This window comes from Delphinapterus leucas, chromosome 2, assembly GCF_059928025.1.
Source record: "Delphinapterus leucas isolate spDelLeu-1000000601 "Yukka" chromosome 2, BTC_Dleu_Yukka2, whole genome shotgun sequence".
In the NCBI taxonomy this organism is placed as follows: domain Eukaryota; kingdom Metazoa; phylum Chordata; class Mammalia; order Artiodactyla; family Monodontidae; genus Delphinapterus; species Delphinapterus leucas.
Genome location: NC_143130.1, coordinates 26,662,170 through 26,734,258, shown reverse-complemented (window position 1 = coordinate 26,734,258; position 72,089 = coordinate 26,662,170). Strand labels below are relative to the sequence as shown.

Here is a 72,089-nt window from a genome sequence, read left to right as displayed (position 1 = left end):
CAGGATTTTCAATTAATGGCAATACCTTGGACCTGATCAGAAAATCAAGCCACGAGAACTGAAGCCGCAAGGGGTTAACACTTGTTCATTGTTTTTATGGAAAGACTATGTATGTCAAAAAATAATCCAAAAGGATTTTTCATTTGCGTTTCTAACCTAAAATGGCCCCATGATTAATTTAACGTGCTTGATGTGCGTCATGGAATTATCAGTTACCTTTCTATTGAATTGCAAAAATCAGGGACATTTTGTTTAATCAACACTAATGTTCAGAAATGTATTATCTGTGATGTTATCAGTTCTATCCGAACTTTGCAAATTAAAAAAAAAATCTGCTCTGCCACCATGTCATTAAATTATGACATCTGAGTGAAAAGGCCACATCACAAGCTAGTGGCCCTGTGATTCGCCTGAGCCCCACCTGACTGATGCCACTGGCTCCATCCCAGAAGCAAAGGTGAGGGAAGCAATGACAATTATCTCAGTGATTTTGGCCACTGTCTTCTTCCTCAGCAACACAAAGGTGGCACAGGCGAAACGAGAGAGACAGTTGATGCTGTAAAAGTTTTGCTCAGGCTGTTGGATTTATTTAAATAATTGCTTAAAAGACTTCTGCCATGTCGATTTCATTCTTCTGAAATGACTCTGTGTCTTAATACATTTAGGATTACATTCAGCTGCAAGTTACAGAGAGTACAATTAAGAGAGGTATTTCACATTGAGGGTATATTTAACTCACATAAAAATACATACTGAGGAGGAGGGTTCGGGGCTAAAGCAGCTTCATAGTAACATCTTCAAGGATCCAGTGTCCTCCTCTCATTTCTGACCCTCCTCCCTGCCCTATAGGGTTTATTCTCATGGTTCTAGGATGCCTGCTGCCCTTCGAGGCAGCTCCATGTTCAGGTTTTTTTTTTAAGGGGAAGATGGTTTTTCAACAGGTATAAACTTTCAGTCATGCAAGAGAAATGAGTTCTAGAATCCACTGTACAACACTGGGCTTATGGTCAACAATGCTGTATCGTACAATCGCAAATTTGTTAAGAGGGTAGATCTCGTGGTAAGTATTCTTATCACAAGAAAGAAAACAAGCAAGAAAGAGAGAGAGAGAAGGAAGGAAAGAAAGAGAGAGAGAAAGAGAGAAAGGAAGGAAGGAAGGGGAGAAGGGAGGGAGGGGGGTAGGGGACAGCAGGAAACTTTTGGAGGTGATGGATAAGTCTATTATGTTGATTTTGGTGACGGTTTCATAAGTGTTTGCACATGTCCAAACCCATCAAATTGTACACATTAAGTATGTGTAGATCTTTGTATATCAATTATACTTTAATAAAGCTGCTAAAAAGAAAAAGATAAAAAGGGAAGAGTCCAAAGAGTCTTTCTCCTGAAGAATCCTTTTTTGTTTGTTTTTTACATATTTGAGAAGTATAGTCCTCCCAGGAAATTCTGCTTACCTCTCACAGTCCAGAACTTGGCCACATGTCCATGCCCAGCTGCAGAGGGGCTGGAATTAGCTTTCCAGCCTCCAAAGCGAGCGGGGGAAACAAAAGACAGGGATTGAAAAGCTTTTGGGTGGCAAACCCACCCCCTCTGCCATCCTGTCTTTCATGGATGCGGTGTAAGAGGCATAACGGACAGTCACGTTGTGGGTTTATCTCCTCACTTTGTTGACTCTCCCCAAAAAAATTCCAATAAAAAATATCCCAATTTAACAAGGTCCTACAATATTACATGGAGAACTATATTCAATATCCTGTGATAAACCATAATGGAAAAGAACATAAAATAGAATGTATATATATGTATAACTGAATTGCTCTGCTGTACAGCAGAAATTAACACAACACTGTAAGTCAACTATACTTCAATTAAAAAAAAAATCCCAGTTGATTTTGACCAGTTCACTGGAACTAAGATTGACATGAAATGATCCACAGCAGGTTCGAACTCTACTGCTGTCACTCACCAGCTGTATGACCCGGGCAAGATACTTCAAGCCTATAACCCTCAGTTTCCTCATCGCTAAAAACGAGCTTCCGCCCTTGGTAGATTTCTATAGGAACAGCTCTGATGTGTCACTCGTTTTGTATGAATTCCTCTTCACACTGAATCTAGGCTTCGCTCAGACCTTCTTTAGCCAGTGGGACATCAAAACACACAAAACAAGCAAACAGAACACAGTGAGCATGAGGTCAGCTGGTCTGAGGGGCAAGGCGGAGGGAGGGGGTGGCAGAGAGGAAAGACCTTCCAGGAAGAGGGGCCCAGATTCTAGCTGTCCCAGCCGAGCCCTGCCCCGGTCACCTGGGAGCTGACTGCAGCCGCCTGCAGAAGCCCAGGCCAGACCTGTGCAAGGTCTAAGCAAATCACCCATGGGTATGTTAAAAAAGTCAGGCATTGTTGGTTTAAGCCACCAAGTTTTGGGGCAGAAAAAATAACTGGTACACACACCAACTTTCCAGTGTTGCTGCTAGGATGAATTACAAGGGTTGTGAGGCACAAAGTGAGCACTGGAAAATACTAGTTATTATTATTGTTGCTGTTATTGTTGTTATTTTCCATTGTACAACATACAACTAACACGTTAGAAAAAAAATAATCTGTAGATACACTCTTAGCACCTGCAATCGGTTTGGCATTGTCCTATGCTATGGGGCTTTTCTTTAAGAAGATTATATCCTGGCTGATACATTTAAGATAAAGAAACAGTGCATTTATTACCACAGGCTATAAACACACGATAGGAGACCCAACTCTATGAACGTAACAAGTAAGTAAACATTCAAGGAATCAATACAGGTTTTTGGAGGAAGCTTCACGGGAAAATGTATTTCTTACTCAGGGTCTTGAGTGTAGGGAAATATTTAATAATACTATTAATATTTGGCATTTGTTGAGAGCTCCTTGTGTTCCAGGCATGACAATAAGCATTTACATGCAATTTTAGATTTAATCCTTACCATAAACTTATGAGCCAGTTTTATCCTATTCTTATTTACTTATGAGGACCCAGAATGAGGAATAAATTAAGAAATTCCCTGATCTGTCCAATATTTCCCCTCTGATCAGCAGTAGAGCTGGGATTTGATGCCAGGGTTGCCTGATTCCAGAGCAAACGCTCTTCTTTGCACAGAGGCTGGCAGAGAAATTAAGTGTATTTATACCCTAAGAAAACTCATTCTGACGTTGACAGGACAGTTAATTGTTATTGCGGTCACAAGCCTACCGTGACCTACGTTCTAAAAGGTCCTAAGTAAATGTATTAACAGAAAGTTCTTTTAATGATTAAAAGACGTAACGTACTGTTCTAGGGCAGAAGAATAAAACCAGCTAACACGTATCTAGGGCTTACTCTGTGCCAGGCACTTGTCCTAGTGCTTTATGGATTTGGTACTTACTTGATTCCTTCCAACAGGAGGAGGGTACATTCTTTTACTTTCCCCACTTTAAACCAGATACAGAGATATTAAATCAATCTCCAAGTCACCTGACTGAAAAAATGGTGGGCAGGGATGGAAATCAGGATGTCAAGCTGTGTTCTGCCCACTGAGCCCAAGTCCTCTGCTAAGCACTGTGTGAGCTCTTCCACACGGGAACTCAGACCTCGACAGAACCAAGAGGTGGACGAACGTGTACAGAGTGACAATCTCTTCTGCACATTTCAGCTTGTGCCACGCAAAGTGTCATCCCATCAAAAACTAGGACCCTGAGCTCCAGAGAATTACTGAGCGTGGATTTCGTTAGCGAGGAAGCTGGGGTTGGAAGCAAGGCATTCTAATCTAATGGCAGACTCACCTTTCTGGGGGTCTTTTTAACATTAATTGTATTTAATAAAAGTTCTACATGAGTGTAGTTTGAAGAAAGAAATTGTTCTACCAGGCGTCTTATGAAACAACAGCTATTCTCAGCCCCCCTCTCTGATATGTCCTCCTTCTCAGAGGAAACTTTTTTCAAATCTTTTCACTCTTGGGATTTCTAACATAGCTCAAAAGCCACGCTGATATTGCTGTTTCTTGATTTTCCAGTTCTAGGAGTAATCTGTTGAATCCCCACCACGGACAATGAGAAATGACCCCTGATCATCCACTCTCCCTCATCTTTCCATAATTACACTTTTAATCTGATTTTCCTCCTTTGCTCAGCTCCTTGTTTTCTCTGCAGTCAATGGTTTTATATTTGTTTCTATTTTGCTTAGGGTTTTATGTAGTTATCACGAATTAGCCCCCAAGCTCTCCTCTAGCTGCTAAGTCCTCCCTCACCATATTCACACGGTAACCGTTCTATCCCTGTTCACCCACCTCCCCAGACTCCTCTCCCAGCCAGAACCTTGTCTCTGCTCCGTTCTGCAAGATGTGCCTCCCAGGCCTCCTGCAGAAGCTGCTTCTGGAATTTTCTCTCACCATCACTATTGGAATTCCCTTTACCTTGCTCTTGTGTTTTATCTCTATTTCTGAGATTTCAGGAAGTTCTTATCCTTGGTTGATTTGCTCAGTTTGGTTGAGCATATCTGTGTTCGCGTGTCTGGGTCAGGCGGTGCTTGCGGGTCTGCAGAACCTCAGGGACTAGAGTGCGGCCCTGCCTGGGTGCCACTACTGAATACTGCCAGTTCTCTTCTTTCATGCACATAGTAGGGCCACTTTTCTTCCCATCCCGCAAGTCGGGAGCAGCCGTGATTTGCTTTATCCATGAAACGTGTCTCTTCCAGCAGAAGCCTTAGCAGCCAGTGTGTGATTTGCTGTCTCCTCCTCCTTCCTTTGGTGTCTGGATGTGACTCAGCGTCCAGTGCTGGGTATGGAGGAAGTGAAGAGCAGAACTTTGTGGTGCCTGCCACTGAGATTTGGGGGTTCTTTGTTACTGGAGCAGAACCAAGCGCAACCTGGCTGGTCCCAGTGCAAGTCAGGAGACATGAAACCTCCAGCTGCATCGTGTTGCAACTCATCCAAGTCCCCTTCAGTAACATTTGGTGATTTATCTCTTTTTCAGCAGCTACTGCAGCCAGGCAAAAGCTAAGAACTTCACATTCATTATCTAATTTACTCTTTCCACTAAAGTAGGGCTTGTTCTAATTTCCATTTAATCCCAGTATCCCGTTTAATCCTATTGTCTAATTTAACCCACTCTTCACACTGAGGTAGGTACAATTGATCTCGTTTTACTGATGAATAAAATGATGCTCAGAGAGGCTCAGAAACATTTTTAATGTTATACCGAAAGCAGGGAGCCTGGATTTGACATCAGTTCTGAATCATGCCAAAGTACCTGGAGCATAAATTTGTAAAAATCAAGATAGCCTTTCAAGTTACTTAGAGTCTTCTATTCTTTGAAAAATTTCAAAATATAATGTAGTCCATGTAGTAGGAACATAATGTCCTCTGCAAAATTCCCCTTAGTTTTGCCAAGAATTTATAGCAGAAAGAAAATTGAATTTATTAAAAATAACAGTATTTAAGTGCATGTAACTGAGTCTTTTTTTTTTTTTTTTTTTTTTTGCGGTACGCAGGCCTCTCACCTCTATGGCCTCTCCCGCTGCGGAGCACAGGCTCCGGACGCGCAGGCTCAGCGGCCATGGCTCACGGGCCCAGCCGCTACCGCGGCACGTGTGATCCTCCCGGACCGGACCGGGGCACGAACCCATGTCCCCCGCATCGGCAGGCGGACTCCCAACCACTGCGCCACCAGGGAAGCCCCAACTGAGTCTTTTTTAAGGCATTAAATACTCATACATTTGTATGTAGGCTTTCTAGAAACCACTTAGGATAAATACCTGATTTTGTGTTTAGAAATGTTTACACTATATATTTCTGGTTCTCTTGCTCTTAGGTTAAAATCCATTTCCAAATGATCCTTAAGAATGATTATTTTTCCCTCGCTGAGATTTCACTGAATACAGAGAAGAGGAGAAAGACTGAGTATATCACGAAAGGAAACACTCTATTTGCCACATTACACATTGATGAGAGCAAAGTTCCACAGATTAATTCAAGTGGGTATTTGCTGCAGCTTCCACTGTTGTAAGCCATGGGAAAGCAGACAATTCAGGTTAAAATCCTATTTTGACATGAACTGTCTGATGAATTTTCTTGGCGCTTTACTTCCCCTGAGTATATAAAAGCCAAAGAGTATATTTTTTTCACTTTTATCTGAACTATCAAAACAGTCATCCCCAAAATCAGTAATTCAATGGGTAATACAAATACCAGTTACAGTTAATTGAATTAATAGCATGATAGATTTTGCCAAAGGCTAAATTTGTAAGTCTCATGACAGCTTTTGCCTGAATCTTCAAACTTGTTGAGAATATCCCAGAAAATTTGAATCCTGGGCTAGGGATGTGTTCCTTGCTCAAAACAGTTTGGGACTCTCTTGTGGATGTTGTAAACCTTCCACAAGGTTCACTACCTTCAGGACTGTGAATTAATGACCTTTGTTTGAGTCCCAGTCTTTCGATGTTTCTTAGTAGTAGCTGGTGATTCATCGCGGGAATGTTGATTTCTGGTAAAAACAAACAAACAAAAGTTGAAGTGTGAGTCTTTTTTTTTTAAATGTTGAGCCTTCTTTTAATTTATTTATTTTTATTTTTGGCTGTGTTGGGTCTTCTTTTCTGTGCGAGGGCTTTCTCTAGTTGTGGCAAGCGGGGGGCCACTCTTCATTGCGGTGCGCGGGCCTCTCACTGTCGTGGCCTCTCTTGTTGCGGAGCACAGGCTGCAGACGCGCAGGCTCAGTAGTTGTGGCTCACGGGCCTAGTCGCTCAGCGGCATGTGGGATCTTCCCAGACCAGGGCTCGAACCCGTGCCCCCTGCATTGGCAGGCAGATTCTCAACCACTGCACCACCAGGGAAGACCGAAGTGTGATTCTTAAGTCATGGGCCTGACCATCTTGTGTAATGAATTCCATCCCAAAACATTTCCAAAAGAGGAATTTCCTAACTCCTTTTCATTCTATCTTTTGAATTTTAAACTGTGTGACTCAATGAAAAAGACTAAGATAAAAATGAAAGAAGCACATTTTGGGATTCTATATAGATGGACCACAGACGCACACACAGAGGACTTCATATTCGTGCAGGAGGAAACACTCGTGAACGCAAAAATCACGCTCATTTTACTTTATTTTTTTTGACTTTTGCAGCACTCTCGTACTTTCTTGTCAACGCGCTCGCCCACACTAGCAGCTCCCACATCTGCGGGTTGACAAAGAGCTGTTCCTCCTCAGCTGTCAGCATCTGTCTGAGCGGATCCACTGCATTTCCCGGAGGAAATCCGACTGCAGCCGCCCCTGCGCACAGGCGCGCCCTTCGGCTCTCCCTGCTGGCCTGGCTGCGCTCATTCTGCCCCCATTCTGCCCCCAGGCTTCCAGGCGAGGATTTCTTCCCCCCCTTCTCCCATCCCCCCCCACCCACCCTCCGCCAGTCTCACTGACCACTGTTGTCAAGTGGCGCCTGCCTTCTTGCAGACAGGAGAGGGTCTGCTGTCATGTTCCTGATGCTGTGAGGAGAGCCCTGGGTGACAATTCGGCACTTCTGCCCCGTGTTCAGAATTTCAGCGAGTGGCCATCAGGTGACCCTCACTTTAGGACCGAGCATCCCCTCCAGCCTGACAATTTATAGCAGCGTGCACAGATGCTGCGTCCATGTCCATTAATGTCATTGGACAGGAGTCATTTCAGCCTCCACCGAGTCTTTCAGTTTTTCACTTTTTGGGAAATACACTATTAATACAATTTGTCACTATTCTCTAAGGAGCACTTATTATGCTGGGATTTTAGTATGTTTTACCAATTTAGTTGTCATAATGGCCTGCAAATGCCTTGATTTTAAAACCTTATTTCCCAGGCCTTTTGAGAGCTCACTATAACCTGAGATTATTTTCCTAATGGACTGCTTCTATAATGTACTTCTTAAAAGCCAAATGGTACTTATCACTTCATTTTGCATATTGAATGACATTTTTAGCTTGGTATTAATAATCCAACATTATAATAAAAATAATAATAGCAAGGATTTGAAAATCCATTACAAATCTCCTTAAACCCAGGTGAACTCATTAACTCTTAGATAAAAGAAATTGGAGTTTAAAAAAAAGACTTGATTTTATTCTGCCTCCTGTGATGACTTTGAGGAAGAATAAGAAGTGAATTCTCCTGACTTCAAATCTAGTGTTGGGTTTGCTAGGATGACCAGTTAAGATAGGCTGTTTCATTTAAAAATGAAAACAGAGAAAGAAACATCCCTCTTATCTCTGAGTCAAGTAGATGGATATGAAAGCAAAGGTGGTGATTTCTGCTTTTGTCATCTGGAGAGAGTGGGTTGAGGGGAAACAAGAAAGAGGGTTACCAAACCTTACAAACAAAACATACAAACAAGCCAGGATTTTCAAGCCATAAGCCTTATCAGAACAAGTTTCCTATCCTGCTCTTCTGTCTAAAATGTCAGTGTTTTGGTCATGCTGAGGGCTCTGTGGGGGTGACTTCAGTCATTTGCAGGCTTCACTGGGTTGAACTGTGTCAAATTCATATGTTGAAGTCATAATCCCACTGCCTGAGAATGTGACCTGATTTGGAGACAGGGTCTCCACAGGGGGAATTAAGTTAATGAGGTCATTGGAGGGAGGGGCGGTCCTAATCCAATAAAACAGGTGTCCTTCTAAAAAGGGGAGATTAGGACTCAGGCACACACAGAGGAAGAAGGCCACATGGCGATGCAGTCAGAGATTGGCGGATGTGTGTACAAGCCAAGGAACACCAAATGTTGCCAGGAAAGTACCAGTAGCAGGAGAGAGGCCTAGAATAGACCCTCCCTCACAACCTTCAGAAGGAATCACTCTGCCAACACCTTGATCTCAGACTTCTGGCTCCAAAACTGTGAGACAATAGATGTTGGCTGTTTATGTCACCCAATTTGTGTTTCTTTGTTATGGCAGTCCCAACAAGCGAATACGCTGGACATCCAGGGAGTCAAAACCATGTCCAATGTAATCCAGGCCCATCAGGAGCTTACAATGAATCATAGAGTGATTCTGAAAAAGCTGACAAATAAATTACAATGAATCATGGAGTGATCTCCATGAAACACGGAGCAATCATAGGCAAATCATAGACAGAGGCCACTAGAGTAATTCAAACAGTAAATGCTATCAGAATTCAGAGGACAGGAGAGAAATAGAGACAGAAACCTCCAAAGTTTCCCACAGCCTAGCGTGAAAGAGCAAAGGAAGGGTGCATATGAGTCCAGAGGAAGAAAGCAAAGCCCATGGTTTTGGGGATGGAAGTTGGGAATAAAAGGCAAGACCTTACCTCTTCTCTGGCAAAGCACGTCCTGTGTTCTCACTGGCCATCGAAAGAGACTCAGCCGCAAGGGCAGAAATGACCCCCTCTGTGTAAGGGGCTCAGGTGTTGTCTGGGAGGAGAAAGTTAGGCTCAAAATTTCCAGGAGGATGTGAGTTTATGTATCAATTCAAGCAACAATAGAAAAGCAAAACTGCAAAATTTTATTTTTCTACTTCCATATAACTCTAGAATTAGTGTAAAAATGTTAAAGTAACATGCAGGACATACCCATGGGAAGGTCCTTATGCTAGGGAACGACTTTATCATTTAAAATCATTAAAGAAAATTGGATTTTATTCTTAAAGATGGAAACATTTCTTGCCATTTGTAGAGCTTATTGAAAACTTCATTTTCAGTGTTCAATCACAAGTAAATGTGAAAACGACTTTATTTAATAATTGACTTAGGTTGCCTTTAAATACAGCTTTGGCCTGTTTTTGTGAGGTTTTTCTTTAATTTTCTGTCGGTGGGCAGAACCCCTTGCTCATATTTGCTGTGACGTGTCATGGCTGGTGCTATCCCCTCAGCAGCTTCTGCAAACTCTGCTCTTACGGGGCAGTGTACAGCACCACCATAATTTTATTTTCCTCTGAGGAAATTCCCAATATGTAAGCTCAAATATTAGAGACAGTGAGACAAAGGCAATAGTGTAAAACCACAATGGAAATCTGACTCACTTCAAAATTGCAATGCGCTACTAAAAATAATTAATCATCCCTACTGCTTGGCAAGATTTCTTCTTGGATGTTCTGTAACTGTGAAATGCACTACAAATAATTCAACCTTCTTTCAACTCCATGGTTTGCTGTGAACAGTTGATACCTGCGTTGGCATTAACCACCTTGCAACACTCCCTTACACATCTTTCTCTGCACCAATAAGAACAGAGGAGATTTATCTAGGCCGTGTGTGCTTATTAAGGATATCCATTTTATATGTTTACTCATTGAATTAAAAATTAAAAGTGAGTAATTCTATGATGTGATTGCGGTAATTAAAATATAGATAGAAAGGTTGATGTCACATATAAAAATGAGCATTGGAGTAATTGGATAGAGAGCTGATAAAATAACAATCTGCTTAATTTGCATGCAGCTCTTCAAATTAATAAAAACCAATGTACAATGTACATCCTGTACTGTTTGGAAGGCCAGCAGCAAATTATCATTGTTTTTCCCCAAAACGTAGCTCACCATTTAGGTAATATACACTCAACATCTCAATACTTGTCTGCAGCTCAGTAGAAATATGGGTCTTGGAACAAATGGAGGAGGGACACCATTTCTCATGGTGCATACTGTGGTGCTGCTCACCATTTGTCTCAGAAATAAGTGACATTTTTTTCAGCTTTATTGAAGTACAATTGACAAATAAAAATTGTATGTATTTAAGGTGTACAACGTGTTGGTTTGATTTACATACACATTGTGAAATGATCACCACAATCAAGCTGATGGACACATCCATCCTCACATAGTTACTGTTGTGTGTGTGTGTGTGTGTGTGTGTGTGTGGTGAGAACACTTAACGTCTATGCTCTTAGAAAAATTCAGGTACACGATACAGCGTTATTAACTATAGTCACCATGCTGTAGATTAGATCCCCAGAATTTATTCATCTTAAAACTGAAAGTTTGTACCCTTTGACCAACATCTCGCCATTTCCCCCACCCTGATACCCACCATCCTACTCTCTACTTCTTTGAGTTTGACTTTTAGATTCTACATATAAGTGGGATCATGCAATATTTGTCTTCCTCTGTTTGGCTTATTTCACTTAGCATGATGTCCTCCAGGTTCATCCATGTTGTCGCAAAGAGCAAGATTTCTTTCTTTTTTATGCTGAGTAATATTCCATTGTATGTACGTGCCACACCTTCTTTAAATGTTCATTCCACAGTGAGTACTTAGGTTGCTTCCAAGTCTTGACTATTGTGAATAATGCTACAATAAACGTGGGAGTACATACATCTTTTCCAGATAGCGATTTTATTTCCTTTGGATACATACCCAGAAGGGGGATTGCTGGATCATATGGTAGTTCTATTTTTAATTTTTTGAGGAAATTCCATACTGTTTTCAAAAACGGCTGAACCAGTTTTTATGCCCATAAACAGTATATTCCCTTTGTTTCACCCCCTTGCCACTACTTGTTGTCTCTTGTCTTTTTGATAATAGCCATCATAACAGGTATGAGGTGGTATTATATTGTGGTTTTGATTTGCATTTCCTTAATGATTACTGATGTTGAGCACTTTTTCATGTATCCATTGGCCATTACCCGTTGTAGGTCTTCTTTGGAAAAAATGTTTATTCAGGTCCTTTGCCTTTTTTTTTTTTTTTTTTTTTTTTTTTGCGGTACGTGGGCCTCTCACTGTTGTGACCTCTCCTATTGCGGAGCACAGGCTCCGGACGCGCAGGCTCAGCGGCCATGGCTCACGGGCCCAGCCGCTCCGCGGCATGTGGGATCTTCCCGGACCGGGGCACGAACCCGTGTCCCCTGCATCAGCAGGCGGACTCTCAACCACTGCACCACCAGGCAAGCCCTCCTTTGCCTATTTTTACATAGAGTTTGTTTGTTTGTTTTTGGCTATTGAGTTATAAGAGTTCCTTGTATACTTTGGATAGTAATGCTTTATCAAATGTATAATTTGCAAATATTTTCTCCCATTCCATAGGTTGCCTTTTCATTATGTTGATTGTTTCCTTTGCTGGGCAAAAGCTTTTTAGTTTAATGTACTTCCACTTGTTTGATTTTGTTTTTGTTGCCTGTGCTTCTGGTGTCAGATCAAGACATATTTTAAAGACTAAGGATGAGCAACCCTTGGCTTTTCCAGAACTTCATACCTCCTCAGTAAAAAGTTTTCAGTCATGATATCCAAAGACATCAATATGTGTTGATTTGTTAATTATAGATATGGAAGTCTTCTGTTATATCTTGAGCATTATAAAAGATACACAGAAATGTAAATCAGAAAAAATGAATCAGATAAGAATACATGTCAGTAGAAGTTCTAATAGTTATTCCTCGCGTTCCAATTCATCATTTCATGCAGCCTTTGGGGGGTGTGCACCCCACTTTTGAGACCCCCACCCCCACCCCGAGCTAAGTGAGACTGGAGGGCGGCAGTGAAGTGCTCAAGTAGAGAATGGAGTGGTCTTTCTCCTCTTTGTGACCCTGGATAGGTGAGGACGTTTCCTATCACCCGAGTAAAACCAAGATGGATGACAGTAACTTTTAAATATTCATTAGCATGATTCATCTTAGTGTTTATTGCTTCGTAATCACAAAGGATGAATTACTTTCTTCTGGGTAAAGCACAGCTACAAGATGTTTGCCATAATCACAGAGAGGGGAGGTGATGGGCTCTATCCTAGGGCACAAAGACTGAGATCATGGACCTCTGATCACGCATAAATCTGCTAGGCTGGGAGAAGATGGGCATGAAGGTTTATGGCTTACCTCCCATGTGCCAGGCACACTTCTAGATGCTGAAATATGTTGAAAGACATCATGGCTCCAAAGCCTTTACCTAATGTTTGGGCCATAACAACAGCTGTTATGTATCTTGTGTAATCATCAAAATTATCCAGATAGTTAAGAATCAATATCCCCATGGTTTTCGCCTTACATTGTAAGCCACTTAAGGATCAGAGAGGTTTTACAACTTGGCCTTGGTCACACTTAGTAAAAGGTGATTCCATAGCTAAATTTTCAGGGCTTTTTCCTTTTGTTCTTTCTTTGTTGTTGTTGTTTTTTTTTAAATTTATCACTGTATAATTTTGCTCATGTCAGAATGCTCATGAAGAATCCCAGAGCCCTGGGCCACCCCTATTGGTTTTGTCACATCATATGGACAGTTATGGTAGATACTGTTTATTTGTCCCTATCCACTGTATCATACACCTGTAACTTATATAATATTATACACATGCACACAAAAGTTTATGGTAAAGGTGGTTGTATTGGGTAGGGTTCTCCAGAGAAACAAATAGAATATATAAGGAGTTGGCTCAACTGACTGTGGAGGCTTGGTGAGTCCAAAATCTGATGGGGAAGGCTGGCAGGCTGGAGACTCAGTAAAGTTGCAGTTTGAGGCCAAAAGTGGTCGGACCGGAGAACCCGGAAGAGCCAATGTTGCAGATGAAGCTCGAAGGCCATCTGCTGAAGAATTCCCTCTTGCTCTGGGGAAGTGAGTATTTTGTCTTATTCAAGCCTTCAACTGATTGGACAAGGCCTACCTCCATGGCGGAGGACAATCTGCTTTACTCAAACCTTGCCAATTTAAATGTTAATTTCATCCCAATCACCCTCACAGACACATCCAGAGTAATGTTTGACCACATATCTGGGCAACATTGTGGCCCAGCTGAGTTAACACATAACGTTAGCAATCACAGTGGAGTGATGGCTGCTTTCTTTAATTTCAAGAGCTGAAAATTAAACAACAAAAAAAGCGCATTGGGATGAGGGGCACCAAAGTGTAGCCTATACTTATCATTAAGCGTTCCTCTTTTGGAGAAACTTCTAAATTAAAGGGGATGATTTTTCTTAACTCCACTGCAGTATTTCTGATTTGTATTTGATAATGTAAAAAACACATACTAGTGTGGTATACCCGAGGCAAACAGAGGTGAAGATTCACAGAATTGGAGAAGATCCTAGAAATCAGGGACTCCATGAACATCATGTTCCAACTCCCCGAAAATTGTTCAAACATTTACCTGCAGAGCTGGAACTGGCACTGGTCCTGTGACCCATCCAAGAGCATTTGTGGTTCATGGAACCAACTCAGCAACTACCAGAGGAAATTCACTCCTATGGATACTATATAAGATTCCATTTTGAAAAAGATTATTTGCTAAAACAAGCTTGCAAACACTCTCTTACTTCATTTGTAATGGATATTTTTGTTGCTACTGATGTATTTCAACATGTTCAAGATACATTTGAGAACTGATGTTAGGAAAATAACTTCAATCTATGATTTGCAAGTTTGAATTTCAATAATTTGGCCCAATTTGAATTTATAAGCACAGAGAAAAGGTTAACTCACCCATTTAGTAGTTTGGAAAGCATTTGGTTTTATGTTTATTTTATCCTTAAAAAATTATGATGCTGAATTTAATAAAATAACAAAAACTACTTTTTTATTTAAAAAGTAACTAATATGCATGAAGGAATATTGGAAAATACAGAACAGCAGGCAGAAAAAATATAGTCAAATATACCAGCTACCTTTTTTTCTGGGAAGTATATTATATGTGACTTTTTTCGCTTATCATATATCCAAGGCCTTTTCTGTGTTATGGAAGAACCTTGAAAAATATAATATTGAATGATTATGCAACCTTCCATTAAGTGGTTATACCAGGGAATTCCCTGGCGGTCCAGTGGTTAGGACTCTGCACGCTAACTGCAGAGGGCCCAGGTTCAATCCCTGGTCAGGGAACTAAGATCCCACAAGCCATGAGGGATGGCCAAAAAAAGAAAAAAAAGTGATTATACCAGTGCTTAACTAACAATTACTTTTTTATTGCTGTTTCCTTTTTTTTTTTTTTTTACCATAAAAAACAAAGCAGGGATAATATTGCTATGGGCTCATTCTCACCCCATCCCCTGAATTCACAGATTGAAGTCCTAACCAGCATTGTGTCTGTATTTGGAGTAAGGAAGTAATTTAGGTTAAATGGGGTCATAAGAGTAGAGCCCTGATCTGATAGGATTAGAATCCTCAAGAGGGGTAGCAGAGAGCTTTCTCTCTTCTCTCTGCCTCTGTCTCTCTCTCTGTTCTCTCTGTCTCTGTCTCTGTCTCTCTCTCATGTGAGCACACAGTGGGAAAATGGCCATCTGCAAGCCAAGAAGAGAGCTCTCCCCAGACACAGAATCTGCCGGCCCCTCGATCTGGGACTTGAGCCTCCAGAACTGTGAGGAATTAATGTGGCTGTTTAAGACCCCAGTCTGGGGTATTCTGTTACAGCAACAGAGGTGACTGATTCAGTATCTCTTTCATAAAGCTCCCTCTGCATGTCCCACCTGAGTCTGCTCATGTGTATGCTTCAATAGCCCATCAGATTTAAAACACAAGTTCAATGATAAAATATCTAAGAATTCAAGATGGCAACAGCAGAACCTTAAACCAACCTGGGTCCTCCTGAGTGTGGACCCTCTGAGATTTCACAGGCCATGTGCCCACAGGACCGGCCCTGACTTTCTGGGGTGTTCTTGGTGTGAACACGTGGGCCTCGCTCACCAGTATTCATCCCATGGCTATAGATACTCAACAGAGTCTCCTGTTGGTTTGATGTTTTGTAATATGTAACCGACCCTCAGATCTATGTTAAAGAGGTTCCATGGGTCCTCTGATTAAGAACATTTTTTTAGTGGTTATTTTATAATCCTCTGTTTACTGAAAAACAACCAGAGGATCACAGAAATATAAAGCTGGAAGGAATTTCCTGTCTGGTAGTGTTCAGGGTTGTTTTTGTTTTTTAATTTTTTGTAGGCAGTGGAGCCAGTCCTTTAAGGAAAACTTTTGAAGAAGGAGGTTTGTTAGATGGGGGCCTAGCGCTACTCTGATTGGGGCGGGGTTGTCAGCCCGACACCCTCCCTGAAACAATTTGAAAACCAATGATCTCATCCCACCTTCTCATTTAAAATATTTATTTATGGGTTGCCCTCTAGGGATCTTCAAAAATGACAGAATTCCAATTTATTTTTAAAAAGCATTATTTTAGAGTTTTTAAAAAATGCCAGGGTACATAGGAGTGTTTGAACATGAAGTTAACAAATTCTCATAAGAATTGAGGAACAACCGTTTAGCAGTAAACGTGGCTCTCAGCTCCAAAGAGGCAGCTGTGTCCATCTCTGTCTGACCTTTAATGGCGGTGGAAAACACACGAGATAATGAAATCTCAGGACACCTTGTGATTCTTGGGTTTTGCTGGGTGAAAATAGGCCCTGTACCTTTCACCTGCTTTTTATGACCGAGCCCCAACTTCCTTCCCTTTCTTGAAGTTGCTTCACTTGTTTTACAGCCTTTGCGTTACCACCATCACTTGCCTTTTAAATGAATCAGGCCAGCTTCTCATCTTCATAACTGGGCAAACACATGGAATCACTCCCAGGGAGTTGGCATCACACTGCCTTTTGTTGTTTTAAGGCATTATATTGTTTTACTATATTCTATTGCTTCTATAACTTTATGCATTCATTCATTCCACAATGTGTGAATATTTCCTGGTCACATAGCTGTCTAGTTGATGCGGGGAATTGCAAAGATGGGTAAGACATAAGCGTTTCCTTCTAGTGGGACATGATATAGCCAGGAAATCAGAGTTGCAAATCAACAAAAATAAATTGTTTTCCAATTATGGTTTCAAACGGTATGCTTAGAAAAAAGTAATTTTCTTTTCATAGCCCAATTAAAAATTGTATTTGGTAAATATTATGTGCAGGACTTTAAAAAACATTATTTTAGAATCTCAAAATGTAATAAATCAAACATATGCTTTCTGTGATATTCTTTCCATTTTAATATTTTTAGGAAAAGTAACTTGGCCTATAAAGTGCTATCAGAGTAAAGTTGAATCAGAAACAGTTTTTAGTGAATTTTCTTATGAAGTGTAAATAGGTTACAAAAATAAAATTAAAATAAATAGGCTAAGATTTTGTCAGTTAATAAGAGAAACTAACAGATGATAAATGTCAAATCAAGCTTTTGAAAACTTAGCTTAAAAGTCCTAGCAGGACACAAAAATAGATATAACTATGCTTCTTTTTCAAAAAAATATAATTCCTCCTCCCTCCACCTCCTCATTCTCTATTCTTTTTCTTAGAATTCTTACGTTAAGTTTACATGGTTCCCTTTTCAGTATCATTATTTACAACACTGTCAGTGTTTCCATAGTTATGCAGAAAGCCCGTTTCCATAGCAACACTCTTGGTTTCCTAAACAAATAGTATCACAGTGTTAATCTTGTTTCAATGTTATTGTACTATGTTACTAGATACAAAAATTCAAAAAATAATTTAAGCAGAGTTTGAAGCTAGGTGGGTTGGTTTTATTGTTTGGTGCTTTTGATATTAAATTTCAATTTCATATTAAATTATGTATCCATTTGAAAAATAGTGGGAATTTTGTATAGTAAACATGATACCAATTTTACTCACTAGTTATAAAACACTGTAATTTAATAAGAGAGTGTTTCAATACATGAACAACATACAGGGAGATGTTTACCATCTTCAGATTAAAATGCCTGTTTTTCAGCTGGCCTGGATAATTTAGCTTCCCCAATTCTCTAAAGTTATTTATAAGCTACCCACAGCAATATTTCCCTTTGCCATTTTTGCATTTTAAGTAATTTCTACCTGTTTTGCCTTTTATTTTACAACCCCACAGGAACAACTATGCAACAGACTTCAAGGGAAATTTATGGCTTCCGTTTTCTTTGAAACAAAAGAGAAAAATCAGTAGGTTTTTGTGTCTTTGTCTTAACATTTGCTCATCATTACCCTTAATTTCTTCTCTAAGGAGCAAATCTTTTGGCTTCTTTCAGAAATGGGACTTGGCCTACCCCTAGCTCCCAGCGATGTCTGGCATATCCAGTTTGCTTTAATTGGATAGTTTACATTCGCCTCCTCCAGGAGGGCCTCAGAGCACGTGGGGGAGAAGATGGCCAACATGCAAGGTAAGGGAAATGGGAATATTACTTTTATTTAACCGAAGCGACAGGAGCTGTATTAACAGTCCCCTAGCAGTACCACGTCCTGTCAGATGTTTTTAAAAGGCCGGCTGGGCTGTGCGCATCTGTATCTTTGTGCTCTGCACGCTGCCTCACTTAACGTGGCTTTTCAGAAGCCTGCTCTTTCATTCTCCTTTTGAATATGTCTTCCTTGAAGAATATGTTTAAATGAGTTTCCCATCTCAATTTTAGCAGGAAGGGCATGGAGACAGGGCTATAATATACTAATTTGCAAAGGTGAATTGGTTTGCTCTCTTGTGGGGAAAGGAGTCAATAATGACGGAAGCTGATGTCAAACTTTGGACCCACCATGCCCCAGCTGGGGAGCTGGGGCCAGCCAGACACCAGGCCAGCCCATCCCAGCTCCGGTGTCTGAGCTGCGGGATTTGGAGCCTGGGATTTCAACCCCTCTGAGCCTCAGTTTCCTCATCTATAAAATTAGGAAAATAGCACCCAATGTGCGGCAAGCATTGTTGGGAGATTAGAGATACAAATAAGCAGGGTAACACTTGCTAAGAGGTAGTCATTGTTGTCATTTACTGATTGTTCGTTCTTTTCTTTGATAATTTGAAGTTTGGGGTCAGAAAGAGCCTGATTCCTCTGTAGTGCTTCAAGGAGGTGTGTCCATGGAGACTCTGCACTGGCCAAGCTTCTTCAGCTTTCCCGCCATCACTGACCTGTCTCCCACCCCCTTGCAGCAGGCAGCTTTAATGTTTCAGTTCAGGGGAGGCAAGCATTCAGACTTCCCAAAGCTGCCTCTTCTTGTGGGTTTCTTCAATGGGCAGCAGCCTCACGATGTGGAAAGCCCCTGGGAAGAGGTCCTTTCCTCACCTCCGTCCCTGCAGTGAAGCTTCACCAGTGTTTTTCAACCTGTCGTATGCAGAGCAGTCATCCCAGGACCTTGCTGAAATGCAGATTTGGGTTCAGCAGGTCTAGGTGGGGACCACATTTCTGCGTGGCTGACAAGTTCTCGGGCAATACCAACGGCGCTCATCTTGTTTTTGCGGTACACGGGCCTCTCACTGTTGCGGCCTCTCCCGTTGCGGAGCACAGGCTCCGGACGCGCAGGCCCAGCGGCCATGGCTCACGGGCCCAGCCACTCCGCGGCATGGCTCCCGGACTGGGGCACGAACCCGTGTCCCTGAATCGGCAGGCGGACCCTCAACCACTGCGCCACCAAGGAAGCCCCAGGGACCTCATCTTGAATGTAAAGGATCTAAACTCGCCAAATCAGAGATTTTTCTCAAATTTATTAAGACTCCAATTAAGAGCCAGTTCCTGTAACATTGTGCCCCCAAACTCTCTGACCTGGGTGTATTTGGGGTTCTTGTTCTAGTACAAGATCCAGACCATCCAGTCTCATTGAACTTGGCTTCCTTGTGAGCTGGAGAGATTGGGCTGGCTGAAATCTCTTGGGTCCTTTTCAAAGATCAAATGTGGTACTTTTTCTTCTTTTGGACACCAGACAAATCAGGAAAGATGCAGAATTGCCTCTATTCAAATCAGCTGATTTGACTCTCCTCTGGGTCTAAGGATTAGAATGGGTCAGTTGTATTAGGAAACATGTATAAAAGGATTTGAACTGATCATCAGAAATAGTTTAATATCCCAATCAGAAATTCAGAGATTCATCTACGAACAAGTTTAAAAGCTGGCTGTATCACGTAATCATCAAAAAATACAATATGCTTAGTGTTTCAGAATTCCCTATGAAAATGTGTTCTCATTTCCTTTTGTTATGGAGACAGTATAACAAATCCAGTTAGGTTTTCTCAGACAAAACTGTGTTTGGTTTTCTGTTCTCTTGTACTTCTGAACCTTGTTGGCATTTTAATTGTTATATCTTAATAGCAATGTTTCTTTCATGGAAACCTTTGAATGGCAACTTGCTCTTTTCTGAGCTATTTCAAAAAGAAATTGTATTTGAATGGTCTAAAAAAAAAAAATTCCAGGGCATTCTAGGGGATTTTGTCACTTGGGTTTTCTTTACTTATGATCTCATTGTCGAGGATTGTATAAGCTTCTAAGAATCAAAGGGATAGTGGTTTCTAAAAAGTATATGCAAACACAGAATTATTTTCATTTTTATTCATATGCTAAATATATTCACTCAACTGGCATCGACCTCATAATGAATCATGATGAGTCTATTTGCCCTCCTCAAAAATAACAATAAAATTGTAACAAAATCAAATCCCTTTGGAAAAGGAGGCGGCCAATTTTCCAATAGTGCTTGCTTGCCGTGGAAAATTCCCCAACTGTCAATGATAAATTCGCATTAAGTATATAAAAAATGTGGATGAAAATAGTATCATCCTTACACGGTAAGGAGCACATGAGCTCATGAAAATTAAGCTCTTAGAACAATACCTGGCACATTCCAAGGGCTCAATAAATATTATGTATTGATATTATTCCTGACTCTCATCTCATTTTTTGTAACAAGACTGCAGTATCATAACCTCTCCCTAGCTTTCCATTCATGAATTAAGTTATATGTGTATATATGTATATATTTGAGGGGACCCTTTTATAAATGATGGTTTCAAATGTTTGTAGAAAAATCTGACACAGTCCAGAAAGAAATAATGCAAATATTCTCTGAAAGTCTATAATGACTATAATTTGAATGTTCAATTCAAACAGATGACCATTCTCAGGGTTCTCTGTTCATAGAATGTCATATAGAGGATTATGATTTAGAAAGAAACTATTTTCCAAATAAAAGAGCAGAGTATCTCAATGAGGGAAAGGCCCCAAGCCTATGAAACACACATGAACATATATATTTCCATGAGAAATGCATGTATGTTTTTCTTCTGGTTGTATTGATTAAAAATCCATCTTGTCCTGTTGCATCACTGGTTGCACTGTAAAGCACTAACACTGAAGTGGTGTTTGCACAGAACAAAGAAAAAGGGAAACTTAGCAAATAGTTGGTTTAATGAAGTCAATCTACCATTCCAAATCACCAAGGCCAAACATTCAGTCGGATGGATAGTTTCCACTTGCCGAGACCATGAAGCCATTCTTCTATGTTTGTTTTGTGCCAACATGAAGGGGGATGCACAAGGAAATTCTACATGATTTTGAGGGGCTTTTCTGCAGTTTATTTATGTAAGGTGAAGCTCATAGGATTTTCCCTATATAAAACCACATCACAATGGATATCAGGTTTGCCGAAGATGCCCAAAAGCAGCGGCAGAAAAAGCTGGGGTGACTCACTGGGTAGAACAGCAGCCAGATGCAGCATCCCAGGAAAATGATTTAGCCCACGGACTCCAGTCAGACACCCTGGGCTCAAACCCTGGCTCAACCCTTCCTGAACTGCTTGACTCTGAGAAACTCTCTCACCTCTCGGTGCCTCAGGTTACACGCTCCCCTTGCTAATGGGGATCTCAGTACCTGATCACAAAGGCCATTGTAAGAAGGAGCACAATCACGCACACGGAGTGATTAGAGCACTGCCTTAGGCATAGAGACCAAGAAACGTTAGTGGTGATTAGAAAATGAATAATGTTTCCTGTAACTGCCATGGAGATTATTAGTCATATAGTATATTTTCATGAGTTGCTTCCCATTTGACGAAAGCTGATTACAAACTTATTACGCTTTGAATTCTGTCATCTTGGCAAATGTGTAGCCACTCTGAAGCTTCTAAGTCAGGTTAAGGTCTCAGATTCTAGAGAGAACTTAGTAATCGGTCAGGTGCCAGCAGAAAGGGCTGTGAAGATGAGGAATTTTAGATAAAATCCAGATGGCTTGGATATTAAATAATTCTTAAACTCTGGGTTTAACTATGTCAACATAATTCCAGTAGTAACCATTTAACCAATTGTTTTTGTCAGCTCTGGCTGCCATAACAAAATACCACAGAGTAGGCGGCTTGAACAACAAATTTATTTTCTCACAGTTCTGGAGGCTGCAAGCCCAAGAGTAAGGTGCCGGCAGGTTCAGTAGCTGGTGAGGACCCACTTCCTGGCTTGTGGATGGCTGTCCTCTTGCTGTGTCCTCAAGTGGCCTTTGATTTTATGATTGTCTTGCAAAGAAATCGCTGATATTTCTTAATAAAAATTGCTGCAATTTTGAAATGTGGTTCTAATATGCATGCAAACCAGGTAAAGATCAGAGGGTATTCTAATGTGGGGAAATTCCAGATATAGGCACACCTCGGAGATATTTTGGATTCAGTTCCAGACCACTGAAATAAAATGAATATCATAATGAAGCAAGCCACAAGTTTTTTGGTTTCCCAGTGCATATAAAAATTATGTTTAGTGGCGCAGTGGTTGAGAATCTGCCTGCTAATGCAGGGGACACGGGTTCGAGCCCTGGTCTGGGAGGATCCCACATGCCACCGAGCAACTAGGCCCGTGAGCCACAACTACTGAGGCTGCGCGTCTGGAGCCTGTGTTCCGCAACAAGAGAGGCCGCGATAGTGAGAGGCCCGTGCACCGCGATGAAGAGTGGCCCCCACTTGCCACAACTAGAGAAAGCCCTCGCACAGAAACGAAGACCCAACACAGCAAAAATAAATAAATTAATTAATAAACTACCCCCAACATCTTCTTAAAAAAAAATTATGTTTATACTATACTATAGTCAATTAAGTGTGCAGTAACGTTTTCTTAAAAAAAATGTACATACCTTAAAAATACTCTATTGCTAAAAATGCCAAAACAATTACAATAGTAACATCAAAGATGAATGATCACAGATCACCATAGCAAGTGTAATAATAATGAAAAAGATTGCAGTATTTCGAGAATTACCAAAATGTGACACAGAAACACAAAGTAAGCAACTGCTGTTGGAAAAGTGGTACCAATAGACTTGCTCCATGCAGGGTTGTCACACACCTTCAATTTGTTAAAAAAAAAAAAAAAAGTGTATCTACAAAGCACAATAAAGTGAAGTGCAATAAAGCAAGGTGTGCCTAGCTTGGATAGTAAATATGTCTTAAACTCTGGGAGGGGTTGGGATATTGCTCATGACCATTGATAAGATCGTTTCCAAGGCCACTTGGAGCAGAAACTGTGGGATCGCTGGTAATGGGAGTGATTGAGCATTTATGACAATGACAAAGGCAAACTGCTCAGTTTTAGGGAGGAGACAGGTAAGGTAGTAGTGGGAGTACACAGCAGGTACCGTGAAGTCCTCAGCCTCTGAGATAACACTGGTTCTAACTTAAAGGAAAGAAGGCAGGAGAAGACAATGAATTATGCTTAAAGACATGTAAATACAGATTGACAAAGTTACAGTACTGAGTTAGTGAGCAAAAAAAAAATCACAAGGAAACACCAATCCCCTGTGGTTATAGTCTTGACCACTCAACATGTCACATGTGTATTAGGTTTTCACGGGAAGTACCTTGAATCCCCTTGACTTAGAAACGTGAAACCTGAAACAGAAACCTGCTGTATAAAAAATTAAATTAAATTAAAACAAAAACATGATGATAATTTTATATGGATGACCCAAAAGGTCTTAAAAAGAAGGATTTCTTACTATCTAGCTCTCTTTCAAGTTCACACGGCCCAACTTACCGAGTTATCTTTATTTTTTATTTTTTTTTGAATTTTATTTTATTTTTTATCCAGCAGGTTCTTATTAGTTATCCATTTTATACATATTAGTGTGTTTATGTCAATCCCAATCTCCCAATTCATCACACCACCACCACCACTTATCTTTATTAAAGGATATTTGCAGTCGAGCTTTCTGGACTATACAAGTCTTTTAGGTTTTTAAGGGTCAGTAAACACTTCCTTCCATGCGGACTCAGCGTGACACCGGCCCTTGTGATTCTATGAAAGGAAACGCCCGGCCCTGAGGCTGGGTCCTGCTGCCCGCAGAAGCTGTACATTTCATTCTCTGGAACATCTCCGAGCTGGACCAAGCCGGCTGATGATGGGGAGTAAGAATAACTTGCTTCCATTGGGGTCAAATGCAGCGCAGAGTCGGTCCTTATTCCTGAGTGCTTCTGTCTTCACCTGCCTCTGCCTTGTCCCAACGCCGCTGAGAAACCAAGTCCTACAGTGAGGCTATCCACACGGGTTGCGTTGTCAGTCGCTTTCTACTTCCTTTCCTAAGTCCGTCTTGCCCACCCTGCCTGAGTCAGGGCGCCCACACACTCGTGTTCTGTGTTACCTACAGGACTGATTCCTTTTGGGGCAGCAATTCCCTCGGGAACCCTATTGGGGATTTTCACCACCCGCCCCTGCCCCCCGCCCCCCCACCAAGAGCAGAGCCTGATTCTTTTCCCCCTGGCTGACACTGAACCTTACTTGTTTAGCATTAATATTTCTCTGTAAGTTGGAAGTGTGAGCGCTGCTTTACTGCATGGAGAGAAGGAAAAGATGGTGACCAGGTGGGAGATTGTGCTTCTGGGTTACCTGGAAGCCTCACCCACCACCCGAGGAATCTCCAGGCGGCTTGTTCTAGAGATGGATGCTTAACTGTTTTCATTCTTTTAAACATCAACTCTTTGAGGAAAAGTCTTCTTAGGCTTTTGTTTTTTTTTTCTTTCCTGAAATACTTGCTGATTTTTTTTCTTTCATATTTACCTCACATAATTCAGTGCTGGTATTTTTCTAAAATGATAGTTCCTCTCACTTTGCAGAAATTTCCATGAGCTGAGCTTCCTTTCTCTTATCGATCAGGAAGGTGCCCCCTTAAGCTGCCTGCCCTCAGGAGACTGAGGGGGCCACATTCAGAATTGCTTTGAAAGCAAGAAACTTCCAGAGATCCAGAGAGAGGATTGGACCTTGGGGTCTAAATGGTTAATGGGAGTTCTTTTCAGATGAGCAAGTGTTTTGGTTAACTTCTAGGTGGAAGGAACAGAACTTTGTTACTTTAACTAGCTGACTGGGGAGGTTTTTAACAGAAGTCTGCGTCAGCTGAAGAGGATTCCTGATAACAAGCAGAGATACTGATCTGGGCTTCAAGGAGGCGTTTTCTAACTGTCCTAGGGATTTCTCCCCATCCTTACGGTTCACAAAACGCTCGCTCGCTCGCTCTGGGTTTTCCTATTACTAATTGTGCACGCAGGAAGGTAATGATTTCTTCTTTTTTTTTTGGATTCTGTGTTCATTTTATTTTTAACATCTTTATTGGAGTATAATTGCTTTACAGTGGTGTGTTAGTTTCTACTTTATAACAAAGTGAATCAGTTATACATATACATATGTTCCCATATCTCTTCCCTCTTGCATCTCCCTCCCTCCCACCCTCCCTATCCCACCCCTCTAGGTGGTCACAAACCACTGAGCTGATCTCCCTGTGCTATGCGGCTGCTTCCCACTAGCTATCTATTTCACATTTGGTAATGATTTCTGATGTCCTTTCTTTCAAACCCCTACTTTCAGATCAGCAGTCGGGAGCAGTGATAAATAGGTCAGTTATTACTGACGTCATAGGGAACTCCAAGCCACAGATGAACTGTGCAGAGCTTGAAACCCAAGATAGAGACAGTGTGATTAAAACTGTAAGTAGGGTGAGCTCCTGTTAATGACAAATTCCAGCAACAGATGAGGAATAAGGAGAGATGATGAAAGTTCCTCCTTGAGCCACAGAACTAGGGAATAAAAGGACTTGTATTTTACAAGTTAATGAATAATGATCCTTCCCCGGGTGGGAGGACTGACCCCACTCTGCTTATCAGTAAATTCCATGAAGCCTTACCTCATCCTGGGGGCTTTCTCATCCTGTCCTGGTTGAGCCAGACAGAGTGTGAAACACCTTTTTTTTTTTCCACTTTAAATCCATTAAAAAAAATGTAATTTAATTAAAAACATTTTATTTTATATTGGAGTATGGTTGATTTATTGAAACACCTTCTGTTACAGGCTGAGTAGCCATTCTTACCAGACGATTAGCAGATGCTCAAAGGGGTCTGCCGAGTTTCCCACTTCATTTTACCCATTGTCTCAAATTTCTAGACATTTCCTGAGACTCCTGTGAATTCAAGGCAGGTGGGGAAAGTAGTAAATTAGAACAAATCCATCCTTCCCCGAAGGAGAATTCCCTGGCAAAATTGAGCCTCACACATCACTGTCTGGGGTCAGTTATTATCAAGGCAGTTTCGGGGTTGGGTTGGATGACCCTCCAAGCCTAAGTTTGCCCCAGACACAAACGTGTCTCCCCAGGCTTCCCTGCCCTCCTCCATTCTGCTCCCGATGCTACTAATTCATTTATGCATCAAATGTGCTTCATGAATGGTCATGACTGGCCAGCTTTGCAGGCTCTGTGCTTATCCTCATGCCTGGCACATTGACCTCTGTAAATACGTGTGACTTAAATAAGTAATGAATTGGAGCACCAAGATAGGGAGCTATTTTCCGGGTACTTATCTCCTGGCATGATTACCCTGCTATGGGACCAAAGCTAGTGAGATCTGCTTAGCGGGTGCTAGGATGTTGACAAACCAAGCAGCGCAGTGGTCAGCGATTTTATGGATGGACAAAGGGATGGGGTATAGGAAAATGTGGATGGAAAAAAATATAGAGAGATGTAAATTTCCCCTCAAATTATATCTTTACATTTATTTTTGCAAGTGCAGTGTATATTTGGAATCTGAAATACTGAGTTTCTTTTGAATAAATATCCAAATTTCCTTTTCACTGCTGCATCCATAGCTGATCTCATTAAAGCTGCGTAAGAAGAAAATCACCACCTGACTAGTAATCTCAGTTGAATCAGTTATTTTGATCCAATCAAAACATACTTTTTATCATGATACAAAAAACACCCTAAGACATCTGTAACTAATACAAAACTGGAAATAACAGCTCCTAATTAATTGTTGGAACCACGTCCCCTCCCCCACAATGCACACATAGCACACACCCAGGTCCTATGTTCACTTTTAAACTAAAACAGGTCGATACATTCATCTTCTGTGATTTATTCAGCTCTAGATCACAGGGTTGTTTGGAAGACACTAGCTTGAGGAATTAAGATTCTCATCAAATAGACAGACTAATGAAGATTTCTTTCCAAGATCAAAGCACATCTCTGTTTCCAGGAGGTTGCTTTTTTTTTTTTTTAAATGATGGTATTTATTTTTGTACACATTGTCCTTTTGGTTTGTTATCTAAGATGTCGTAAAAATAGTGCTGTCAAAACTTCGGCACTGAGTCGAACCCTTTTGGCCTCACGTTTTTCTGGAAGTGTGTTCTGAAGGGCCAGGTGCAATTTCCTGGGCTCAGCTGATCTGGCTGGGATGAGCTTCACCACCCACCCACCTGGTCCCTAGGCCATCCGCCAGGCCCACCTCTTCTGTTTTCAAGAGCTCTTTGGCCAGAGGGGATGTTTTGGTTTCATCTTCACATATGTTGGTCTCTGGAATGTTTGGCAGGAGGGAAAAAAATAAAAAAGGTCAGTTTCACTTGAGGCCAGTGACCTCAGCAGTCATTTCCCACAAATGGCCTGGCCATGACTCAGCTTTCACTTTTCTTACGGCTGCTGCCTTTGATAGCATCCACATTCCACATTAGGTAATAGTGAGTTTCAGTGAATTTTGACATCAGTAAGCTATCTACTCAACCTCCAACCTCTCCACTCTCTGCCTCTTGCCTTCTCCCTTCAGAGGGTACAAACTGGCAAGTAGACCCAATGGCACCTGTGTTTCCCGGTCCCAGTTTTGATCTACATGGTGTTTTTAGGGGCGAGAATATGAGCCAACATTAAAAAGTGGGAAGATTTTATTTACACACCTAGATTCCCATCTTCTGAAAATGATGGAAATCTAGCAAGATGAGAGCCACATTCTCTGATGCCAAAATTGGCCAGAGATGAGTATCCACTGCCTTTTTTAGGGGAACTGCTCTCCTCATTCTTCCACAGTCTCCAGCATTCCCTACAGTTGCTCTCTGCTGAGGCCACGTGCTTTCTGCCAATCAGTATGGTGCTTTCTTGCTCCCAGCCTGCATTTCTCTCTATGTGATTTCTTGGCCCGTGTAGGTATTTGGATTTGCAACCTCTACTCCACATAGTATTTTATGTATAACATCTTAGCTTTGGGAGTTTAGGTAGGTAATCCAATTGAATGGCTAATAGTGTATTATTAATAGCATTGATTTCCCTTAGTCCCTGTCACTGCCACATGGGATTCCTCTCCATCTACTCCCAAGAACAAGGTGGTATTGTTTCTCACCCAACAGAGGTTCCTGTTTACAGAAGTCATTCTCTCAAAGTCAGGCAGGTGACACTTACATGGGACTTCCTGTTTTACAATGCACTTTTCACGCGTGTGACCTCACTTAAATCTCAGGACAACTCTGAAGGGGAGATTTTATCATCTCTACTTTACAGATGGAAAATTCACGTGGGGTAAGAGCCTGCCCAAGACCACACGTTTGGTCAGTGATGGACCCCAAGGCAGTCCAGGGTTCCAGCCTTCCAGTCTCCCACCTTCACAGGAAGATACTGCTGCCTTGGTAAGTTCTGAACTTTACAGTTTGAAATCTTTAATTATTATCAAAGGAGCACTAGAGTTTTCCAGCTGGATGTCTTTACAGCTGGAAAAGACAAAGACAGTGAATTTTAAAACAAGGGAAAGAGAGACTTTCCTGGTGGCGCAGGAGTTAAGAATCCACCTGCCAATGCAGGGGACATGGGTTTGAGCCCTGGTCCAGGAAGATCCCACATGCCACGGAGCAACTAAGGCTGTGCGACAAAACTACTGAGCCCACGTCCCACAACTGCTGAAGTCTGTGTACCTATAGCCCGTGCTCTACAACAAGAGAAGCCACCACAATGAGAAGCCTGCGCACTGCAATGAAGAGTAGCCCCTGCTCCCCACAACTAGAGAAAGCCCGTGTGCAGCAGCGAAGACCCAACCCAGCCAAAAATAAATAAATAAATAAATAAATAAGGCAAAGAGAAAAAGGACTATTGTGAGTGGTTTCTGGGTTTGGAAACTATTATGATTTTTCAAAGGACTGATTGAATTTTAATATAACCTCTATAACACTCATCCCACTGTCTCCAATATGTGATCCTGTGTATTTTGACTGGCAAATCATTATTTGATGGTGTGAGATGGTTACCTTCCAGTTTTCAGGTTTGGAATAAGCGATAGAAGCTGCCGTCTACATGTCTTTTTCTGGATTGCTCTACTTGGTTGCTAACAGGAGGTGAAAATAAACTGATTTCATTGTTATTGGCTCTCTTGAGCCAGCTTAAAGCAGAAGAACTATTTGTTGGCGTGCGGAATCCCTGGTTGTGTTTATTCGAGGCCTGTTTGGTCGTCCAGATCCTTACCTCTGCATAAAGGCTGAAGGTTTCCAAGGGAAGGCAGCTCTGCTACTTTGCTCTCAACAGCCCTGTGCTCCAAGCCTCCGACCCCGGTGAGGACACCAGCCTGCCGCCCCTTGCCAGCTTAGTTCCTCCCTCTGGCATCACCTCCCTCCAGCATCACCTGGTCCACCATGCAGCCTGTTGGAGCAGGTGTGGTGTGCTAAAATCATCCAGCAGCCTTGGACCTCCCATATTCCGAGGGTTCTGCAGCCTCCTCCTGGACCGTTTCCTACCCAGCCCTCTGCTCTGCTGTGTTTTTCCTCAATTGCTGGTGGCGAAGGCTTTTCTACTTCCTTTTGGCATTTCAGAGATGCCACTTGATATGTTAACTGACATTGTCATTTTTGCTACCGTAGTGAACAAAAGGTGTGCTTTCGCCCAGTTCCTGCTCTCTCCAGGGATTATCACGTCCCTGTGAAGACGACCGTCTGGAATACTCCATGAAGAAGGGCAATCCTCCAAAGGCTTTTAAAAGGATTTCTCTAGAATAGAATATATACATATATGGATGAGTTTCAAATATTTTAAAAATTTATTTTGCAAAATTCATTTACAATGAAGGAGAAAAAGTGATTTGTGTGGTCCCCCCTCCCAATTTTGTGACCTGATTCATTTTGGGACAGTGGTTTTGAATAGAATCATAGAAATGGGGTAGCTTCATCAATGCTTGCATACATCTTCCTGAAAACTGAATTCATACCAACTAATTATCCTTCAGAAGAGAACAGGTCATCCATTTGAATCTTCTTTTTGATTTCTATCTTAATATTTCAAAGAGAAATAAGGTTTTGGTGAGAATCCTTTCTTGCCTGGCAAATACTGGGTTTCACTGGATCTCATCTCATTGTGCTCTCAGCAACTGAAAGTGTTTCCACCTCAGGAATCAACTCTTTACTTTGCTTGACCCTCTCCTTGAAAGTGGCCGAGCAAGCGCCCAGCCTCCAGCCTCGGCCCACTGGCTTTCTATGGGGACTTCACTGTCTCTAAAAATTCAACGTGTGTAAGGAATTACCATAAAATGATTTGAAAACGTAGGGAAGAGTGAGCTGTAGGTCATTTGCACATATTCAGATCTAGACTAAATGAGAAGTGGTTCACTGGTGGGGAGTTATTATAATGGCAGTGAATTAGACAAAAATAGCATTTTTGTTAAAAGAAAAAATGGTCTTTAGGCTCTTGTTCACCATTGAAACTATGTTCAGAATTATCAACTAGGACAGAAAATTCTAAAAGGGAAATATAAGTTACACAATTTGCTGTTGCCCCCTGACATTCTAAAGACAAGTGAAATTAAACGGCCTGGGATGGTGTCCAGTGGGGGATGCTTGTTAGCTATTGTTCAACTCTTTCAATGCAAATCACTCTCTCTGGACTGTTGACTCATTTCTCCATTACGTGTTTTATCTCGTTTCTTACCTTCCTATCATTCATTCTCTCTCTTTCTCTCTCTGCTGCTTTTCCTACTTTGGGGCGTAACTGAGGTGAAAGACTGTGTATGGCTTTGTTTTTCCATCTCCCAACTAGAAAAGGTAACCAAGTAGCTAGGTTCACAATGAACTGCAATCACCGTCACAGATTAAGGGTATTACACTCCAGAGTATGCTCAATGAGTCAAAAAAGTAACGCTGGGCAAATTACCCAATTAGTGTGTATTTTAATAAACGCTAACTATGAATGCAGTCAGTCCTCCCATAAGGTTCCCAGCCATTATCCGTTTTCCTGGCCTCGCATGTCATTCTTTGATGACCTTTGCCTTACTTTGCTAGTGAAGGCTCAGATGTTTGCCCAGGGCTAAGACTGCCCCTCCCCCTCGCACCTCCAGGCCCCACGTCCGTGTGATTTTGCCACACTTAGCTCTCTAGGCACTTATTCTGACAGGGTGTTGTCCATGTGGCCTTTCCTGTCACCCTGGCTGAAGTCTGATCCCTCAGAGAGCGTGTCCTGTATTGTTTCCATCAGTCGGAATCTAGTGCCTGACACAGAGGAAGGCACCGAGAATGAAAAACTGGCTGAATCAGTGAGCCAGTGAAGTATGCATTTGCTTTAAACCACAAGAAATGCACATTTGGAAAGTGCTGGAGGCAAGATGCTTCTAAAGCTGCTGATACGCCATGCAGTTGGTCCTGTACTGATGAACCGCGTGGCCGTTTGCTTGATTTGCTGTAGGTTTTAAAAAGTTGTAAGGGTCTAGAATTTTAATGGAGAGTCTTGTGGTGTTTCTCTAGCCTTCTTCATCTCCAGGCAGCAGAAGCAGATAATTGTCATTTAAATTTTCCTGTGCTTTGTGAAAGACGATCTATGCTGATGTGGATTTTCCACGAAGCTAAAGAAGTTTCAGGCTTCAGGGTGAGCTCACGTGGTCATATGTTGAGAATGGTTCTCAGAAGGGACACAACCACACTGGTTAAGACGCTGTTTCTTTCCCCTCCAGAATCTCCACTTTGCAGCCCTGCTGTGCCAGCCAGTGGGGTGAGCTACAGGAATTTCTGGGACCTGGCTGAGGGGAAGCTAGGCTGGGAATATGCCATTTTAACAGTGATTTGAAAAGCCATTTCAGAATGTTTCAATCAAATCAGAAATTCCAGACTTCTGATTTTATGAATTTAAAAGGTACCTTTATTTAAAGGTTATCTTTAAACTTATTTACAAAAGAACTGAGAGGGAAAATTCAGATAAAAATCAACAGAATATGAAACAAAAGCAATCGGTAACAAGCAGTGACATTGATAGAAATTATTCTCACGTTGAGAAGTAAGTGGTATAAAAATTTTTCAGATCAGACTGAAAGTGGTCATTCAGTAAAAGGGAGAGGTGAGTTTCTAACAGAAGTATTGAGAGGTAATGTACAATTAATTATTCTGTAAGAAAACACAAAATGCCCTGGAATTTTTACAGATTATAGGTTAAAGATGTTGATAGAGGTTGTCCAAAATTTGATAAGAAATGTAAAATATTTACCTGCTATTATCAACTAGGAGTTGTGAAGCTGAAAAGAACTTTTCTAAGCTAAAGCTAATAAAAAAAAAAAAACTAGTTTTGATGACATGTGCTAGAGGAAGACTGGATTATCTTCCTACCACCTCTAGAAAATTATGTTATAAAATCATTGCCATAAAGAGGCAATTCAAGAGATAAGCAAGAAATCTTATGGAGTGATGTTAGCTATGTCAGGCCATTAATGAGTCAAATATAATGGATTCTTCTGGAATTTGCGAAGTTTGTGGTATTTGTCAGCTTTGTAACATAATTTATTTGGATTTCTCCTTCCCACTACATCTTGACTTTTATGTTTGCATTTTGTATACTTGTTCATAATGTGGAAATTTTAAACTTTTAGTGGGACCCTTTCTGTGGGTTTAGGGATCTACACATTGTACGACTGTCATAAGCTCAAGTCCGTTCAACAAGCCATGAGGGCCTTCAGGGAGGTTTCCAGTCAGGGTTGGCGAAATGTAGGGGCTATCAGGGGTCATTAAGTGGGGGTGGGGAGGGTGGAGGGGCTCTGAGCCTTTTCTAAGAACCCTCTTCATGGAAAGTCCCTTCTTTGCTTATTTCCCCTGATTCCTCTCTGTCTTCTATTCATAGCAGAACAGAAGCCGAAAGAAGGTCTTAAATGACCAAAATATCATACTGCTTCAGAGAACTTTGGTAATGACAACTCCCTAGTCACCAGTTAACTTCTGAGTATTTAAAAGGCAGGGCATGGATTTATGCTAGTTTAAAATAATTAATAACCCTTCTCAGTAAATATTTTTCTCCTGAATTTCTTAGGAATGGAGGAGTGGGCTCCAGCCTCTGACTCAGCTTTTACTGATAATTCGAACTTAGTGGATGATAACTTCAAAAGGACGAGAACTGAAATCAAATAGCACACGATTCACGAGCAGAAATAAGGGGATTTTGATAAAGAGGAGTAGGTGTCAGAGAAGGAGGAAATGGCTGTGACACGGTGTTATCAGGGAAGGATTTTCCTTCAAAAGTGGAATTGGAGTTGTGTCTGGATGGATGGGAGAGAAATTGGATTTCTAGAAAGAAGAGGGAAATCATATCAGGAGAAAGCGTAAAGATGTGCAAAGCCACAGGCAGGGCCGGCCACCAGCATCCAGGGAGGGGCTGAGATTGGTGGGTCACAGTTCAGAGGGAGTTACATCCATTTATTCAGTCGATGAATATTTATTAAGTGATTACTGCATGATGGGGATGCCATGGTAAGTCAGATACAGTCCGTGTCTTCGTCTATAATCTTGGAAGCAATAACTGCTGTTGAAAGCACACAAAACACTAACACCAAATAACAGGACACAGAGTGAGGGGCAGGAGGGCTTCTCTGTGGAGGTGACCTGCTCTGCTTTTGGTTTAAGGTGCTGCCGTGTGGTGAAGAGATTGCAGGGCTGGACCAGAAGCAGGGATTCTGGTTGGGGCACTGCTACAGTGGGGGTAGGGGATGACGGAGTGGGGAGGGGCGGTGGGAAGTGTTCAGGATGGGGATGGATTTTGAAGACGGCGTAGATGGCTGGAATGATCATGGAGTGGGAGGGGACAGCAGTCAAAGGTGACTCATTTTCTGACCTGAGTGACAGGGCGAAGGTGGATTGTCTGCCGTAATGGGGAAGATGGAAGAGGAAGTACCATTTTCTGCAGACATCAAGGCTTCTGTTATGGACGTGCGGTATTTTAAGCCTTTGTTAGACATCCGAGCAAAGATGACATGGAGGCATTTGGATGCAATTAGATAAAGCACCTTGAGCGTTGGGTGAAAATAAGACACATGGGGCACATGGACCAGAACTCAGACCCCAAACTGAAGCTGGGAGGGATGTATCCAGAGTCATCAGGTTAAAGTACGGCAGGGAAGTGTGTCTTAGGTTCCTGCCATATCCAAAGCATCGTCTGCAGCCCCATGGGAGTGAACTAGGGACTCCTAGCAAACGACCCGGGAGACGCACATGGAAACAGCTCTGCTCCAGCTCTGGTCCATCAGCCTTTTCCTAACAAAACATCAAGGTTATCAGTGTAGGGATGAGGGAGAGGTAGGCGTTCTGATTGGAAGAGACCTCCTGAGGAGGGATTTGGGGCAAGCCTGAGGACTGGGAGTTTTTACAGGTGTTTAAAGGTAAGGCTTCTTCAAATGAACAAGTCCCTTTAGTGACAGTGCAGCTTGGGGGCCTGCTCCAGGGAGGGCAGGACCATGGATGCAGAGGTGGCAGAGAAGGCGGGGCAGAGAGACAGGGGCAGATCCCTAGTGCTTTGATGCCCGAGGAGGACTTTGGATTTGTTCTGAATGGAATGAGGAACCCCAAATCTTTATGAGTAAGGGAGTCCAGGATCACATTGCTGCAGGAATCGAAAAGATAAGCCTCTGTGTGGAATACCATGGAAACGATGGCCTGGTTTTTCCACCTGAATAATAGTTGAACGTGGTCCAACACTGAGAGGTTCCATAGCTTTATGGAGCTCTTGATGCCAGAGAGAGGAAAGGTGGGAGGAAGTATAAGAGCATCTGGGGCAGAGCTGCCCAAGGGGATGAGGGGACTCAAGGAACCAAGAAGTTGCTGACCTGCCATGTGGGATGGGGTAGGGGGAGAAAAATCTGTTGAAGGAGGAGGAGACACCAGGCTCTGAGGGGTGGGGTGGAAGCCAGGGTGTTTGGGGTTCAGGTGAATATAAACTGAAGCTGTTACCATCTGTTTCTCCCATGATGGGCCCATATCATTGAAGAAAATTATGATATAACAATGTAATTTAGGTTAAAGAGTCAGAGATTCTCGGAGATAAACCATTCCCTAGTAGAGAAGCTTAAAGAAAGAGGAACATGATTTTCTTAATTTTCTCCAGCTTGTTGACAGATCTTTATTAGCTAGGATCCTCACTTACCTTTGCAACTGTCCTTATATCTTTTCATTTCTGTCTTTTCTGCCTCTTCTCTCTCTTTCCTTTCCTCTCTTCCCTTTTCTTCCTTCCTTTCTTCCTCCCTCCCTCCCTCCTTTCTTTCTTTCCCTCTCTCTTTCTCTTTTTTTTTTTTTTTTAGCTAGAGCACATAATTCCTTTTAGACAAATATAGATTCAATTTTGTACTGACAGCTACGTTTCCAAATTACCAGTCGTTTTCCTCTTCAGTTTCTTTATCTGTAAAATTAGCAAAGTGGGGACCTTCTTCTGCGGCCCTGTGGGGACGGACGTGAGTCAGTGACCACATACCTTGGAAGCAGACATTGTTAGGAGAACTTTATAGCCTTAGAGCCGTCAGCTTTGGCCGAAATGGCCACAATGGGATAATTTCCTCTTCAATATTGTTTAATGAGACTAATTCTCTTAAGCAAGAACAGGAAAAAGAGAGGGAGAAAAGCAGCAACAAGCTACAGAGACCTGTCTTCTAGTTTAGTCTTTACAAAGCCTTGTGAAGTGGATCCTGCAGGGAACGTGGAGGAAGGAACAGGTGTTCAGAGAGGGGAGGTCAGGGTTACAGCCGGGCACAGCTCATTAGTGGTGGGGGGGTGAGTCTGAAGTCATTTCAAATAACAGTTTAAAAAGTCATCGCTGCACAGATATTCTACAGCATCTTAGGCTCCCCGTCTACCTAATTGGTCCCTCGGATCATTTTATGGAATGCAGTCTTAGTTTAAGAAACTGCTCCCATATTTGAAAAATGAGATCATTTACCTTAACATTCAAGATCTAACATGATTTCACCATCAGGAGTTCCACAATGACTCACAAAACCCAGAGCTGAAGGTGGATTATTCCAGAGCCAGGTTGCCTTTCTCTCCACCTATTTTAAAATCTGTGTCATCATGAAAAACAGTCTTCTAAGGAACTTGTGGGTCATGCCCTGTGTACAGACTGAGTCCTGAAGGAGGGATGGCAGAATCTGGCCCAAGCACAGCGGATGGAATGGTGGGTACCAGAGAGCACCTCACAGGTCAAGGCCTGTTTCTTACGCAAGAAAACATTCCCAGGGCAGCTGAGCGGGTGAACACGAGAAAACCAACAAACCTGGCATCATTTTGAAAGATACCCACTTCCAGACAGAGGGTGTGGATGCTTTGTGTCTCCATAAGTGTTGACCAAAATGTGTGTTCAGTGTTCAAGGATGACGTCTAAGTCCCCTAAGTGATTCTCTCAGGGCATCTGTAGCCAAGTGCACTAAACGTGCAGGACAGCTCTGTTCCCAACATCCAGCCTCCCTAGGCCACCGTTTGCAGCTTGTGGTGGGATGGTCTCGCTGCAAGTCCTGGTTCTTTTTGGTATTTTCCAAACTGGGTGCGTTTTTTAATTTTTATTTTTAAAATTTAAAATTTTTTTTTGCGGTACACGGGCCTCTCACTGTTGTGGCCTCTCCTGTTGCGGAGCACAGGCTCCGGACGTGCAGGCTCAGCGGCCATGGCTCACGGGCCTAGCCGCTCCGCGGCATGTGGGATCTTCCCGGACCGGGGCATGAACCCGTGTCCCCTGCATCGGCAGGCAGACTCTCAACCACTGCGCCACGAGGGAAGCCCATGGGTGTGTTTTTTTAATTTTTATTTCTGACCACAAATGTGTTAAAACCCTATACATTGTTTTTATTACTCAGGGTCTTTGAAGGAAACGTAATTCAGGCTAGATGATTCAAATGAAGATCTCAGGGAAGAAACAGCTCACAGAGGTACAGGCAGTCAACCTCTGCACTCCTAGAAAAACAACCCTCACCACTGACCACTGTGGGCCAATAGATCCTTTGTAGTTGTTTATTTTAAATATTTTAATTTTTTTTTTTTTTTTTTTTTTTGCGGTACATGGGCTTCTCACCGTTGTGGCCTCTCCCGTTGCAGAGCACAGGCTCCGGATACGCAGACTCAGCGGCCATGGCTCACGGGCCCAGCTGCTCCGTGGCATGTGGGATCTTCCCGGACCAGGGCACGAACCCGTGTCCCCTGCATCGGCAGGTAGACTCTCAACCACTGTGCCACCAGGGAAGCCCTAAATATTTTAAGTTTTAAATTTTGTTTTACAAATAATTGACGAGTAAGAATAAAAGCATAACTAAAAATAACATCACCATAAGTCATAAGATGAATTTTAACAGAGAAAACCTCTGTGTAACAAAGAAACTCCAGAGCACAGACTTCATAATAGATGAAAGAATTCTTTCACACATCTTTTTACCAAAATGAGAGAATTCTCATCCCAGAATACCATCTTTCCTGTTGGTTCTTGAAAGTTATTAAGAGAGTAGATCTTAAGTATTATCAACAACAACAACAACAAAAAAAGTAATTTCATGAGGGGATGGAGGTGTTAACTAACCTTATGGGTCCATCACTTTGCAATATATACATGTATCAAATCATCACGTCTTAACCTTACATATGTTACATGTAAATAATACCTCAAGAAAGCCGGGAAAAAGTATATTCATGAACTTGTATAATCCCTTCCTCTGCAGAGTGGGCTGCACTTGTTGCCTGGCTTCTAACGAAAGAACCCAGCTAAGGTATTGGGGTCTTGATCACATGATTAGGTCACAGGAGTTATGGCTTCTGTCCCGCTAGAGTGGTCTCTTGCCTTCTTGGGTTGATGCTTCCATGACTCAAGCCCCCAAGATGGAGAGGAACTGGGGGGAGGTGGGCTCCTCAAACAGCCTGCAAGGCACTGGAATATGTCATCGACCACTTGGAAGTGGCCCCTTCCCGGTGACCACAGCCCAGCCACTGCCTGCTGCTGTCTGCAGACTCCACGGTAGAGGGTCCAGCTAAGCTGCACCCAGACCCCTGACCCTAAGGAACCGTGAGATAATGAGTGTGTGCTATTCTATGCCACTCTGTTTGGGGGAATTTATTATGTGGCAATAGAGCATCAGTAATTCCACTTTTATTGCGGAATACTTCACATATCATAAAATTCATCAATTTATTGCACATGACTTTTTCATAGGTACATGTAGTATAAACATGCTCACGGTCACCTTATAGAACACTTCCCTCAACCCCTCCCAAATTTCTTCCTGCCCCTTACCCCAATATGTGTTATCCATCGCTCAGTGACTCTTGAGTTTAAGGCAATTCATCTAGAATATCATCCTTTGAAGGTTTATAATCTGAGATTTCCCTTATGCATCAATTTTACTGTCATGATTAGAGTCCGGAGTGCTCACGTCTGTCTCTTCCGTTTCCCGGTTAATAAGTGTGTAAGGCTTTCCTCCTTCTTCTCTTCTTAGCTGTTAGGGGCAAGGGGAGAAATTCTGAATTCTCGGCTGTGACCAGTGAGAGCTAAAGCAGGCCAGAAGACGGAAGGTGTGCAGGGCTTCAGACTCTGCAATAAGACAGCTGAAGGATGGTGGCATGTCTTACAATTGCCTTACTTCCTAGGCCTCCCCTCATTCCTCCATTTCTCATTGTTTTCATGTTTTTAAAGCACTGTTGGGAATAATTGATGCATAAGCATGAGTGATAATGATGTAATCTCTAGGATTACGAAATAGCAAAACTTTTCAAGTTGCAGGAAAAATGAGATCACCAAGATCCCATCATGAATCTAGAATTTATGGGAGAATCCAATGAACCTGTATGGTAATAAGAAGATTACAATTTTTATCGTTTTTTTTAAAAAAAGTATATTTCGTCTTTGGTTTTGGAACGATCTCTAAGAAAGGATAAAAGTCATGACATGTCATTTAAACTACTTTAAAATACATTGGAAAGCTGAAGCTCGGTCCAGTGACTCCTGGTGGTGGGTGAGAATGAGGCACGTGAGACCCCCTGGGACACCGAGGCAGGGAGCTGTTCCTCCCGCTGCAGGAGGGACAAAGGAAGTCTTGATTTAGTGGAGGAGCCCAGTGAATGGTGGAGCCATGGAGAAAAGGCCCCTGGAATCACCCAACTCTTGCCATGGGCGATGTACCAAAGCAGGGAAGAAACCCCCGGTGTCTCCCTCTCCTCCTCAGCCATCCCTGGTCCCTTCCCGTGGCCAGAATGACAAGCTGGCACCTCCCAGGGCTGCACAGGGCAAGAGGGCAGAGGATGGGTCTGGGCAGCTATGTGCAGAAAAGAACCTGCACTCACTTCTATGATTTCTTTTAAATCTAATGTATCTTGGGCAGTATTAACACACGTGAATACACCTTGTCCTCAGAAACTGCTCTGAAAGATTAAGCAGAGAAGGACTCTATCAGGGAAGGCCCTGTGAAGGGTGACATTTCCTCTGAGCCTGGAAGGGGATGTCAGCACATGTTGCTTCGTTTAAAGCAGAAATAGAGGTCCAAGCTGTAACCAGATGAGCAAAGGCAAGGCGGCCAGATAAGGTGGACCGCCATGGACTTGAAACGGGAAGAGGTGGTAACTGTGGACGCAGGCTGTGGAAGGCTGGCACACCTCTTCAAAAATCTTAGATTTTATAAGGAAAGGGTCATTATCTAAGAGCATCTCTTAGTGGCAGGCACAAAATAGGTACTCAATAAATACTTATATTAAATTAAAGTAAACGCATTGAGAAAGAGAATCCATCAAACATCGATTTGGGTGTAGATTAATAGTAAAGCAACTTGGAGACCTGAGGCAATCATCTAGACAATTTTAAGACAGATAACCTGCTATTTAGGAGAGAGTTCTTTTAGGTCAAAATGAGCTATATTGAGTGGATTCAATTAAATAATTGCTCAAGTCCATTTTGCCTCCTTAGACAAAGGCTAAACACCTACTCTGCCATTTGGCATGTTCTATTTTTTCCTGTTGTTCAAATAGGTAATTAGGTTGTCTTTGAAAGCTCAGCTTGACTTAAAATCGTAGTCCAATGTATCTCCACACAGGAGTGTTCACATTAAGTTTTCACACTATTTATTCATTTATTTATTTATCTGGTTGCAGCAGGTGGGCTCCTTAGTTGCAGCATGTGAACTCCTAGTTGCAGCATGTGGGATCTAGTTCCCTGACCAGGGATCCAACCCAGGCCCCTGCATTGGGAGCGTGGAGTCTTATCCACTGCACCACCAGGCAAGTCCCAATTTTTCACACTCTCAGAAATGATTTCCACAGCATTAATCACAATAGTTTTGTAAATATGCTTTCCTTTAGCTAATTCTCCAGTGATTTCTTCATTCATCTTTCACTTTGTCCCTAAGAGGAACATTGTTACAGGAGAGTGAAGTCTGGGGTTGCTTTTGGAGTCATTTCTCCCACCTGCCTTTTTGTCAACGACACATAAAACTGCTGAAGAAACTTATGTTTCAATCTACAGTTTTCATTATGCTTTCGCCACTTCTAATATCTCTTCCTAAATGCCATAATTCCACACACGCTGATTGACACCTGCCGTATGTAAACATGGAATAATTTGGATATTATTGCATGGTTCTATCAAAATCCTGAGCAGAAAAAAATATGACAGCTAATATTCACCCCGGGTATGAACAAGGAACTTTTGTCTGATGTGAAAGCATTAATAATTTTATCACAGACGAGCATTTTTCAGGAGTGCCCACAGATTGCCAGTAAAAGACCATTCTTCCCTTGTGGACATGCTTTACATCACACGCCTTCCACTTGCTGATGAAATCTTACCTGGATGGTGCAGGGCACACAATCTGTCTGTAGAGGGAGGGAGAAACACCCCCAAGTGATCATGAGCCTGTGTGTCTTTTAGGACCTCAGACAAGTTGTTTCAAACCTGGAGCAATGTCACATTGACCGGCTCAGAAGACTGACGGGAGGACCACCATGGGCATCTCCCTGCATCATTTTCTCTCCTGACTCAGTTTTAAAATCAGGTGTGAACATCATGGGGTGTATGTGCTCAACCCTGAACTAAAGACGAACTCCTGATTGTGAAGGTTTAATCCTTTGTCTCTGGGCAGCATTAGCTCCGCCACCTGACCTCCAATACTACAGAACCAACTAGCCCCTCACCCCTTTCCCTCTGGAGGTTCTTGGTGGGTTAGTCAGGGTGGGATGGTGGGGGGCAGGCATTACAGATGAAGTTACAGAAGCTTGGTCTCTTCTCTCTGGGCCAGCGATGGGAACTATGTGAAATTGTAGGACACAATGTCCCTGAGACATTGTGCCTGTCTCTGTCCCTGAGAAGGCACATCTTTCTTTCCTTGAGCTAGTGGCCACGTGTAGGGGGGACTTTTATGAGCTTCTCTGTCTCTTCTACTGGCTTGCACACCTTCTGATCAGTGAGCAGGAGATGACAATCTGAGCGGGGACTTCAGTGGTGCAACCACCAGGTTCACAGACGCTAAGCGAAGATGTGGGTGGGAGCTGCAGGGGTCCTGCGGGGACTGAGCACCTGCCTGGTGGGTTTCTCCTTCTGGGAGTCATTCTGTCCCAGTCCTTCTCCTGAGTCTCCTCCTCATGGTCAAGCTTACCCGGCCCAAGGCCCAGAGTTCTCAGAGAATGCGGGAGAAAGGAAAAGGTGCCCTGACCTTCATCTTTCTGTTCTCTGTGCTGCGGCGGCAGTAAAACAGCCCATGGGCATTAGTCAGGGGTGTGGGGCTCCTAGAATGATGCTACCCACCCACTCGGCACTTCCTGGACATTTGTTTGCAGTCACAGGACTCACCTTGTCTCAATTGTCTGTGAAGATGTCTGTTTCCCCTTCCAGATGGGGAAAACTGCAAACCAAAGATTTCATCCTATTTCCCTTTGTATCTTCTCCCCAGCACGCTGCCTGTCGGGTAGTAACCAGATGACACAGGTTCTTTAAAAAACAAACTGGGAACATCTTAAAATACAATTTTACCAATGGAATGAGCACAGATGTACTCTGGATGAAATCCTAACAGTGAAAAACCAAGAAAAGAAAGAATTTGTTAGGTGCGAATGTTGGAAGAGAAGAGACACCCTAGTGTGTCCAGAGAAAGTGACAAAAACACCAGCTGACCGGGAGGCCAAGGTTTCTGGGGCTGAGCAACCAGAGCAGCTCAGCCTGCCCTTCAATGCACGGAAGCTGGTTTTGACCATGTTTCCCTCCGTAGAAAGCCAAGAAGGAGGAAGTAAGAAGAATGCAAAGCAGCCTAAGTCTGGGGGAGACTGACAATGATCTGCGCGGCGTAGGATAGCCAGCCAGCTCCTTCAGGGCTGGGGCCTGGACTGTATCACAATTCACCATTTACTCAGCACTCGAATTCTGGGCTTCTTTATCCTGGATGGGACTTCCATTCAGAACAGATGGGGGAGTGATCATTAATAATCAATGGATAGGCTACAAATTATTGAGCACTTATATGCCAGGCACTGCTAGAAGAGCTTTGAAAGCATCAACTCAGCTCATCTGGTCTTCGTAATACCCACTCCAGTGGGGGCTGTTATTATGAGCCCATTTTACAGATGAGGTGCTTGAGGAATAGCGAGGTTAAATCACTTGCCCAAGGTCGCCAGGGGATTGTCGTTGTTATTCTATTGGGTTCTGAAACTGCGTGATGGCATAATGGGAGTAAAGAAGGACACAGAAGCTTGCCACAAATCTTTGGATGGAGTTGGGTTTGCATCCACCTCTATCTAGGTGAGGCTGAGAAATGTATTCACTCAAAGTGACACTCCTTACTTATCACATCAGTGAAATAAGTATTATGTAGAATTACCTTATAATCAAAAAATGTCATCTGAGTGCCTGCTGCTAGCCCACATCCAACGGCCTCGCCTCTCTTGTCCAAGATCAAGAGTCTGCTAACTCGGGCTTCCCTGGCAGCACAGTGGTTGAGAGTCCGCCTGCCGATGCAGGGGACACAGGTTCGTGCCCCGGTCCGGGAAGATCCCACATGCCGCGGAGCGGCTGGGCCTGTGGGCTGTGGCCGCTGGGCCTGTGTGTCCGGAGCCTGTGCTCTGCAGCGGGAGAGGCCACGGCAGTGAGAGGCCCATGTACTGCAAAAAAAAAACAAAACCAAAAAACAAAACACCTAAAATGAAGAGCAGTGTCTTTCCCATTCTAACTGCTTAATAATTATGAACTAGTGTTACAGTTATTAGCAAATAAGAGTATATTTTGTACCATTAGCATGTTCTTAGGCACTCATCCTAACTGTATTATTTCCAAAAGAAAACTGCCAAATAATTTTTTTCACCTCTTTGTGTTGCATCAGCAAACCACAGATAAGGCTTACTTGCTCTCCATATAATACCCAGACCCTCCTCAGAGACGAATACAATTGTAGTATAAACGTCTCCCTTCAAAAGTGTTTAGATTGTTTGAAAGCTCTTTTGGAAAGCTCTGTTGGAAATACTCAGATGTCATGGGATTGTTACTTAAACCCAGTCCAAGAGTCTAAGGAGAATTGGGTGGAGAAATATCCCTTCCATCCATTTCCAGTGGGTAGAACCATGACGTGCTCTATGTATTTGGTCCAAAGTGCAAGGCACTATCTTGTGCAAGAAGGAAGCAGAGGCTTGTTGAGGTCATATAAGTTGCTCAGGACCTCAGGGCTGCACATCAGTGACAAGCTGGGACTTGAGACCCTTCCAGCCAATGCTCGAACCCCGAGCCCCTGTCACGCCCCTCTGTGGGCTCAGTGCTTGCAGGGAGGAGAAGGATGGGTGTGTGTGGAGGGGACATCTCCGTGTGAGCCCCATTAGCAAATGCCAGGACTGCACGATTCTTCACTTACAATTTGTTAAGAAGATATATTGCTTTCTTTCCTTCACTTGACAGGTTTCAGCGTTGTTGTTGTTTTTTTTTGAAATAATACAATTAGGATGAGAGCTTAAGAGCATGCCAAATTAATGTAAACTGCAAAAAGGTATTTCCAAGAATTGGAGAAGACCCTCTCTTCTGTTTTGATAAATAATGGTCTTTGAGGGAATCTCCAGAGAATCGGCAGGTGCTCTGGGAGCTTAGGAAATGGCTCAGGCCACCTGCGTTAGGTCGTGGGCCTGGCTCTGCAGGAGTTTGGCGAGTTCACAGACATGTAAACTCAGTTTTAACCATGTGTGTTGCTCCGTGGGACATTGTCATTTCCCTCAGTCCCCACACATCTTCGAGAGAAATTCCTGGAAATCCAGCATTGTTTGCTTTACTTTCTCACTACCCTATCCAGGCTTTTCAGAAACCTCCCCGCCTCATTCCAAACAGGAAGTTTGGGCAGGCAGTTGTACAAATGGCCCCGCATTATGTGGGATGTCACCCATTGTTATCGGGACAAAGACATCCTGAAATTCGGACAAAGGCTTCAAATCCGCCAGGGTCCCAGACCCTTCAATAGCCTCGCATTGTATCTGGGGAGTGATTGAGTGAATTGGGTCACTCCAAGAATATACCTAAGCTTCTGAAACTCTGCTATTATTAGACTGCCAGAATGGAGCTACACACAGCATATGCAAACAGCGCTTGTAATAACCCGGTTCTATCTGCTCTGCATACATGCACAGCAGGGACTTTCTGAATAGACGTGGTTCCCAGCAACTGGATAAAGTAATGGGAAAAAGTGTTTGGGGAATGATCCATAACTCAGTCCTTCTAGGAACGAGTTAGGAAAAGCAAAATATTTACTAATTGGAAGTGTTATTAAAGTTTCTCTTTTGAAACGCTGTGCATAAATCATGCAATTCTTGAACTCTGAAGAGTGTATGTATTTTATATTTTGCTGGAAGGACATACTGTGTTAGAACAAACTAACTGGCTTTACCAGAAGATGGGAAGTTGGTGACAGCTCCCGGTTCACTGATGGCTTCTTGTGTCAAAGAAGTTCTGAGCGTGGGATTTGGTATAATGTTTTTGTTTGTTTGTTTGTTTGTTTGTTTTGCGGTACGTGGGCCTCTCACTGCTGTGGCCTCTCCCACTTCGGAGCACAGGCTCCGGACGCGCAGGCTCAGCGGCCATGGCTCACGGGCCCAGCCGCTCCGCGGCATGTGGGATCTTCCCGGACCGGGGCACGAACCTGTGTCCCCTACATCGGCAGGCGGACTCTCAACCACTGCGCCACCAGGGAAGCCCAGGATTTGGTATAATGAATTGTGTTTATAAAGGGGGGCTTAATTCCACTCAAACAAGATTGCATGTAGCAGTATTTTTCTCTGTCTTAATAGCAAAACTGCTAAAATATTTTCAAAAACATCTGAGACTGCAGCTGCAACAGTATTAAGGAGATCGCTGTGCATTCTCTTCCTTTTTTTCCCTCTGTATCGGACAGTCCACTCTACATACCAACTCTATTTCACATGTAAACATGTCCTCTTCCCTCAGTCCACCTTCCTGCCCTTGGCATCTGCGTTACATCTATAGAAACACGTGTGAATTATTTGTCAGGGTGATTGTGCTTTGATGTCCAAGTAAATCCATAAAGGAAATCTACCTCTAATCCCTTTTAATTAAATTAATTAATTAATTAATTTTATTAAATTTTTTTTGGCCACACCACACGTGGGATCTTAGTTCCCCTACCAGGGATGGAACCCGCGCCCCCTGCTGTGGAAGCGAGGAATCCTAACCACTGGACGGCCAGGGAAGTCCCTCTTTTAATTTTATTTTTAACTGGGCTGCCACATGCTTCCCACGATCTTTCCCTCTTATCTAGGTAAGATCTTCCTTTTCTCTGCTAACATAACGCTCTGCTTTTGAGCCCTCACATCCGTTTCATTGGCAGCTTTATGAGAACTTTACTGTCCTTGCCTACACCCCACTCCCACCAAAAGGATGCTTCCTGGCGACACATCGTCTGGCATTGCTCTCGACAGGGATACGCTGGGGCTGGGTAGAAAGTGTCCCTTTTTCTGTGGAGCAAACTCGTCCATCTCTGCATGCCGATGAAGTACTCCTGAACTAGGCACCTAAGATTCTAGAAGTCATGAGTCCAAGTGGATAGATGCCACCTGCGATTAATAGTCAACATGGTAGCTTCAACCCAGAAATTCAGGGACTTACTTTCTATTTTTGCTTTTAAGAAGCCAATCGTGGGAGTTCCCTGGCAGTCTAGTGGTTAGGATTTGGTGCTTTCACTGCCGTGTCCCACGTTCAATCCCTGGTCAGGGAACTGAGATCACGTAAGCGGCACAGCGCCGCCAAAAAAGAAAGAAGCTAATTGCCCAGATTATCAGTCTGATTAAAAAATTAATACTATAATAATGGGAACTGACTTCTTGACAAATCAATGTGCTTGTGGTATTTCAATTAAACTGAATAATGATTTAATTAGAAGAACCCTATAAGAACTCAAAGTTATTCCGAAAATAGGGTATTCATTTTCTGTATTATGAATGGAAGAAGTGATAAGTGGATAGTAGGCAGTTTGCATGATTGATATCAACCCTTTGTAAAAATAGGCTGAGTTTCTTATTTTCATGTGATTTCTACAACATATGGTTTGAAAAAATTCATAGGGAGCTTGTCAGGAGTCTTAGTTACCATGAGGAAATGTGCTTAGTCTGTATGAAACTGAAGGGAACACGTGGGCTCGTGTGACGTGGAAGGTCCAGGGTGGGTAGCGCTTAGTACAGCCGGGTCCTGGAGCTCTAGCATGTCACTGCAACTCTGTTTCTCCATTTTTATCCTGCAATTCTGCTTCATTTAACGCTGGCTTTGTTTTAGACATGTTTTCTCCATCTGACACAAAGGATGATCTCCTTAGAATTCCAAGATCTGGGAAAGAGATATTTCCTGCTTCTTTACCAATCCCCACCCATCTTAGGGCTCATATTAGCCCAGTGAGGGTTGGATGCTGACTTGGTGATGTATAAGTGTGTCTTGAATGAACACCCTGGCTCATGGCCTATCCTTACAGCTGAGGGAAGCCATCCCGTCTTGAATGGCAGTAAACAGGGGAGAAGCCACTCCACACACAAACTGTTCCTTTCAAAGAAGAAGGAATCTAGGCCCAAGGAGACCCTTCACTTTCTAGAATGTGGTATCCAGGTGAGCCGCACAGCTGAGGATTCACAGAAGAGGAGACGCTTCACTAGAAAATTTAAGTTGAGGGACATGAAAAATACAAGATGTTGCCGTCACTGCCTCAAACGCTGTATTATATTTTCAAAGAGATAACATGTTTCCAAGACAACTAAACTCCCAGCCATCCCCCCTCCGGTGCAGACCTTCATTTGAGGAAGGACACGATGTGACATGGTACATTTGGGGCATTGGAAACAGATGAAAATTTCAGACCTTTCAGTGCTGGGAGCATAGATGAGGTGAACAGCAGGCGGGGGTTTCCTAACAAGACAGCACATCAACAACTGCTTTTTCCTGAGTGTCTCCCAGTCTTCACTTTTAAACTGGGTAAGAGGGAAACATAGCTGGGAAAGCCTCCTTGCTGCTGACTTGCAGAGGCCTCCGGGGGGACCAGACGGTGTTCTGGGCATCCTGTTTCCTTCACACTTTTGTCAGCTGATAGGTGTGCAGAATGACGGCAGAAATGGTTACAAGCTTTTGTGCATTTAGCACACAAACTGTAACATGACCTGGTAATAAAGGTGCCGGAAACCTAGCAAAGTGTTTTGCCCTCCCTGTGATTCGCATAAGCAGTGGGACCCGGCTAATCACACTGAAAACTTAGAGGGCATCACGGCCCCCCTCGTTGAGGACTCAAGTCCATCCGCCTCCAGCTCAGACCGTCATGAAAGGGAGTCTGCTCTCCACAGAACGAGATGTCTTCAAGTTAGTGAGAATCATAGCGATGCCAATCTAGGAAGTACAACCAAAGTGCTAACTTACTGGTTTAAACTTTTAGAAATATAGGGAACGTGAAAGCAAACTCTCTGCCTTGATATACCTATCTATTGATCTAAGTCCAAAAACGCCATAACTTAGTTTTTTTAAAATAACTTGTTTTTATTTTTAATATCGAGATGTATATAGAAAAAAGTGGGTATTGATTCTATCACCAGGAAAACTTCTGCTGACATTTTTAGCAATGAAAAATAAATGACCTTCATGTGGAACATTAAAGCAGAGTGGACAGCTATAAAATAAGCTTTCTCTTTATTCAGTTTTCTTCACCCAAAAAAGTAACAGCTGTTTATTCTTTCCTCTTTCTTGATTATTTTTCCAGAAAAAATAAATGCACATATCAGCATGTGTGTACACATTTACACACACACACACACACACACACACACACACACACGCTTAATATAATATTTTAAATCCAGCAATGCCTGGTTGTAACTGCCCATCGGAGGACAGCTTGCTCTGTGCCCGGCACTCCATGCTCTGCCCGAGGATCATTCACTATAAGTACAATAACTCATGAAGTGCATTTTGGTCTTGGGTTCCTATTATCCACTTATCCCCAATTTAACGGAATTCTGCCTCATTTTGGCCCTGATTCCTTTGTGTTTTGCAATGAGTTTACAGTGGGATTCATGATAAAAATAGAAAGGTATAGATAAGCATACAAAGTCTCATCATACTCAGAGACTAAGCAATTATTATGTATGAAAGATTAAAAGGAAACCACCAAAGGAAACAACAGCAAAAGAAATGATTCCTAAATACATACTTACATGTCTTAATACTTAAATTATTTCCATTTTAAACTGTAAACTTGAATATAATGGATTCCATGTGCAACTTATACGTTGTTTACATATTGAAAAGATACATCACAGAGACATTGAAAATCTATAAATGCAATTTATCCATCTATTGACTGAATAGTCACTCTACTCTGGGTGATGCAAAGATAAGACATGGGAATTCTCAAAGAGGTTAGTCTAAGGAGGGAAAAGGATACCAGCAGAAAAACAGCAACTGTACATTATAACGTGGCAAATGTCTAGCTAGCCCTCAAAATAAAGGGCTTTTTGTAGCCTGTAGATTTCCACATCAATGTAGAAACCCTACTTCCTTCCAAGTGACCTCACAGGACAGGATCGTGAGTGGTACAGGATGTTCTGGGCAGGAAAGAGCTGGGATGAGGAGAAAGAGAAAGAGAGGGAGAGTAGAAGGTATATCAAAAAAATTAGGATATACATATAGGTGACCTCAGAGATATTGCGGTCTGGTTCTAGAGCACAGCAATAAAGCAAATGTTGCAATAAAGTGAGTCCCACAAAGTTTTTCATTTCCCAGTGCACATAAAAGTTTTTTTTACACTAGACAGTAGTCTATTAAGTGTGCAATAGCATTATGTCTAAAAAAACAATGTATACACCTTAATTTAACAATACTTTATTGCTAAAAAAAGCTAACCATCATTGGAACCTTCAGAGAGCTGTAATGTTTTTGCAGTAGTGACATCCAAGATCAATAAAATGAAGTTGCTTGGATGCTCCTTTTTGGGGAGTTTGCCTCTCCTTAGGCAAAAGCTGTGCCCTGCTAGATTCAAAAACAAGACTTTGATGTGATTGATCTCTCTAGGAAGACATGTCTTAACTCTGAATTACAATTCCATTAATTCATGCTGAAGGAGTTTTACAAACATACCTCCTTCTTGGGGCAGGAAAGACATGTTTGCTCCATCCTAGAGAGAATGGCTTCTCCCACACTTCATTTCATCGTCCTCGGCAAACATTCATGGAACACGTTCCTGTGCTATCATTCAAGGCACACTGAGGGATGAGACGAGTAAGATGTGCTCTTTGCACCAGGGGATCCACAGTCCAGGAGAAGGAAAGACACGTAAACAATGACCTACATCCGAGGGGCAGGGAAAAGTGGTGGGAGGCCAGCGCAATGCCTTGGGGGCTAAAGGAAGATGTCCTTCCAGGGGAGGCTCAGGAATGATCCCAGATCTGCAGCATTTGGACTGAGCTCAGAAGGCTTAGTATCCTTTTGGGATTTGTAACAGCCAAGGACAGCATCAGGGCTCAAAGGGAGCACAGTAAAGGAGATTGAGGTGGGAATGCAGGGCTGCCTGGGCACTGCACGAGGTGTGGTTGGAGGGCAGTGAGACAGGGCAGGCAGATTGACTCACCAGGCATTTTTCTGAAGAAAATACCACCAACCTTATTCATTCCTCTCTGTTCCACCAGCTCGCAGGGAAGGCAGGATGAACTAGCTCTCCACCCACAGCATCCCCCCTCTTAGCTTTGAAAGGTGGTTTCCTGGACTTCCTTTGTGTGCAGGCGTTGAGTGCATAGAAAATCTGACCCCAGATCAGAGAAGACCCAGCTGTGCTCCCCCAGGAGCCTCCAAGGGTTTGGGCCCTGGTGTGATGTTGGGGCAGTGCCGTGGCTCTGGGGATGTCTGCTCCCAGGGGCTGCGTGGGGAGTGGGCTTTAATTGGACAACATTACCTACTAACACTGGTGATTCTGGGCCCCGGACCCTCCAGTTTCCTCACCTGGACAGTTGGGGTAATAATAGTACTACTTCATACAGTCGTTGTTGCAATTTACATGTCATATGTATACAGCAAGCGCTCAGTAAATGTCCATTATCATCCTCGACGTCATCATCTCACAGATAATTACAGGCCTGGGTTTACATCTTGTCTCACCAGCTGTTCTTGGTGTGTGGGGTAGGGGGGAATTTACTCCATGCTGTAAGCTAGAGGTTTCTGATCTTTAAAGAGAAATAATGCCCTCAGAACAGGGGGAGGATTCATAAGTGTAAATGGGAAGTGCCTGGTGAGTGGAACAGCGACTGAATGTGGTAAATACTCCCTAAAAGTTAGATTCGACTCTTCTGCTGAGAAATGAGACCAAGGTGTTCGAAGACTGGGCCCTTTGGAACCTGGTGCCCGCTGAGCGTGTGACCCTCTCATGTCCTGTATCCTGTGATGCAGGGAAGATGTCCTGCCTGTGGGTCACTCCTGCAGCCCCAACCCCTCCCTGCTGGGAGGGCCCAGAGCATCGCAGGGCTGAGCTGACGCCATCGCACCTTTACCCCTGCAGCCCCTGCCCACAGGCCACCTGTGCAGAAGGTGAGTCTGGGAGTCCGGGATTAGATAAAAATGCGCAGCAGGCTGGAAGCTCTTCCCGCGATAGCATGTAGAGCATCTGAGTCCTGTGTCACCTTCACATCTCTGAGTCATGTCGTCCCCAACCTTTGAAAACACCCAACTTTGCAAATACGACAGTAAGTTATAATTTCCCCCTAAAATGCAATAAAACATAACTAAAAATGTAACTGACCTCTTCACATTAGTAATGCTCTTACAAAAAGGGGATAAAGCAATTTATAAAGCCATTAAAATGCTATCCAGCCGGAACGCACGCCTAAACCACCCATATTCTCTGTCACTGGTCTCTGTGTGTCTGCGAGGTGGGGCTACCAAGCCCTGTGCTGGAGCCACCAACAAACTCGACAGTCCACATGCAACTTCTCCTAAACCACCCTGTTCTCGCTAAGCCAGACGGTATTGTGATTATATAGCACAAGAATGGAATTATTTTGTAATCAGTTCAATCCTTGAATATGTCCAGTAGCTTTGTTGCAACCAGGCTGCACCAGGGACTAAGGACAGGGGCCCAGCAGGCCTTCACACTCCCATAGGGCACTGCTCTCCTAGGCTTCTGGGGAATAACACCCTCTGGAGGTGTTCGGTGGTCCTGCGCTCCTCAGAGCTTTCACTCTGGGGGGACTGACATAGACATACTACTATAGACTGAGTGTCTGTGTCCCCCCCCCCCAAATTCTTGTGTTGATTCCTGATCCCCAAGGTGATGGTGTCAGGAGGTAATGAGGTCATGAGGGTGGAGCTCCCATGATGGGATCAGTGCCCTTATAATGCAGACCCCAGAGAGCCCCTCACCCCTTCTTCCAGGTGAGGACACAGAGAGAAGATGCCGTCTGTGAACGAGGCAGTGGGTCCTCATCAGATACCAAATCTGCTGCCACCTTGATCTTGGACTTCCAGCCTCCAGAACTGTAAGAAATCAATGTCTGTGTTTATAAGGGCTGGTCTGTGGTATTTGTCACAGCAGCTAGAGCGAACTGAGACAGAAATGAACAGGTGAGGGAACCACAGAGTTCAGGTGAGGCTTTCTGAGAAAGTTAACAGAGGGTTTTTTTTGTTTGTTTTTTTTCGGTACGCGGGCCTCTCACTGCTGTGGCCTCTCCCATTGCGGAGCACAGGCTCCGGACGCGCAGGCTCAGCGGCCATGGCTCATGGGCCTAGCCACTCCGCGGCATGTGGGATCTTCCCGGACCGGGGCACGAACCCACGTCCCCTGCGTGGGCAGGCGGACTCTCAACCGCTGCGCCACCAGGGAAGCCCAAGCATGATATTTTTAACCCAGCATAGTTGGAGCCAAGAAGTGAAGTTCAGCATGATCTGATGGGATCTGTGGCCCTCTTCATCTCCACAGCGGACCGGAGGGGGCCAGAGCAGGGCATCTATGAGAACAGCATGTGTGGCCTCAGCTGCTTACCATCCACTCTAGGGCTGGGGTGCAGTCCTTTGCTCCTTTGCTGTTGCCTAAATGTATGTTCCTTGTCTACACTTGAAATCCGAGTATGGGAAACACTCGCTGTGTCAGCGATTAAGACAGCCCAGCGTCCATGCTCCAAAGGGAACCTCGTGGTCCTTTTCTTCACGCTTCCTCAACATCGTGTAGTGTGTCCTTGGAAGTGAAAGTGAAAGTGAAGTGCCAGTGTGAGTTCTTGGAACCGAACTGACAATGGAGAAAAGAAGAAACAGCAAAGTGGGAAGGGCTGGAGTTTTGCTTTCAGAAAGAACTGGGTTATTTTTGCCTCTACACTTGCAAGATCATGACTTTGGGCTCATGACTTAACCTATCGGAGCCTCAATTGTGTCAGCCACAAAATGAAGCTATTCATACCTACCTGGACGAAATATAGGAAGCAGTCCCTGCAATGGCTGGCGCCTGGAGGAATTAGGCCGGACCCCCTTTCTCCCAGCACCCAGCTACTCCACCAGCAAGATCATCCTGACTCTGACCCACAGTGTTCCCATCTCCCAGGCCCCATCGGGTCTTGCCTGGACCACCTCCACACGCTTGCACTGCCTCCCTGCTTCCTCTCACGCTCCCAGACCCTTTCCCCACAGCATCCCTGGATACGAAAATACAGAAATTTCTTACAAGCTTAGTCCACACCTACACTTACTTCTCCTGGAGTTTCCATCACTAATCATTTAATTGCCCAAATCCAAGGTCGAAAGGTAGCTTCTCCAGCTGTTGGCTCCCAGAGGTTTAGAAGACTCAGCTGAAGAGCGTACTGTTCTAGAAGCAGTCAGTGCTCTCTGAACGTGGTCTGCAGTCAGTCCCTCTTCAGTCAGCCCCAGCTTTGTGGATACGGGATACACACACTTCAAAACAATCACGCCTGCATGTGGATGGTGCAAACTCCAGACATTTCCTCCAGTCTTAACAAAACCAAAAGACCACTCTCTCTGTCTGTAAGTATAAACACTCACCAAATCACAGCATCAATCCCAGCTGACTGCTTTTCCACTGCAGTTATTCACTGAAGCTCTGGTGGGTGTAAGGAGCTGGGCTGGGGATGGAGAATACAGAAATAAATACATCCCAGACCTCAAGAAATTAACTGTAGAATCAGTCAGGTTAGGCCAACTATGCTTCTTTAAAGAACACCGGGAAATAATGGTGAATTCTGAGAAAACACTTGGGGCCTCACCCTCTTGTCTCCGTGAGGCCTATTGCTGGCTGGGAATTTGTTTCGTTTCTGGCCTCTGGGGCCCAGATAACACTCCCTGGGTCTTTTAAAGTCTTCTTATTGAAAGTTTTGTCAATTGGGAGATTCTGTGTGTTTATTCGTACGTCTTCATTTCCTCAGTGAGGAAGGCGAGCTCTCCATGGAGTAAAAACTGGTTCGCAAATCATGGGATGAGTTGGAATCCTTGATGCCACAGCATTGTTATGGGAACAATCTAGATATTAGGGTAAGTGAACGATTTCATGGACTCTTTCTGAAGTAGAGAACTCCAGGAGCGTCTGCTCTAGAAGAAAGTGACATTGAGCTTGGAGCTTCTCTGGCTAATTTGATGGTTCTTGGGACCAATAGTGTTGGGGTGTGGCCCAGGAGTGTCTGTAGCTTCAATGAGCATGTGGGATTGAACTACACTGATCCTACAGGTCAGGTGATGGCCAAACGGTGTCTTCGGGTAAAGTCAAAACTCTTCCCCTATCTAACCACAGAATTCTATCTCTGCTCGCAGTTTGCCTAAAACCAATTTTCTTACCAAGGACAACCGTCTGGATTTTCCTGCATCTGATCCTAGGAGTAACAGCTGCTAAACACCCATGTGAAATTTACAGCCACTCAAAGCAAACCTTCCTTGCGCTCAGGGACACCTCAAAGAACACTCATCCCAGACTGGGCCCCGCGGTTCGCTGTCCTCTTCCCTGATCTGCATTCTTTCCTCTCTGCCTTATCTTTTACTTTCTGTTTGAATCGGCTTAGTTGTATTTCTCCCCTTGATAGGACAGTGAGAGTGAAAGTTCGTTCTGCCCACGCTGCATAGAACTCAATGCAAGCGCTGTCAGGAATCATTCGACATTAAGGCTGACTTTTAAGTTTGCCAGGAGGGCTTTCTTTGGAGAGAGGGTGAGACGAGCACGTTCCCCTTGAAGAGAGCTGGTGCTGGTGCTGGAATTCAAAGCTCACAAACTGAATTTAAAATTTTTTGGATAGTATGTAGATGGGTGAAGGGACCCCAGACGTTGACACTGGACATCAAACAATAGACATTAGTTTTTTAAAACCAACACTTTTTTTTTCAGCCGTGCTGCAAGGCGTGAGGGATCTTAGTTCCCTCACAAGGAATTGAACCCGTGCCCCCTACAGTGGGAGCGCAGAGTCTTAACCATTGGACCACCAGGGAAGTTTCCAAATCAACACATTTTAATGTACCATTCACATCTTCTTCTTTCTACCATCTACTCCATTTTTTTAAAATAGCCCATTGCTCTTAGAAAACACATTTAAAAATCATTTGTTTCTTGAGTGACTATTGTAGATTTAGTTACCTTGAGTTCTGGGTGGCACTCTGCCTCAGTTTTTTTATTTTTTAAATTTATTTATTTTATTTTACTTATTTTTGGCTCTGTTGGGTCTTTGTTGCTGTGCACGGTCTTTCTCTAGTTGCGGCGAGCCGGGGCTACTCTTCGTTGTGGTGCGTGGGCTTCTCATTGCGGTGGCTTCTTCTGTCACAGAGCACGGGCTCTAGGCACGCAGGCTTCAGTAGTTGTGGCTCGCGGGCTTAAGTGCTCCGTGGCATGTGGAATCTTCCTGGACCAGGGCTCGAACCCCTGTCCCCTGCATTGGCAGGTGGATTCTTAACCACTGCGCCACCAGGGAAGGCCTGTGCCTCACTTTTTAACAGAATTTTGTTTTATGTGAAAGCCTGTCTTTCGTTTGTTTACACTTTTAATTTGGAGTCCCTGGGAATCTCTAGATGGGCTCCAAAAGCCATATCATCTAATAATATATCTCCTATCTCCTCCTTCTGACACAAAGTGACTTTTGAAACACTTCCATTTTCCCTTTCTGTTTCATGTACTCCAGCCCACTTTTTTTCTCCTCATTTTTTTTTACAGTCCATCATGGAGTATTTGTTTACCAAATGTTACTTTTCTTGGATCGCATCTATTTTTTGAGGAGTGCAAAGCAAACAAAGCTTTGAAGCTGTCAGGCTTCATTTTATTTATGCATGAATAACACAAATAACTTGAAAATGACCTAGCCTGTTTTTCTCAGATTTAGATAGAAAAACTGCTTCCGGGCAACGTTTATGCCAAACAGTTCATGCCAAGTTTCCAGTTTTTGTGCCAGCTGGTTTTTGTAGCCAAGTTGTAAACCTTCAGTAAACACGGTTTATAATGAAAGTGCAGACACAACCTGGGCCACGGCACAAGTGGGACTGATGTAAATTTACTCTAAGAATAAAATTCTAACAGGAACAGAACGGGAGAGAAGCAAGCTCTCAAGGGTTCCTACCATAATGCGGAAAGTATACAAGTGATGATATTTGATCGCTAAAATCCCATTAGGCTCGCTGAGGCATTTATGGATTCCCTTTGCCATCACTGCTGAGTAGCCCTGTGCTCCAAGTCACTGCTTATCACTACAAGGCGGCTTTTCCAGAGCTCCCCTCCACTTAACCTCTAATGCTGGGGGGTAGGGTGGGGGGAGGGAGAAAAGTTCAAGACACAGGTGGCTGTGTCCACAGTACATTGATCAAGGTATAAGGGAAAGAATCAAACATTTTCCTTTAAAATCAGTTCAGCAGCATTCATTCAGGTCGACCTTGCGGGATCCCGATTCCATACCTGTGGTGCTGGTGGTGAGTGTTGTCATGTTACTGCACACATGGGACCCTGGGGTCCCAGGCAGCCCTCAGGGGGAGGATAAAGTAAGAACTAGGCTCCTGGGGCAGTGCCATGAGGTGGCTCTTCTCTTTGAGAAGGGAGAGAGTAGTCTCCTTTTCATGAAAAGGGAGAGAGTCCCAGCTTCTGGGGACTTGGGAAAAGTCATTTGCCTTGAGGACCCCTAATTGCCAGAAAGGAAAGGACCCGGGACACAGGATCCAGGACTCATGACCCAGGATCTGTGATGCAGGACCCAGGATCTAGGACCCGGGACCTGAAACTTAGGACCCAGGACCAGAAATCTGTGACCCAGGACCCAGGACTTCCTTCTTAGGTGTAGGATGATCTGCGTTGCTTCATGCGTGGTTGTTTCTCTTGGGTGGTTCTGACTCAATCAGAGCAGAAGGGAGCAGAGGCTTCCAGACACTGGAAGGGGAGAGCGACTTCAGTCACAGCCATGGTGGTCAATAGAGGTGCTCTCTTGCTGTCCTGGATCCGGGGTCCCAACTCTTCACACCATCCCTCAGGGCCACCACGTTGTGGCACATAGACTGTGACCCACAGATGTCATTTAATAAAGAGCGAGTGTGGAAGAGACTTGAATGATATCATAGTGTGTATGAAACGGACATGGGTCAATCTTGGCCAGGAGTCCATCTTCCCAGCCGCAGGTTAATTCAACTGCTCTGAAGTTGTTACTCACCTGCCCTCCATCCAGCGGCTGCCCACCCACCCCTCGACTGTGCCCATGCTGGACAGCCCTCTTCTGGATTGTGGTTCATCACTGCCTGGCACAGCCCTTCACAGCTGCACATGCAGTGGCGATGACCATGATGGCTTAGCAAGTTTCCAGCCTGTTTTCTGGCCTTGATGTGAGGTGGAAAACCCCCAAACTTCTACTTTTATTTGGGAGACAGTGTTTCATGTCACCACTGACAGGCACTCAGTAAATGAGCTGTGGTTTGTGCCTTCCCAGGTATTCTCCTCTTGTCATCCTCAGACCCACACATCTGTCTGTCGTCTCGTGGCTATTTAGTGAACACTTGCTGTGTCCCAGCTCTCCATGTGTTGACCCATTGCATCCTGACTCCATCCTGTGAGGTGGTGCTGCATCTGCTGTTACTCAACTTCACAGGTGAGGGACCTGGGCTCACAGGTGAGGGACCCGGGCTTACAGGTGAGGGACCTGAGCTCACAGTTGAGGGACCTGAGCTCACAGGTGAGGGATTGAGCTCACAGGTGAGGGACCCGGGCTCACAGGTGAGGGACCCGGGCTCACAGGTGAGGGGTCAGAGGCCCTGGGGGCTTAGCAGTCACCAGCCCTCTGCAGAGCTGCAGAAGGCTTTGCCCAGGTAGCCAGGCTCCAGTGCTCTGACTGCTCATCTCTCTTCATTTCTCTAGATTATTCTGGTCACAGTGGACAACAGGTCTGTTTACAGTCACGAGAATAGGCAGCTCCACATTCCCAGGAGTCTCAGTCTGATGTCTGCAGCCTCCTGCCTTCCTGCCTCAGGCTCTGCATTGGCTCCTCTGGGCTGGAGCATTCTGTGGGGTCTGAAAGCAGCGGAGTCCCATGCACCCCACTCCTGACTCCTCCCTGGCCCTGTGTCTGGGGTCCTTGCCTTGGTCTTGTGTCCCAGGTCCTGGGTCCTGGATCTTGGGTCCTACTGTTTCTGCCCATCGCCCCTAGCCTCCTATTCGTCTGGCCCTGCTGCCCCTTCTAGCAGCTGGACAGCGGCCAGAGCACACTTCCAGGCTGCGCCCTGTTCCATCCACCCCTGAAGACCTGTGTTCCCCCCACCACACACACACACTGACACGTCACCTCTCACTGCATCTCAGGAAGCCAGGTCTGCAGCGCGTGGCGGATCCGTGGGGAAGACGCATCTACACGATTTGTTTCTTTTCCTTGAAAAGGCAGGTTTGCTATTTTGGGCTTTGGCTTGATTTATTCAGTTATCACTTAACTGCAGAACATTCTCTCCTGTGAAACAGAGTCCTGTCCAGCTGCAGTGACCCTCCTGGGTGGGAGTCAGAGCCCAGCCCAGGACCTACCTGTAGGGAGACAGACACACAGAGGAAATAGGACCCTTTGTGTGCCTGTGGTGAGAGGGGTTCCATCAGTGTTTAAAGTGAAATAGTAAAGTCAGATAAAATAAAAAAATAAAGTAAATAAAACAAAAGTAAAATACAATAAAATAAAACAAAGTAAAATATAATAGAACAAAATAAAGCAAAATACAATAAAATAAAACAAAATAAAGTAAAATAAAATATAATAAAGTAAAATACAGTAAAAATGTCAAGTAAAATAAAACATAAAACAAACTAAATAAAATAAAACAAAAGAATGTAAAATAAAATAAAATATAAAACAAAGTAGGGAATTCCCTGGTGGTCCAGTGGTTAGGACTCGGTGCTTTCACTGTCGAGGGCCTGGGTTCAATCCATCGCCAAGGAACTAAGACCATGCAAGCCATGTGACCAGAAGAAAAAAATAACAACAAAGTAAACAAAATAAAATAAAGTAAAATATAATAAAGTAAAATAAAATATAATAAAGTAGGGAGGGACTGACCTAAGGAGCCTGGTGAGCCGTGACTTGACCAGAACTACTGTAAAATCATACTGACTGCCCTTGAGCCCGAGGTTGCAGTGACAGAAGGAGCTGACTTTCTGGGGAGCCTGTGGGGAGATAGGCCCCCTTTTATCACAGCCAGACTTGTGTCCCTACAGTGTGTTAAAGGTTCAGGGTTCATATCCTAATGACAGATTCTGGAAGTCACTGCCTGGGACCCAGGAGAGCTGGGTGTTGGGAGAACTGCCACCTGAACAGGAGGAGCCGGAGGAGGAATGAAGCCAAGCCCAGGATCTCATGGCACCCGTCACTGCAGGAGCATGTGGCGCCCAACTCTGGCCTTATCCCTTGCTGGCCTGGAGCCCAGATTCCTCGTCAGCAAAATGAGGGAAACCGTAAGGCAACTTTATCATCTCTCTGGCTCTAGGGGTCTGTGAAGTTAATTGGGGAGGTAGCTTAAGTGTTGAGAGCATCTCGTGGAAGCCCTGACACTGGTCGAGGACACAGTAGGTGCCAACATGTCAAAGAAATGCTTTGTCAGACCTCCACTCGTGCACGAAATTTAGTGTCTCCATCACCGTCCTTTCAACAAAAACATGTAACCACTCCATCTTTAAAATATGAAATTGTTAAAAATATTAGAGCACACTTTCTCTCTTGTGCTTTTCTTTTTTGCTGTCATTAAAAAACAAAATGCCTTGCAATCCCAGTGGAAGTTAGGAGGTGTGGTCAAGATGGGTGAGTGTCAAGATAGAACGAGTCCCCAGAATCCAGAAGCACGGCTAACAGATGCCACTGTTACTCCACGAAGGAGATTTTCTTGCCCATGTTTTCAACCAGGCGCAATTTCTCTGTCTCCCCACTGTTTCTCCCAGGATGATTCTGCTCATGGGTCCCAGGCTGGCAGGCGTTGGGAGACCTTTGATGTGCTCATCCAGTAACAAGACGACATCAAATGGAGCTGTTACTCTGGCAGCAGCAATTCAGATGCTGTTTCACATGCCCTTTGCTGAGAGGCTCGCAGTTTGAAGTCTCCAGGGCTGATTTAAAAGCAAGTTCCTGGGGAAAGAAGTCAGAAAGTTCTCTGAAAACAGTAGTGGAAGTTAATCTCTAATAAAACAAAACGTTACCGTTCATCTGGAAAGATTTCATATATCAATGCAGGGTCAATAAAAGAGACAATATGATTAACTGATGCTCTCTATTTTAATGTTGACTTTGAAAGAGTTCACAGAGATAAAAAGGCCAAGGGCTAACTTGAAAGCTTAGATGCTAAAGATAGATGCAACAATGCATTTACAAGGAGGAGGCACGTAATAAACGTGTTTGTAAAAATAGAGTGAATGCGTGTCAATGAATTTTAAATACCAGTGGAAGAAAAAAGAAAATTAAAGAGAAAAAAATAAATCCAAGGCCCCAATCCCAACACTGTGTAAAATTTGCTGTATTTAACATGTGTGTGGAATGGACTGAACACAGTTGACAGCTGCCTTTCATGTTTTGGTTCCTAGAGCTGCCCTTGGCACTCCCCACCCCGTGCACTGCCTGAGGCCTAGGGAACCCCAGTTGCATTTTGAACAACCCTCAAACCTTCCTCTTATAGCCCCAGATGCTGGCATGCTGGAAGTGTTCCACACATAAAAACCTGGAGATAGGTGACCCAGACCTAGCTGGGCATCTCAGTTCCATGAAGTCTTGAGACATCTAGACTCTGCCATCCCTGAGGTGTAGCCCTCATCCTCATGGTCCAAAAAGGCAGTTGGAGCACCCATCATCACATGTAGGTTCCAATTAGCAGGATAAATGGAGATTCAAAAAGAAAGCAGAAAAGACAGATTTTTAAGGAACACTCCTGGAAACTGTCACATGACACTTTTCTTCACATTTAACTTCAAAATAGAGGATCTATTCTGAGCAGTCATTTGTCAAGATAAAGTCCAGGGGTTCTGTTTCTATGGAACATCAGGAAAAGAGAAATTAAGGGCCAATCATCAGTCTCTACAGAGAAGAGAATAAGCAATGTGAAGAAGGTGCTAGGCCTATGGACAAAAATAATGAACAATATAATGGGAAAAATAATGGAAAAGAATTTTTTTGAGTTTGTGTACAAGATTCCAGGAAGGACAGAGATCCGTGAGCGGCCCCAGGACCTATGAAGCTGACCTGTTGGAAGATGCTTTTTGAGTCACAGAGGGAAGTTATTAGATATTAAGAGGCCCATGGACCCTGTTAGAAATGGTCCAGAAAAAATATGAGTGTAGGAAAAAACTTTTATCATAGTTGCTACTGGGTCTTAGAATTGTAAGAATTTTGGATTCATCTCTCTTGATATCTAATTAAAAACTCTAAGAACGCTCAAATCACGCATTCAGTCATTCCTTGGGCAGATGTTTGAGTTGTAAATACTCTGACAGTCCCTGGAAATCAGCTAATGGGACACTGTTCCCCTCGACTTGTGACTTGTTAACAGACCTTGCTAGTTAAACAGATGATCTCAACCTATTCTCCAGCCAGTAGTCAAACTGTTGTTTACAGTCGTAGCTATAACAACTGATTTTAAAGTTAAACATTCAGTTGATTTCTCTAGATACCCTCAGGTAAATAGTAAATGAATGTGTCTAGACTTACGCGTATGGACCGATTGAGTCACCAGGATGCCCCATCTCTTAACAGTACAGAGTTTACTGGAGGTTTCCGTGAGTATCTGAGTCATAGAGCTGAGTAGATGGATGTGTGGTTATCACTGGCAATTGCACTGTGCAGTGTTTTATTCATTTCAGGACTTTTAAACCGTGTATAATTTAGCTTAACGTTTCCAAACAGCTCTTGACTGCAAAGGGGCCTCTCCTCACTGAGCAGGTGTCTGCAACCACGTGCTTCGGATGTGCATACCTGATTAATACTGAACTTTGGAAAAACTTTGGAAAAGATTTCTTCTGTGTTTACTCATGAGATTTATGCAAAGCCTTTACAATCATTGTAGCTCATATCTCTGGGGATGAAAATGCACATCGACAAAACAAGTTGCTAAAGAGTGGAAATGCAGCCAGTTAAAAGGAGGCTGCCTGATTTCCACAGTGGCTGCAAACCAATGTGACCGTATTTTTTGGTTTTGTTTTGTCTGAGTTAGTTCTACTTTGAAAACATCAATTTCAGCATCTTGTAGACTTTTGAAAAAGACACGCTATATTGGTAATTTAATTTAGTAGGTTGTAAAGCTGTGTTTTAAAGTAGAATGGAGTAGAATGTAATAGATGAAAATATCATGGAATATAATGTAACCGAGTGGGGTGGAATAAAATAAAAAATATAGGGAATATGGCTTCCAATAAGAGTAAGAAAATTTTTTATGAAAATATGCTGGCAATGTTCTAAGTAGCTAAGGACAAGGATGGGGGCTGGAGGGAACAATTTTATGTCATCTTGGTATTCCTGTTATATATGGTAACTTGAAGATTTTCCTTCCTTTTTTCCTTCCTTCCTTCCTTCCTTTCAGTTTTTACTTTTATTCTTTTGTTTGTTCTTTTTTTCCCTCCACCTTTATTGTACATCACGGTCAAAAAAAGATGAAAACACTCCAGTGTAGACCAAACTTCAGATGTTAGATACAGACAGAATAGGAAAATAATGATCACATTTAGAATTTTATCTTCCAATTCTAAAGAAGTTATGTAATCTATTAAAAGTAGGGACGGGGCTTCCCTGGTGGCGCAGTGGTTGAGAGTCCTCCTGCCAATGCAGGGGACACGGGTTCGTGCCCTGGTCCGGGAGGATCCCACGTGCCGCGGAGCGGCTGGGCCCGTGAGCCATGGCCACTGGGCCTGCGCGTCTGGAGCCTGTGCTCCGCAACGGGAGAGGCCACAACAGTGAGAGGCCCGCATACCGCAAAAAAAAAAAGTAGGGACGTAAAGCTTCAAGCAAAACTTCTTTCATTTAATTAAAAAAGATAAATTTATAAACCTCAAAGGTCTTGTTTACTCAGCTTTCTGTCACCTTTGCAGAAATCTAGACTTTTAAAAAATCACTTTACAGCTATATACCCCTCTCCCCAAAATAAAATAAAATTTCTTTTTCACATCTCTAAGAATGAGTATTTAAATCAAATGTACTTACTTGCAAGGTGAACTAGGTTAAGGACTAGATCTGGAAGGCAAAGACAGCACCTCCTCCATCAATTTATTAACAAATGCTTATTAAGCATCTTCGTACCAGGAAAGTGGCAGAGATCAATTAGAACAAAGGGAGGTAAAATTCCTGTCCATATGGAGCTTACCATGTAGAAGATATTCAGAGGCTGAAGTGCAGGATTTCTTTTTGAGAGTTATTTGGCTTCTTTGTGGAATACAGAGTGGAGAGAGGCAGAGGGTTTGGCCATAAGGGGGAGGAAAGACCTTGACCATAATGAAGGAGGAAACAGGGTGGGCGGGGGGTGTGGGTCTCCTTGCAGAGACCCCCTGAGTGAGAATCCTCACCCTGCCTCCTCCGGCTCTGGGTCCGCAGGGAGGGACAGAAGCTTTCTCTGTCTCAGTTTCCTCATCTGTAAAGCCGGGATGCTAGCCAAGGGACCTGCTCTTGGCTGGTTGTGAAGGATGAATCAGGTAATACATGTAAAGGGCTCACACGGTGCTTGGCACATGGCAAGGGCTCTTTTTATGAGTGGAGGGATTTGCCGGTAACATCTTCCAAATCGAGTGTCAACTGTGCAGGACTTTCATTCCACACTATCCCGAGAGAGGAATGCAACTCAGGGAATAAACACGCAGGGAACTTTGCCATAAAGATTATACTCTGAGTAAGAAAAACCCATTAGAAAAACATCTTAAATGCCGAAAGGCCCTTTGGCAGTTTAAGGAACAGTTCTGCAAATTTAACCTGCATTTGGACTCTCTGTAAAGTAAATTGGTTTATCATGTCTTTCTTTATCTAGTGCTGGTGACTTTATTAATTGCTGATGCTGCAGCCTGGAGTATAAAATTAAACACCGTTTTGCAGAAAAAGTTTCCAGCTGATTTTTCTCTCAAATAATACAGGGTGATTTTTAAAAGATCTCAGACACACAAAGTGCTATCTCTTTTTAAGGCTTTAGGAGGGGGGTCTTCTGAACAAATGAACCAAACACAAAATAAAAGAACCTTTTTCTTTTTCCTTTTTTTTTAAAAAAACATTGTAAGCGCGCTGTACATACATGAACCCCACCAGGCTGGTGGGATATCTTTCTGATTAGATGACTGCTTCCTATTTTTGGATTCCCCCTTTCACTGGATCCATTTTTATTTCTTAAAAGAGAAAAAGTGCTAGCTGCCTGCTAGGCCATAGCATTCTGGTTTGAACAGAGACATCTGGAATCTAGGCCAGGCAGGAAAGGCTTCTTTCATCCCTGCAGCCGTTCACCGTAGGAGGCGTTTGCTGTCACCACTGCAGCTCCCCCTGAAGCCAGCTCTGCGGTGCGTGGCTCTGGCCCATGGCCCTGAGCCCCTGCGGGGCTGCGATATCTCATTAGCTGTGCATGTGGTTTTCTGAACCGCCCTGAATGTGATCCCGCATGAGCCCTCCTGGCCTTGCTTTTTAATTCTTACAGGAAGCTAAAGGTGAGGCTTTCACAAATCCTGGAGGGCTCGGGATGGGGTGGGAGCAAGATGAGGAAATGCAGGTAAGGGGAAAAGATGAGTGAGTCAGACAGAGAAAGGCAAAGGCTCCTGCTTCTCCTACAGACTTTGAAAGTAACTCTGTGAGCTTATATTTTGGGAACTTAGGAACAAAAGGGAGAGGACAAACTTTTACAAATGGAAGGAGTAAAAATGCAGCTTTACCACGAAATCCAGGTGGTGAACTCCCCATCACCTGATTGAGAGTAACCTCCCCAGGAAAGGTCTCTGTGGAGCAGGGAATGATGTTGTTTACTAGAAAATACCTAACAGGACTCCCCTGGTGGTGCAGTGGTTAAGAATCTGCCTGCCAATGCAGGGGACATGGGTTCGAGCCCTGGTCCAGGAAGATCCCACATGCCGCAGAGCAGCTAAGCCTGTATGCCACAGCTACTGAGCCTGAGCTCTGGAGCCCGCGAGCCACAGCTCCTGAAGCCCGGGCACCTAGAGCCTGTGCTCTGCAACAAGAGAAGCCACCACAATGCGAAGCCCGCGCACAGCAACAAAGACCCAACGCAGCCAAAAATAAACAAATAAAATAAATAAATTAAAAAAAAAAGAAAAGAAAATACCAGCAAAATGCACTGCAGGGAGTCCTTCACTTCTTGTGGTTGTATCTGCTGGTACAGGTAGTGTCCACAGGGGATGCTGCAGGAGAGGCTCCCTTCACACCACCCCTGAAGCTGCCTCTAGATCCCTGCAGACCCCAGCCATCACTCCTTGACCTCGTCTTTGTTCCTGAGCCCCTAGAATCTCTTTGCCCCGGGATCTCGTCTCTGCTTCTCCATAGATTTCTCCGCCAATTGTGGCCGGGTTTACTAACTCTGTTTTGGATGGTTCTGCTGGGGGATGGAGAGTCAGAGGACACAAGGCAACATCTTACAGGGTGGCCACTGGCATCCTAGCTCCTGTAAGGTTTTTTTTCTAAAAATAAGTTCCTTCTCTTTACCAGTCTTGAGTTTTATTGCAAAAGCACCCAAAACATTAGCCTGGCTTAGCCTGGCCAAGCACCAAGAAGGGATGTGGTATTGCCAGGCCCCCGGAAGGGTGCTGAGGCAGAGGTGGTTAGACAGCTCCACTGCATCACAATAAATAGCTTGCAGATTTCATTCTGGGGTGTCCTACCCTGATGCCCACATTAACCTACAGTTATTAGCCTAACTCATTTGTTTTTTACTCTGAATTAATGAAAAGACTGTAAGTATCTCAGGCACTATTGTTACCAAGTCCAAGCTCACTCTGCTCGCTACACGACAGCACAATAAATCAGGAGATGAGCTGTTGAGGCAAGGAAGACCACTTTATTTGGAAAGCAAGCCGGCAGACCAAGAAGATGGCAGACTACTGACTCCAAAAAAACATCTTATCGGGGTCTGCATGCCAGTTTCTTTTATAGAATCAGAGAGCGAAGTATAGTAAATAGGCAGAATAGAGAGGGGGAGGTGGGGAGGAAGTAAGGTAAGAAGGGCCATCAGTCTTGCAAAACATCTCCTGGAATGGCCAGCCTCGGGGAGGGGATGTATTAATTTCTTCTTTCTTGCTGCCATCCACAGGTGGGCGGGGTTTCCTGAGGCAGGCCATTATGTATGATTATAATAACAAAAGTAATGAAAAGCAAAGGTTAAAGTCAAAGAATCAGATCTAACGTGGAGTCAAAATTGGCTCTTCCCTGTTACACTATGTTACCTACTTATGGTATTCATCTTAAGTAGGTCTCAATGCTGACATAGCTAACATTTCAATGAGAATCACACATAAACAAGAGTTTATGATGAAATGTGGTAGATGCTAATAAATCCATTGATAAAATAGCATGGCTACAAAGCAGGATTGAAATGTCTCCTGTCTTTCATATGAAAGGGGTTATTATAAGCTTAAGCTAGTGACACTGGGTGGAATTAATTATCTGCCTCCCTGAGAATCTTATATTCTTAAACTGAATATCCCGAGCCTTTAGAGTATTTGGTTTGGAATCCTGGCTGAACTACCTCCTAGCTTTCTAAACTTTGTCATGTTGTAAATTCTGTGCCTCAGCTTACTTTTCTGTCAAACGTGGATAATAAAATGTGCGAGGCTCCTAGGTGGTTTTGAGAATGGAATCAGTTAAGTGCTTAGATTAGTCTCTGTTCCACAAGAATCCAGTAAACTTTAGCTCTGTTACCACATACGGTGGTGCTTATTCTAATTATCATCGTTAGTGTTGAATTACCCTGTCATCGCTTTTTCTAGGATAAAAATAATACTTGAATCCAGTTGCACCCACATGAGAGTTGAAACTAACCAAATTGGTTAGAGGGACTGGGTATTAGTCATGTGACATGTTTGGAAGGCTGACTTGTCAGATTCCTACTGACTGTGCCATAGGGGCCAAATTAGCAATAAAGCTTTGGTCAGAGGAGTTCAATAACCATTCTTGTAAAAGATACTAAGATACTTATGGAAAAAAGATGACTTTTTGTAATAAAAAAGGCCAAACTTCTCAGAAGATGAACTCAACACGCACAAATAATATCAACCATTGGATCAGAATATTGATCTTGGAACCCACCTGAGTATTTCCAGACTCAAGGCCAGTCCATTCCAATTGGCTAAAACACAGGTCCCATTCCCGGAATATCCTATCCTGCTGTAGGTTATAAAGACTAGGTGCCTGCCATAGGATCTTTTTTCTCTTCTGGAGAGGCTGGAAAGAGGAAATCTTTTAATTACAAACCCAACTAATCCTGGATGCTTTATAGTTAAGAGTTTATTCTTGAGCATATTTATTTCATTTTACATATTATCACAGGCAATGAATAAATGCCATTGGATGTTTTAATATTTTGACTGGGATTCTCCTTAGCTAGATCATAGAGCTCATTAGATGCATGTTGTGAACTGACTTGTGTCCCCCCAAATCCATATGCTGGAGCCCTAACTCCCCATGTGACTGGATTTAGAAACGGGGCCTTTAGGGAGGTAATTCAGGTTCAATCAGGTCATAATGGTGGGGCTCTGATCCAGTAGGAGGAAGAGACACCAAAGAGGTCTCCCTCTACACCACTTCTCTCTCCACTCACAGAAGAAAGGCCATCCAAGGACAGTGTGAGACGGGGACCGTCTGCAAGCCAGGAAGAGAAGTCTCGCCAGGAACCAGCCCTGCTGGCACCCTGATCTTGGACTTCCAGCCCCCAGAGCTGTAAGAAGTAAATGTCTGCTGTGTAAGCCGCCTGACTCAGGGTTCTGCTATGAAAGTCTGCGCTGACTAATGCAGCACTTTTTTCCAGTTTCACATCATCTCAGGCAACAGAAGACATGCTGGACTTTCTACTCCACCATCATCAGAGTCCCCTTTCCTCAAGTTTTTGTAACACTTTTCTCTGTTTTCTTTAAGCTGCACAGACAGCTCCCTCCAGACCTTGGATGTCCACCAACACTCTCCTGAGTTCTTCATGTTCTCGTTTCCTCGCACATGAAGGCTTTTCAAGATTTTGCCAGAATTCTTCTCAAAGCCCTTGTAGCATCTATCCTCCACTGTCCCAAAGCCAGTGTGCATTTTTAGGTGTTTGTTATGGCAGCACCCTGCTGCCAGGCACCCAGATCTGTCCTGGTTACCTATGACTGCAGGACAAATCACGCCATTTGCAGAGACATGGATGGGCAGAGACTGTCATACAGAGTGAAGTAAGTCAGAAAGAGAAAAGCAAATATCGTATAATATCACTTACATGTGGAATCTAGAAAAATGACACAGATGAACTTACTTGCAAAGCAGAAATAGACATACACATAGAGAACAAACATGGATACCAAGGGAGGAAGAAGGGGGTGGGATGAATTGGGAGATTGGGATTGATACATATAAACTATGTATGAAATAGATAACTAATGAGAACCTACTGTATAGCACAGGGAACTCTGCTCAATGCTCTGTGGTGACCTAAATGGGAAGGAAATCCAAAAGAGAGGCGATATATGTATACGTATAGCTGATTCACTTTGCTGTACAGCAGAAACTAACAGAACACTGCAAAGCAACTATACTCCAATAAAAATTAACTAAAAAAAAATTGAAAAATGCACACATTTAAAAAAGTCATATTTACTAAGTTTGCAAGCCTGATATGCTCAAGAGTAGGGAAATGGTTAAACGTTTTAAAATAAAAGTCACTTAAATCATATTATTCCTTTCAAAGTAAAGGGTATGCATCAAAAACTTGAAAGTTAAATTAACTAACTCATATATTTACCCCTATATTTCCGATTCTGAGACAGTGGTCCACTTTATGGACATGTAAATTTAAAAGATCTCACCCCAGTTAGGGGCTAACTCCATGACCTCGCTGTCTCACCTTTAAAGTAAAAATCTAGTAGATCTTCCAACATGACCTTTGACACCTTGACAGTAACTAACCACATTCTTCCCAAGGTTTCATGTCCCATCACTTAACCCACTGAGCTTAAGTGGCAACATTTTAAAGTGTACAACCAATAATTTATAAAGAACTGTATCTTTTAAAAAAATGTATATACTCTCAAAATGAATGTGCCCTCGAGGTTCAAATACCCAAGGCAATGGCTTTTAGGAGGGTCTGACAGAAGGACTTTACATTTAATTTTAAATTTGCATATAATTTGCTGCTGCATTTGAAACCATCTATTCCCCAGCAGTGCCCTTTCTCTCTGTAGTCTTTAATCCCCTGTTGTACTGCTCCATAAAGATGCCAGTGGACCTCTTCACCTTTCTATCGGGGGTCCTTCAGTAATTTTAGAAGCATGTTTTATTTTTGACTTTATGAATACAGAAATGGACACAAATGTGCCTCAGTCAACGGCTCAAGGACATGTAGAAAAAAGCCTTTCTCCCTGAGTGACTGCCCTCTTTCAACTAGAGCTGGCTAATGCACGCTTTGCTTTTAGAAATCACTAGTTATTGGTACCTGAATTGGGATAGACTGAACGATAACCCCATAATATGTGAAACGTATTTTATCAGAAATGTAGTCTCAGATTTTCCCCAAGTTAAAGATATTCCAGACAGTTAATACTTTCTTCATTTTAATGTCCAAACCAGGTAGCTTCATCTTCCCTTAGAAATTATTAAAAGATCTACAGCACAGGTCTAATGAATTCCCTCTCATGAAATAATTTCCACAGCATTATCTGTTCTCAGGAACTCAGTATAACTTCTCTATTGAGATTTAGAATTTATTTTTCCCATGCTTTTATTTTTATTTATTTTTATTTTTTGCAGTACGTGGGCCTCTCACTGTTGTGGCCTCTCCCGTTGCAGAGCACAGGCTCCGGACGTGCAGGCTCAGTGGCCATGGCTCGCAGGCCCAGCCGCTCTGCAGCATGTGGGATCTTCCCGGACCGGGGCACGATCCCACGTCCCCTGCATCGGCAGGCGGACTCTCAACCACTGCGCCACCAGGGAAGCCCTATTTTTATTTTTAAAGACAATTTTTCTGGAGCAGTTTCAGGCTTACAATAAAATCAAGAGGAAGGTACAGAGATTTCCCAATTTCTCCCTTCAGTACCTGCCACATGCCCAGTCTCCAACATCACTCCCCAGATGGTACATTTCACCAATGATGAACCTTTTGACTAGGTGAAAATTATAAACATACACATGAATGAGTGTATGTGCATTTATCGTTTCAATTATGGACATGTCATCCTCACCCAAGGTCCACAGTTGACATTTGGGGTCACTCTTTGTGTCATATAGTCTGTGGGTTTGAACAAATGTAAAATGACATGTATCCTTCATTACAGTATCATACATAGTAGTTTCACTGCCCTAAAAATCCTCCGTGCTCCACCCATGTATCCCTTCCAAACCCTGGCAACCACTGATCTTTCTACTGTCTCCACACTTTTGCCTTTTCCAGAATGTCATAGAGTTGGAATCATACACAATGTAATATTTTCAGATTGGTTTCTTTCACTTAGTAATAGGCCTTTAAGTTTCTTCTAAGCCTTTTCTTGGCTTGATAGCTCATTTATTTATTTATTTATTTATTTATTTTTCAGGACTGCCTTGGGTCTCAGTTGCGGCATGCGGGGTCTTCGTTGAGGCATGCAGGATCTTTCATTGCGGCGTGGGCTCTTTGTCATGGTGCACGGGCTTCTCTCTAGTTGTGGCATGCAGGTTTTTTCTCTCTCTAGTTGAGGTGCGTGGGCTTAGTTGCCCCGCAGCCTGTGGGATCTTAGTTCCCTGACCAGGGATCGAATCCACGTCCCCTGCTTTGGAAGGCAGATTCTTTACCACTGGACCACGAGGGAAGTCTCCGATAGCTCATTTCTTTTTAATGCTGAATAATATTCCATTATCTGATGGACTGCGGTTTATCTATTTACTGACTGAAGGATATCTTGGTTGCTTCCAAGTTTTGACTACTGTGAGTCATAACCTCCTCCCACAAAAGTAATCAAAAGTGTGGGTGAGGGCTTCCCTGGTGGTGCAGTGGTTGAGAGTCCGCCTGCCGATGCAGGGGACGTGGGTTCGTGCCCCGGTCCGGGAAGATCCCACATGCCGTGGAGCAGCTGGGTCCATGGGCCATGGCCGCTGAGCCTGCGTGTCTGGAGCCTGCGCGTCCGGAGCTGGTGCTCTGCAACGGGAGAGGCCACAACAGTGAGAGGCCCGCGTACCGCAAAAAAAAAAAAAAAAAAAAAAAAAGTGTGGGTGAATATTTATTGCAGCAAATTCCCTTTCTGTGCAAACCACATTTTGTTACAGTTCATAACACATAGAGGTACAAGGAGGCTTAGGGATGCTCGGGTTTATCTTGAAAGCAGAGGTAAGAGAAAGGACAACCCCTCACAGCCCACTAGTCAGTGGCCCAGGTAACAGTGTCCTGCTGCCTTCTGAAGCCACCCTCCCCACTGGGAAGCTCTTACTCAGGAGATCAGCTCTGACTCATTTAGCAAAATCCGACGTCTCACGCTGTTGCTTGGAAGTAGCCAGGGCTGTGCTACCTGCAGCTGGCTATGCACCCTGTGAGACAAGGAAGATGAACAGACCTGAGCCAGGGATTCCAGGTGGAGCCTTTGAGGTCCTGCTGCCTTTGGGGAGTGTTTTCAGGGAGTAGAGGTGGGAGTGGTGGGCTGGGGTCAGTGGAGAGGGGCTTCTCCCCTCACCTGATGCTGGGCAGTGGGGACTGTAGCCCAGAGCAGCTGCCTTCTCTGTGCTCCTGCCCGGCCAGGGGCTCCAGCCTCCTTCCTGGGGAGGGTCTGGTGGACAAACACTGGAGGGATAAGACCTTTGTTGGTTATTTTCATTTCTATCTCACAGAGGACTTCTCTGCTAGTATACTTTATTAGTTGTGACGATTTACTTACCAGCCACTTGAAAAATGTCACCTGAATGTGTGGCAAAGTGTC

General features: G+C 43.5%; 1 long non-coding RNA gene across 1 annotated transcript; it reads left to right on the top strand.

Annotated features, from left to right (window-relative positions):
* Positions 1 to 27,742: 27,742 nt before the first annotated feature.
* Positions 27,743 to 64,461, top strand: LOC111170130 (uncharacterized). The gene is made up of 3 exons (XR_016391935.1): positions 27,743 to 53,569; positions 53,968 to 54,073; positions 57,478 to 64,461. It is a non-coding gene; the product is annotated as an uncharacterized LOC111170130 (long non-coding RNA).
* The last annotated feature ends 7,628 nt before the right edge of the window (positions 64,462 to 72,089 follow it).